At 55.8% G+C, this 69,525-nt stretch overlaps 2 protein-coding genes across 3 annotated transcripts; one reads left to right on the plus strand and one right to left on the minus strand.

Moving 5' to 3' along the window:
- Positions 1-1,920: 1,920 nt before the first annotated feature.
- On the plus strand, positions 1,921-44,866 carry ASB2 (ankyrin repeat and SOCS box containing 2). 2 transcript variants are annotated; one of them, XM_055304305.1, is made up of 10 exons: positions 1,921-2,236; positions 14,699-14,992; positions 22,899-22,988; positions 25,875-26,041; positions 26,861-27,016; positions 29,011-29,256; positions 32,372-32,543; positions 40,292-40,868; positions 41,960-42,109; positions 44,279-44,866. In XM_055304305.1, the coding sequence occupies exons 2-10, from the start codon at positions 14,787-14,789 to the stop codon at positions 44,318-44,320; spliced, it is 1,806 nt and encodes a 601-aa protein (XP_055160280.1). In that variant the 5' UTR covers positions 1,921-2,236; positions 14,699-14,786; the 3' UTR covers positions 44,321-44,866. The 2 variants fall into 2 exon arrangements, with proteins under 2 accessions (XP_055160280.1, XP_055160279.1); XM_055304304.1 differs by having other exon boundaries at positions 1,923-2,236; positions 41,960-42,113.
- Positions 44,867-49,270: 4,404 nt separating this feature from the next.
- Positions 49,271-56,299, minus strand: FAM181A (family with sequence similarity 181 member A). The gene is made up of 2 exons (XM_055304311.1): positions 55,904-56,299; positions 49,271-50,486 (listed from the first exon to the last, which is right to left on the minus strand). The coding sequence occupies exons 1-2, from the start codon at positions 55,946-55,948 to the stop codon at positions 49,521-49,523; spliced, it is 1,011 nt and encodes a 336-aa protein (XP_055160286.1). The 5' UTR covers positions 55,949-56,299; the 3' UTR covers positions 49,271-49,520.
- Between the last annotated feature and the right edge of the window lie 13,226 nt (positions 56,300-69,525).

A 69,525-nucleotide genomic window follows, 5' to 3' on the forward strand; every position in this document is an offset into this window, starting at 1 on the left:
AGCCTCAGTCCCCACATCTGTGAAATGGGGATGTTGACAGCACCTGCCAGGAAGGTTGTGTGGGTACAGAAAAATGATGCCATTTTTTTTAAGAATGTATTTTTATTGAAATTTGATTCGTTAACCTCTAGTGTATCATTAGTTTCAGAGGTAGAGGTCAGTGATTCATCCATTGCTTTCAGCACCCAGTGCTCATCACATCACGTGCCCTCCTTAATGCCCGTCACCCGGTTACCCCATCCTCCCACCGAGCAGTGAAGCCGTTTATTAGTGGAAGCGTGCCTGGCCAGCCCCTGCCCCTGCTGGCCACACCCAATGCACTTTCTGTTCCCTGTGACTCTCTACCCACAATTTAGGCTCTTGATGTTCAAAAACTGATTGAAGGCATAAGGCAACAGGATTTGGACAGTGAGTTTCTCCAGCTCTCTCAACCATAAGAGGTTTGTCTGGATTGGGAGGGAGAAGTAAGGCAAGGGGCCACTTGAGAAGGGATGCTGTGCCTGCCCACTGCCCACCCCTCCCAGGCCAAGTCTGGAGGGACCTGTGCCCCACCCCCGGCGGGGAGCCCATGAAACAGCAGGACCACAGGGATGCACTCCACGGGATCCACTGGAACCTCTAACCGCCGAGGAAAATCCCCAAACGGTAGAAAGAACTGGGTGGCCCCTCATTGCCCTTCTCTCACACCCTCACCATGGCACAGGGGTCTGGCAGGGGCTGAGCATGAGCTAACCTTGAGGGGCCGCCAACCTCAGCAGCCTGGGGGGTGGGGCAGCTGGGATGATGCATAAGTTGGCAGGTGCCAGAGCAAGTTACTGGGAGACAGCTCGGGACTGATCATGTCCTCTCCCCAGCACCAGGTCAGACATCCAGAACCTCCACCAGAACCCACGGTACCCTGTCTTCACTGAGGTTTATTTCCAGGTGGAATATTCCAAGAGGCTCTCCTGAGTTGGACTTGATAAGAAATCACGCTATGGGATCATAGCTATGGGATCATAAACCCAATACCCTCCACGGGGAATGGGCTTTAAAATGGAAATTATTTTCCATTTGGAAGAACAGACCAGGTGGCATTCCCAGCCCCCTCCCTCACCCCAGCCTGTGGGGCTGCAAGTGTCTGGCAGCGTGCCAGGAGCATCCTGGATGCCCAGTGAGTGTGTCTGCGGGTGTTGTCTGTGCCCCGTGGTGACATTTTGTGCCATTCGATCTATTCCGGAAACAGGGGCTTTCTTCCCTGGCCCTGGAGGAAGGCTTCCCTCCGCCGGTGCGGCTGCCAGGGCTTGTGCACGTGCTGGTTTGTCTGTCTGCTTATCTGTTGCCTTGCCTTTTGCAGCGCAGCCCCACCCTGGCATCCCTGGCATCCCTGAACCTCCAAGCAGGCTCTGGGGGGGGGCACGCTCAGCAGGGGTCTGCCGAAGCTGCTTACTCCCAACCCAGACACGCTCCCCTCCGGCTCCTTCCCTCTCCTCCTGTCCATCCCCTGCCTCCCTGCCCCCCCCCCCACCTTCCCCTGGCCTCCCTCTTCTGTCTCTGCGTCCACGCTCCCCTTTCCCTTTCCATCCCGGGATAATCCCAGGGTCCCTCTCCCCTTGCTGCCCTCTTTTCTCCCATGATCTCTTCTTCTCTCCTCTCGCATGCATGCCCGACGTGCACCCCTCCTGCACCTCTGCCCTTCCTTCACCCTCTCCATCACCTCTTCCCACCCTGCTTCTCCTGCGCCCCAGCATCCCCCGCTCTGTCTCCTGGGCTCCGGCTCCGGCGGCCCACCCTCCCTCCCCCTCTCTGTGTCTCTCTCCCTCCCATCTCTCTCCTCTCTCGCTCCCTCCCGGGGAGTTCCAGAAACATACCCATATATGGCCTCCGTGTCAAGGATCACGGATGAGGACATCACGTGAGGGCCGTGCTCCGAGATGCTCTCTGCCGCGAGGTCCCTAATTGACGCACCGTGGAGGGGCTGCGGGCGGCGGGCGGCCTCCCCGGGGCGATCTCCAAACAGGACATCCGAGATGCACAACATCTTATAGTTTGGCTTGCCATCGCTGGTCATGCGGTGGGCCCGAAATAAACTCCCTGCTTCAAAGGAAAGCATTTCAGAACTGCCTGGCAGAGGAGCCAGGAGCCTCAGGGCCAGGGCAGAAGGAAAACTCAGGGAGCATGTTCTGAGTTCAGACACCCTCAAGAAAACCCTTTTTAGTACCCCTGAACTGTGTGCCCCTGTTTCAGAGCCTAACAGGTAATGCATGCTTTCAACTTTCTTCCACGGACTTCGAGAAAGATTGTTTGGCTGGGACTTAACCACTGCGCTGCTTGTCTGTGACTCCTTATCATCAAGACTACTTGCCTGCACCTCTCTCTCTCTCTCTCTCTCTCTTCTCTGTCTCTCTCTCTCTCTCTGTCTCTCCTGTCTCTTGGGTTATGAAGCATGCTGGGGACTTCCACTTTGGACCTGGGGGGACAGAGAATCAGCCGGTAGGCACGCACTTATGCATTCTCCTGGAGGACGCTCGGCTCAGAATATCACCCGCTGTGCACTTCTAAACATGGAAATGGGTCGGGTTTAGCAGTGGAGCTCTTGTGGGTTCCGTGGGCCTTGGGCAGTATCTGAGGGGGACAGGTGAGTTTCAGGAAGGCTCTTAGGTCAGGTGAATAGGGAGCTAGGTTTATGCACGTGGGCATCAATGTGCTGCGGCGTTTCTGGAGTGTGTCTGCGTGCACAGTTTTGTGAGGCGAGAGCAGCCAGGTGCGTGGTGAGCTGTACCTGCAACTGTCTGGGGCTCAGGGGAGGAAATTAGTCTGCAGAGACTGTGACACAATGTAAAGAGTGAGAGAAAATGTTATGTAACAATGCGCTTCGGGAGTGCCCCGATGGGAGACGAGCCCCTGGGCGCATGTGTGCGTGTGGGTGCATGTGTGTGTGCGGGTGCATGTGTGTGTGCGTGCGTGTGTGTGTCTGTGTCTGTGTGTGTGTGAGAGAGAGAGAGAGAGAGAGAGAGACAGAGACAGAGAGACAGAGAGTGCATGAGGACATATCCAGGGAGGAGATAGCTTTTGAAAAGCTGGGTGGATGTCCCCAGACGGAGTGGCAGAGAAAGGGCCCTCCAGGTGGAAGGGCAGCTTGGGCAAAGGTCAGCAAGTCAGGGTGGATCTGGGGTGACAGTGGAAAATGCACAGTGGCTATAACAAAGGGTCATGAGGCTGAGAAGTGGGGGCAAAACTGGCAGGGAGAGGAGGGAAGCCAGAGGGAGATGCAGCTCCCACCAGGCCAGGCAAGAGGATGGAACACTTTTGGATTGTTTTTGAGCAAAGGGGGTGCAGGGGATCTGACTCAGGTGGGCAGTGGATCTGACTTCAGGTGGCTCCTCAGAAACCAGGGGAATGGCCTGGAACGGGGTGGGGGAAGAGAACCAGGCAAAGGATGGAGACATGAGGCGTGGGGAGGCCAAGCCCCCCACCCCCACCCCCAACCCCCCACCCCCGCTGTGCAGGAAGGACAGCAAAGCTCTCCTCACATAAGGGAAAGCTGGGGTGTGAGACAGGGGTGGAGAGAGCCCCAGGGCGCAGGCAGAGGCAGCTGGGGCCTGCAGAGCAACCACACTCCCTGCCCTCTGCAGCGGAGGCCGGAGGCCGGGGGCAGAGCACAGCCAGCAGCCAGTGGCAGATGCTCCAGTCACTTCCAAAACAGTTGGATGGGTCCCGACAGCTGGTGGCAGGCCTGTTTACGGCTCGGCCTCCCCCGGGAGCTGGCAGCGGCCCCCGCCTGGCGCTGTTCTTGTTTGCATCATCCACTCTTGCACAAACAGACCCGGCTGTGAGTCCTGGGATACTCTGCCCCCGGGGACCTTACAATTCATAATGTGGCCATCAGTCCCCGTGAGCATTCATCAAGCAGTGACTGTGAGGCAGGCACTGGCCCCGTGCTTCAGGCGGTGGCTCTCATGGACTCTTCTCAAGGGCATCCTGAGTTAGCCGTGATCGTTACTCCCACTTTCCAGATGTGAAAACTGAGTTTCTGAGAGGTTCAGGGTCTTGTCTGGAGCCAGACAGCTAGGAGGTGTTGGGAGTTGGGGATCAGATCCTGGCCTCTTGGCCTCCAGAGTCCACACTCAAGGCCATGGCCCCCTTGGGGCCCAGCCCAGCAGTAAACAGACCTGTCCCTGGCACAGTCAGGGTATCATAAGGTCCCTGCATATTGTGGACAGGCTAGATCCATCCAAGAGAGTTTTCCCAAAGGAGGCACAAAAATATCTCTGGACCCGCCCAATGTCCTTCCACGTCTGAGCTGCAGGGGGGTCAGGCTGCCCAGAGGAGGTGGTGGTCACAGGCCTGGTTTTTCTTATTATCCTTAACCCCTTCTTTGGACTAATTAATGCCCGGGAATATCAGTGAGGCCCTTACGAGTGCTGCAGCTGAGGGAAATGTTCTGGAGAAGTGGTGTTGATATAAAAGTGAACTGACTCCTAATTTGCCTGATTTTTTTAAAGAAAGGGACACAAAGGAGAGGGTTGGAAAAAGAGAGGAGGAGAAAAAGATGGAAATCAAGGCAGGAGACAGGGAGGAAAAACAGAAAAGAGAAAGCTGTTGGTGTGATCCCAATTCAGAGATTTCCAGCCAGTCCTGAGGTTGGGCCCAGGTGAGAGGAGCCAGGCCGGAAGGACTCTCCTGTCCTGCTAAACCTTCCCACTTTGCAGCCTGGAGCTGGAGCTTCCAGAACCCACCTGTCCTGGTGCCCAGGGAAGGGAGCGGAGGCTCAGACCTGCACCAGATGCCCCGCCCCTCCTCACGCATCCCCCAGGCTGCCCCCACAGATGGCCCCCTGGCATTCAGCGAGCCCTAGGCAGAAACTGGGACCTGGAATCCGGCACCTCAACCTGTATGTGGCTGAGCCCGGAGCCCCGTTGATGGGCCTGGCCAACAGCAGGGGAAGGACAGGGAGAGGGTCAGGAGGGGCGTGGAGGGGCGGGCTGGGCAGGAGGTGAGAACCCTCCATTTGGGAGGCTGAGGCACCCAGACCTGGAGTTTCAATCACTTGGGGCCCAAAGCAATAAAATAGAAGTATTCATTGATGCCTCTCAGAGCAGCTGCTCAAGGCACTGCCTCAGATCACGGACCTTTGGGCCTGCGTGGGATTGACGTGTCTCCCTGGGAAAGAGTGTTTTTCCACATTAAAAAAAAAAAAAAAAAAAAAACCAGAAGAAAGATTTTTTTCCCCTTGTTTTTCCTACCTCCCTCCTCCTCACCCTCTCTCCTCCTGTTTTGGGTGGCTCCTTCAGTGTATGCCAACACATCAACTACCTAGAGACTTGCTGCCAGGGTCCCTGGGAGCGATGCACGATTCAGAGATTCAGGTCAGCAGGGGGTACTCACCTCCACTACAGATGCAGTCCCAGGCACCCCCGACCCATCCCATGTGCAGAGTCCGGGGGCATGGGCCGAGGGGGAGCACAGCCAGCTTTGGACAGGTTCAAATCTCCGTCCTCACCTCACAACTAGGTGACCCTGAGCCAGTCCAGACACCTCCCTGGGGCCTCAGGATCCCCTCCATACAGTGGGGAGAGTGCCTGTATTGGGGGGTGGGTGGCTGAGGACTGCTGCCCGGAGCAGTTGCCCTCAGTAACTCCCAGCAATCCTGGCCCAACCTGGGAAGCCTGAAAGTCCTGGCCTGGGGGAAGCCAGGAGCTTGTAAGCAGGCATCAAAGGGTCTGGGATTAGCAGAGCTGGGAGGGGCATCTTGGAATCTTTAGAGCCTGAACAAAAGGGCCAGACTCTCAGCAGCTGCGAGGCCTGCCAGCACTGCCCCACTGCAAAAACCTACCCTGGGGCTTTGACCTGAGCCCCTCCTGGGGCCCAAGCAAGGTGGTCTGGATCCCACTCCCCATCTCCTCGAGGAGGCTGCTCACCTCTTCTCCGGAGTAAGTGACCCCTGGCCACTGCCCTGAATATGCGCGTCAGAGGGTCTGATGAAAACGGCCCGTTCTCAACCCACCAAGCCAATTGCAACTCAGTCTTTCCATCTGCACAATGGGAAGAGTCCTACCCCAGCCCCGCCAGTACTGAGAGGGTCAAATGGTGCAGTGCAGGAAAAAGACCACAAGTGCCAGACGTCTTTATGGTTGGGATCTTAAAACAGTAAGACCCAGGAAGGGGAGAGAACATTGTAAATGGTTCACAGCCACCAGCCCTCCAGCTGGAAGTGTTTCCATAGATTTTCTAAGGCCCCTCTGCAGCCTGGGGGAACGACAGATCCTAGGGAGAAGTTTTGACAGAAACATACTGGACTTTGCGAGGAGGAGGGTCAAGCCTTCAGTGGGACTCGGGCCCTTCCTCAAACCCACAGAACCAGCCCAGGACTCTGCTGTCGGTTACATGGTGTGAGGACGGGGATCAAGTCAGAGAGGCAGCCCCTAGTCTCCTCCTTGTCAGTTTTTCCCTGGTATGGCTCAGTTTCCTCATCTGTAGAATGGGACCAAAACCCCTACCGAAGATTTATCTCGTGCCTCAAACTAACAACGCATGTGAGTCCGTAAATGCTTCCCGAGGGAAGGCGGTGTGTGGTGTTTGGCAAACACCCATTGGGACCTGTGGTGATAGATGGGTCCGAAAGGCAGTGCATCATGTAAGAGCTAAGCTGAATGGTCCACGCTCCCCTCCCACACCTGAGAGACCCACGTGGACCCTACCTGGAGTACTTCTGTGACACCTACCGCATGCCCAGAGCTGGTAAATGAACTAACTGTCACTGAACACCTACTACTATCATTCGTAGGTGCCCCCCCCCATGTATAATTCAAGCCCGGGACTGAGAGGACAGTGCACGGATGGGTTGTCACTCCTTCCAAGCCCCTAGGACAGCAGGAGGCGTGAGCAGGAAGAGAGGAGGGGGAGGGAGGCCCCGGGGAGCAGAGGTGTGGCATTAGGGGGCAGAAGCCATCCTGCACCCAGGCTGGTTTGGGGAACACCTGGAGACCCCTCCCACCCTGCCCCTCCTTCACTCCCTCCTTCCCTCCCAGCGCTGACCCCATTCCTGGCCCCTGCTCAGAGGGGTCTGCGGGGTCCCAGGGCACCCCCCCCAGGACAGGCTGGGGACCCCAGCCACGGCTTCACCTCCTGAGCCCAGCCGACAAGAGAAGGCCAGCTTGCTGTTGCTGCCTCTCTTTTCAAACGGAGGAGAATGTAGGGGAATCCAAACCCGTGAGGAGGGAGCCTCCTGGGAAACCGCCAGCTGGGAGGCTGGGAGGCTGGGAGGCTGGGAGGCTAGGAGGCTGGGAGCGAGGTCCAAGGATGGTCCCAGCAGGAGTAACTCAGAGCAGAGAATCACAGTATCTTGAGAGCCGTTGCATGACATTAGCTGACTGTCATGGGCCACTGGCCACGTGCCGAGGGCTGTTCTCCACTGTGAATGTGTTACCTCATTCAGCTGGCGACAGTCCCGCGGGCTGCATTATCTTCCTGTCCCCATTTTACAGATGTGCCAAGTGAGGCACAGCCGGTAGGGGGCAGAGCCAGGGTCAGACCCAGCCAGTGGGACACCGGAGGCTACACCACCTGCCCGGCATGGTGATCTCCGTAACAGCTGTGCTTCCAAGCTTTGACATTCATTCATTCGCTCACTCATTCACTCATTCATTCATTCAGCATTTAATATATATCTACTGTGTAAGGGGCCTTGGGTTGTATCCTGGGCTCATGACACGGATTGTGACACAGTCCTGCAACTTAGAAGTTTCTGGATTCTGTGGTGGGGGATAGGCCCAGAGCAGGCCTCAGACATCAGATCAAGGAGGCTTCCTGGTGGAGGAAATGCTGGAACTGCATCTGGAAGAATGACTAGCCAGGTGACAGGCAAGAGGGATGGGAAAGCGGATGAGCAGGGCTCCGTCCACACACAGCCTGAGGACAGGAAGGAGCTCGTCCAGGCTCACTGTCTCGCCCCAGGTCCCTGGCTAAAGGGGAGCCCGGTGTGCCGGAGGACAGCCATCACTTCTCCTCCTTGCCTCTTGCCCTCCCAGCCATGCCCCCACCATCAGTTTTCCCGTAAGACGTTTTGGGAGCCACTCGTCCCTCTGCAGCCCCCAGAGAGCCCTAGAGACCCCACCCCATCCATGCACAGGAGCCCGGCCCCACTGCCGTCTTCCAGGCAGACCCTGGCTGTCAGCTGGCCAGGACTTGTGGGGAGGGAAGGAACCAGGCAGTAGGGGGAGGAAGGACCACTTTTCCAATGCTAATCCTCGGCACAGCCCTCAAAGGGCCCATGTTTTTTATGGCCATTTCACAGATGTAGAAACTGAGGCCCAGCTTAAAGGAGCATTGACTCTGGATAGACCCAGTACTGCTCTGTGTGCTTCGCCCGAGCTAACTCAAGGAACTGTCGCAGTCACTGTTGTCCCATGTTTACAGAGGCCCCCTGGGGGACGATTCACTGGAGTCAATGCTTGCAACACTGCAAAGGAGGTAAGGGTGGAGCCCCCAGAGGCCCTAGGGGTGGCCCTGGTCTCCCCATTCCAAGCAGGCCTTGGAGTGGCTGCCCTTGAACTCTGCTCCCTCTGCAGGCCCCCCGCTTGCCTGGGCACAGCCACCAGCCTCCTGCTGTCTCTGGGAAAGGACTATTTTTTTTTTTTCCCATTCAGCCTCCTAAAGGGTCCCTAGGGACTGCTGGCCTCTCTCCAGGACTCTGGCCTAGAAGGTGGCCCAGCCCCAGGCAGAGGCCTCAGAAATCAAGCTAGGCAGCGTGCAGAGCGTGCAGAGGAGGGAACTGAGGCCGAAGGAAGGACAGGGCATCTCCCAGGATTACCGCCCCTCCCTCTGACATGACAAAGGCAACCTCACTATGTCCATGTCATAGATGGACAATCTGAGATTCTCCAGATCACAGAGTGAATAACCCGCAAAGCTGGGACTTGAACTTGGTCAAGCTGACCCCACAGGCTGCTTTATTTTTTTTAAAATTTTTATTTATTTTTGATAGTCACACACAGAGAGAGAGAGAGAGAGAGAGAGAGAGAGAGAGAGAGAGGCAGAGACACAGCCAGAGGGAGAAGCAGGCTCCATGCACCAGGAGCCTGATGTGGGATTCGATCCCGGGCCTCCAGGATCGGGCCCTGGGCCAAAGGCAGGCTCCAAACCGCTGAGCCACCCAGGGATCCCTCACAGGCTGCTTTAGAACTGCCCCTTGACCTGCGACCAGACAGCCCCAGCCACCCCCGCAGGAGATGGGCCCCTGTGTCCCTGGCAGGTGTGCCCACCTGTGATTGTACTGGCCCAGTGATGGGGAGGCCCCTCGTATCACATACTACTGGTCAGACCTGGAGCTCACCCTGGGCACACCTGAGTCCTTGATTCTACTTATTGGTGTCTCCATTTTGCACATGTGGGAACTAAAGATTCACAACTCACCCAAGGACCCTCACCCTCAGTGGCCGAGAATCTCAGTGGGAAAAGCAAGAGATGCCTGGTCTCACAGCAGGGAGGGATAGTTCCCCCTCTCCAAGGCAGAGACCCTCTCCCTCAAGGTCTCTCTAAGGTCATCTCCCTCCCTCACCTGTCTGTGTGCACCTTCCTCCGGGTCGGTCAAGAGCCAAATGGGGGCTCAGTGCACAGGTGCAGGCCAGGTGGCCGGGCTGGCTGAGGATGGCAATGGTACCCCTGCCCGCTCAGAGCCCAGGTGTGGGCCAGTTGCTTTGATTGTTTTCCTGGAATTCCCAGAAGGAGCCCTGGGGTTCCAAATCCCAGCTTTCCAGCTCTCTGTCCATGTGCAAACCTTTCCCTTCCCCTCCTCGAACCGTAACTGCCTCATCTGTAAAATGGGAGCAATCACATAGGGGCATCAGGTCCTCTCAGAAGGAGCGGAGGTGTAGAAGAATTAATGTCAATTCAACAGAAAACGATCCTACCTTCTAGAGCTGTTGTCGGGGCCATGCCATGAAATGGCTGACAAGCAGGAAAGTCTCTGGATGCCATCAGACCCGTGTGGCAGGGCCTGCTGAGTCTGGAATTGTAGGAGATTGACTGTTACCTGGCTCCTCCCACAGGCATCTGGTCAGGGAAGGGGCAAGGTAGCCAGTGCTGTCCTTATGCCCCTGATCAGCCCATGCCAGCCTGCAGGGCCAAGGGCTGCCTGGGGGTGAGGGGCAGGAGGGGTTCCTGTCAAATGCTTGCTTTACCTCCTACCCAGCCACTGCCTCAGGGCACATATGGCTTCTGCAGCATGGTGATGTGGGTTGTCTCATTCCCATTTTTACTGATAAAGGAACTAAGGCCCAACAAGGGGAAATGATTTAACCAAGGTCACGTAGCTAGTAAGTTGCAAATTGAAACTAGACCTTGGGCTCCTGACATCTAGATCTGAGATCCTTCTACTCCCACCTGGTTCCTTATTCTCCCATGTCTGCATGTGGTAGACCTGTTAAGGTGGCTATAGGGGACCCTTGGGAACAGAGAGTTTGAGGTTTTATAGCACAAAGATAAACCAAATGTCTCACTGAGTTACAGAAGCTAAAGAACTAGAAGAGCACTTGGAAACCCCAAATCTCTTTTTGCAATGGGACAACTGAGGCCCAGAGAGGGGTATGGACTTGACCAAGGTCACACAGCACTCTAGCATCAACGTGGACACTATAACCCAGGTCTCTGCCTCTCTCCAGTGCTCTCCCCTTTTGCCCCCCCACCCCCTGGCCTGGAACAGATGCCCTCAGATGGGGGCACCATAATGCCAGGCCAGGCACTGGACACCAGCACTTCTGACAGACATGATACGTTCTCAAGATTCTTGACCAGACCTGAGAATCATGTGTTAAGATGATTTTGACCACGTGTCAAAAAAACCAACTAACACTGGCTTAAACCAGAAGGATCTTCAGTCTCTGCCTAACAAGCAGGCCACGGTCAGTGGACCAGCTCTGGTTCAACAGATCAACAATACGGTGAAAGACCCCGAGGACCTACCATTCACTCTGTCAGACTCATTGTACCAGCACTGTTCCCCTGCGCCAAGCATCAAGTCCTCCAAGTACGAAGCAGGGGTGGAGGCAAGGACTTATTTTCTTCACTGCTCTCTCTTTTATTAGGAAAAGGACAGTTGTTTCTAGGAGGCCCCAGCAGAATTTTCTTTATGTGGCTTTTGGACAAAACTAGGTTATATAACCACCCTAAACTAGTCACTGACCAAAGGGGTGAGATTGTTCCAATGGGTTCGGAACAATCATGATTCGTCCATGGGAGAGGACACAGTCTTGCCTGAACAAAGCCAGGTTCCACTGTCTTTGGCTGTTGGGTGGGGGATCCAGGGTTTGTGGTAAACTTTAACCAGGCGTTCGCCTCCCTACGCCTTAGGAAGAGGACCCAGGGTCAAGTGCACATATGAACTACTGACCACAGCCCAGAGGGAGAAGTTGTAGCAGCAGAACACTTCTTGGAAGATGTTCTGGGAGAGGATGCACTTGCTCTGGGCGTTGGTGGAATGAGAAAGGATTCTGAGAGTGTCGAAAGGAAGGAGACAGGCTGGCATAGGACAAGCAAGGGCACTGAGGTGGGAGCTCCAGGTGGGTTGGGGGAAAGGTGTGTCTTCGCCTTACCTGGAAGATCAGGTGTGCGGGGGCAGAGGGTGAAGCGAGAGTGCGAACCAGATTCAAAGGGCCGGCGGGTCCAGACAACAGGCGCAGGCAGAGGAGGGGCTTGGTAAGGTCTGCGGTGTGGGGCACGGAGGGGACGGAGGCTGGTTGGGGCTGGGACATCGCATGGAGGCCTCCGCTGAGGGGGGCAGGAGGAAGTTCAGGCCTGAGCCAGCCTGGGCACAGGCAAGGCACAGAATCACCAGTCCCAGACACCCCATGCTGCTGATCCGCTGTCTTCAGACCTGCAGCCTCCTCTGGCCGTGTTTGGAAAGCCCAGATCTGCTTAATAATAACTCGGCTGGTGCCTTATGGAGCAAGAGTTGCCACTCTTAGGGCTGTTACCAGAATTAGAAAAGTATCTACCAAGAACTTAGCCAGGTGTCAGGTCCTGCACCTTGCCCCATCCCCACACAACAGGTGTCCCACCTCTACTCCTGCTTTATGATTGATCCTCCTCAAAGTGGTGGTTTCCAGGCACCTGCGGAACTTTTCAAAGAGCTGTAGTAGGCTGGGCCACACTCCCAGAGACTCTGACTTCATTGGTCTGAGAGCGGGTCCAAGCACCAATACCCTTTAGAATCTATTTTATGTACTTTTTAATTATTATTTTTAATTTTTAAGTCATTATCTCTAAGTAGGCTCCACACTGAACGTGGGGCTTGAACTCACAACCTCAAGATCGAGTCACTTGCTCTACTGATTGAGCCAGCCAGGCGCTCCTACTTCTTATAGGTGTGTTATTGCAGTAGAAAGCGCTCATGGAGGAGTGTACAAATCATACCTAACCACGTTCCTTACAAAGGGAGCCAACCAATCATGTAACCACTTAGATCAAGAAATACAGCATGACTGGCTCCCCAGAAGTCTCCCTCATGTCCCCTCCCAGTTAGCAACCACCTAAGGTCTGACTCCTACCCCCTTAGCTTCACCTGCCTGTTCTGGAACTTTATATGAATTGAATCATGTGCCTATGCTCCTTATTACCTGACTTCTTTTGCTCACTCTGGCGTGTGAGATGCATCCTGTGAGCAGTGCTGGTTTGTCTGTTTCCCTGGTGCATACTATCTGTCATGTGACTATACCACAACGTAGGAATCCATTCAAACGTTGATAGACATGTGGGTAGTTTCCACGTGGTTTTACAATGAATAGCACTGCTATGAAATATTTTTGAACTCATCTTATGGTGAATACATGTACATGGTTCTCTTGGCCACAGGGCTGAGTGGAACTTTAGGGTCACGGGATGTGTTTGTTCAGCTCTAGCAAATGCCATCAATTTTCCAAGGTGGTTGTACCATTTGACATTCCTACCAGTGGTAGTGAGTCTTCTAGTTGTTTCACATCCTCCCCAACACTTGCTATTCCTTGTCTTTTCCACTTGAGCCATTCTTTTTTTTTCTTTTCTTCCCCCCCCCCCCTGAAAGCAAGTACAAATGGAGGCAGGGTCAGAAGGAGAGGGTGAGAGAGAATCTCAAGCAGGCTCTATGCCCAGCCAGGAGCCAGACTTGGGGCTCGATCTCAGGATCCCGAGACCATGACCTGAGCCAAAATCAGGAGTTGGATCAGACGCTTAGCTGACTGAGCCACGCAGGCGCCCCTCCACTTGAACCAATCTGTTGAGTAGACACACAGTGGTGTCATATTGGGATCTTAATTGGAATGTCCTCCTAAACGGTTAAAAAGTCAAGCATCCTCACATTTGGTTGTTGGCCATTTGGGTATCCTCTGTGAAGTGCCTGGCCTAGCATTTTGGGCACAGGTTAACTAGAGCCACAAGGGTACTGTGTAGCAAAGCACCCCAAATAAGCATTTATTGTCATGATTTGGGTCTGCAGGTCACTGCGGGGGTGCTGACATAGGCTTCAGGTTGTACGGTCTGGTCTGCCAGGTGGGGCTCCTCTGTGCAGGTTGGGCTCAGGCTGCCCCAGGTCGGTTCACTCTGGGGCCCCGTGGTTCCAGTGGGGAGCTCTTCTCCTGGCGATGCAGAAGAGCAAAACTCACTGCACAAGCACATATCAGGGGGCTGCTTTATCGTGCCCCCAACCTTCACTGGCCAGAGAAAGTCACATGGCTAAGCCCAATCTCAATGGGAAAGGGAGTGGAGGATACCCTGCCTTCAAGGAATGGGGAGTGAAAATTTGCCAAACAAACCAAATTATAGCACTGGTATTTTGGGTATTTTTTTAATGGCCTCATGTGGTTCTAATGTCCTGCTAGGGCTAAGAACCATTGACCTACAGTCACAGTGCATGTCAGCCAGTCAAAACAAAAACCAGGCTTAGTTGAGTTTACCTCATTTCCTAAAATCAGCGGATTCGACCAAAGTTCATTTCTCCCTGAGGCAAATGTTTTTATAGAAGGGAGTCTTTGGCATTATTAACATGATCGTGCAAACTGAAGCGGCGGGCTCGTGTCTGATTTATCTCTAACATTCTTAGCCCTAGCACAGCATAGAGATGAGGAGAAACGCTAGAATAGGATGTTGCTGGATAACTGGGAAAAGGAATGTAAGCATTGTTGTGTAAGCGCCACGAAGACATGGATTTTTGTCCTTTGGCATCATTATTGTATCACCAGTGTTTAGAGGAGTGCCTGACACATAGTAGGTGTTCAGTAGGTACTTTCTCAGTTAATGAAACGTGAACACATGTGTAGACAAGCTATCTGGAATGGCAAAAGGAATGGTGGATGAGCAGATGGTTAGTTGGGTGGTTAGAGGTATGAGTGGATGGATGGGAGGGTGGATGGATAAATGGACAGGTAAATGGTCAGATAGATCAGGGGTTGGATGGATGGATGATCAGGTCATTGGATAAATGGGCAAATGTGGATGGGTGATTGAGTGGATGGGTAGACAGATGGACACAAGGGAGAATGAATAAACGGACAGATGGGTGAATAACCGGATGGTGAGAGAGATGGGTATGGATGTGTAGATAAATAGGTATTTGGATGGATCAAATGACAAAATGAATGGATAAAAATTGATTGTGAGCTTGCCAGAGGAAAGCACAGCCTTCCCTGATGGTAAACCTAACTCTCTTACAAAACTGTTAGTGACCAAGCTGGTTTTGGTCTCCTTGCAGGGCCTTCTGATTTGCCGCTTCCTCGCCCCCCACCCTCCCACCCCCACGGAGTGCCTCTTCTGGTGGCCGAGGTGGGAGGCAGAAGAGGATGACCACAGAGATCAGTGCTCGGGGCAGACAGCGTGCCATTGGGCATGAGGAATACAGCCTGTATAGCAGCCTGAGCGAGGATGAGCTGGTCCAGATGGCCATTGAGCAGAGCCTGGCTGACAAGACTTGGGGCCCGACCACAGCTGAGGCCACTGCGTCCACATGTGTCAACCGCCAACCTGCCCATTTCTACCCATGGACCAGGTGAGCAGGGAGAGGCCAACTAGGACACCTGTGAGATGTAGATCCTGAACACTGTTCATCCAAGACCAGAGTCTCCTGGTCTGTAAGGGTGCGTGTTTACACCTTAATGACTTACATTTCTTATCCAAACCATCTGAGCTTTGGTGGGCCAAGCACCGCGGTAGGTGCTCTACTCGCTTCATCTTGTTTAACCCTCTCGAAGACCTTCCAGGAAACTCTATGCTATATTCCCATTTTATAGACAAGGAAACAAAAGCTCAGGGCTAGGAGCTAGTCCCAAATCGCACAGCTAGTAGATGGTGTTGCAGAGATGGAAACAATCGGTTTGCATCGCCCACGGCTTTGCTTTGTACCACCGGCTTTATGTTTGAATGCGGTGGAGCTGATGTTCTGAGTCCAAGCAGAGCTCTCAATCCTATCTAGCAGCCTCCCTGGGAAAACATGTCTGAGAAGCAGGTGACATCTGCCCAGGCAAGCCACCCTACCTCCTTGCTCTGGCTCCCCTGTCTCAGCATGACCTCATCCTCCCAGTGGCAGGACCACCTAGGGCAGCCCTGTGTTGCGCCCCTAGAGATGGGATGCGAGCCATACCTGGAGTTCCATATGTGCAAGTTTGAATATCCTAACAGCCACACTAAAAAGTAAAGACCAACAGGTGAAAGTAATTTAGGGTAATTTAGGTCTCAACTATTCTCATTTTCCGCATGTCATCAATATAAAATTATGAATGAGGATTTTATGTTCTTTTTGTCAAATCAAGTCTTTGGAAGCCAGTGTGTGTCTTGCACTCGCAGAACATCTCAATTCAGACTAGGTGCATCCCAACGGCTCTCTAGCCACACGTGGCCAGTGGCTACCATACCAGACAGCACAGATCCAGAGGGTACCTCCTTTGTAGGAGGTGGAAGCCAGAGAGGCCATTACGCATTGGATCTTAACGTGCTCTTAGAAAGGAAATATATAAATTTAAAAATGCTTTTGTTCAGCGCTAAGTCCAAGTCAGGTATGTATGTGGGGGTGGGTGGGCTAAGGGGTGGGCATTGCTGAAATGATGGTGTTGTATGGCCATGGAACATGCCTCAAATCTCATTGTCTCCAGGGGTACCTGGCTGACTCAGCCAGCGGAGTGTGAGGTTCTTGGGGTTGTGAGTTCCAGCTCTTGGTTGGGCACTGGGGGCTGCTTAAAAAAAAAAAAACTCATTGTCTCCAGCAGCCAGCTGATTGCTTTGAGGCCTTGGGCAAGTCTCTTAAGCTTTCCTGGCAACCAGAGATAGACCATCTCCAATGTCCAGTCCCAGCTGGCAGGGATGAAGTGGGTGGTGGTGCATCCCAGCCCTGTCCCCTGATGATACCCACCAGGCGCTCCCCAAGTGACTTTGGCTCTCACTAAGGCTCGACCTCCTCTGCCAGGCAGATGACGCAAATATCTGGAATGCCCCACACTGAGGAGCCCCTTCTTTTTATTTTTTTTTAAAGATTTTATTTATTTATTCATGAGACACACAGAGAGAGAGGCAGAGACACAGGCAGAGGGAGAAGCAGGCTCCCCATGGGGAGCCCGATACAGGACTCGATCCCAGGACCCCAGGATCATGACATGAGTTGAAGGCAGATGCTCAACCACTGAGCCACCGAGGCGTCCCTGAGGAGCCCCTTCTAAAGGGGAAGGCAGGCGGCCTCCTCGGGCAGCTGGAGGAAGTAGGAAGACTCCAGATTATGGAGTTGGCCCCAACTCCCATTCTGGAACCCAGCCTGAGAAACAGAAGCGAGGACTCAGAGCAAGGACTCTTCGTGGCCGGTGCTCTGGGAGGCCCTGGTTCCTGTTCCGGCTGGTTCAGCCCACGCCAGACCACAAGTTCCTCTTTCTCAGGAGGGGATCAGATAGAAAGAAGGGCATCCCCCCACCCCCGGGGCATCTGCAGCCTGTTCCTCAGTGTGGGAGCTTTCTGCGGAGTTCTGGGGACACTCAAAAATGTTAGCACTGAGTTGGCTCATGGGGTCCGGGTCCTGATCTCCTCCTTCCTCCGGTGGGTAAGGAAGCAAAGACCCACCATGGGACACAAATGCTGATCCAGCCTCCTGAGAAAAAGGCTCACAGAGAAGGGAAATGACTTACCCAGGGTCATGCAACCTTCACCTAAATTCCAGGCACAAGTAATGCAGGGGACAGGGTTCAGCCTGCATCTGCTCACTGTGGATGGGAGCTAAAACCTCCCAGATTCAGTCCTTCCCTTCCGTCTCTGGAAGAAGGGCAGGCTTGGGTCCTGCTGGGGAAGCCAATCCTTCCCCCCCAGATGCACCCTGAGTGTTTCCCATGTGGCCAGCACACAGCCATTCAGTTAACCCTTACAGAAGCCACGAAACGAGGACATTTTTGTTTTTTAGCTTTTGTTTATTTATTCATGGGAGACACAGAGAGAGGGACAGAGACACCAGCAGAGGGAGAAGCAGGCTCCTTGTGGGGAGCCCGATGCAGGACTCGATCCCAGGACCCCGGGATCACACCCTGAGCCAAAGGCAGACACTCAACCACTGAGCCACGCAGGCGTCCCACGAGGACATTCTGTACCCGTCTTACACACCTGATAACTCGGCAGGGCCAGGAACAGAGCCAGGTTCAGACACGTACCCAGCTCTGCCCATACTGCAAGTGCCTCTTCTCCCTCCTCCACTTTGAAGTGGGGTTTGGGTCTCATTGCAGCCTCCTCATACCCACAGACCTTCAGGGTCCCCGGGGACAAGAGACACTCCAGCTCGTGCTCACATTCCCAGTCACAGCCTTTCAGAAAGTACAGGACCCAGTAGGATCCTTTGTTTCCATCCAGAGACCCAGAGCAAGGTTTAGGAACACGACATCACACATGTCCCCAGCACTGTCGCGGATTGAAAATCACCTCCTCAGCAAATCCCGCCTGAGCACTCTCCCAGGTCACGCATGTCGCCCCCTTCCTTGCTCTCTTGACGTTTCCTTCATCACCCTGACTACTACTTGAAGTTTCTATGTATTTGTTCTAACCATGAGGACAGATGGCCTCACCCATCTTCCTGTGAAGCCTCCTGTCTAGCACACAGCACTCGGCCCCCCACAGACATCATCAAATCGTTGTCTGTGAGCGAATAATGAGTGAATAAAGTGAATGAAGAGGCAGCAGAGTAGAGTGGAAAGAGAAGTGGGCTTGAAGGTTCGAATCCTTCCGCTGTCACGTACTGGCTGCGTGACCTCGGCAAGTTACTGAGCCTTGCTGAGCACCGCAGGCTTATCTTCACGATGAAACCTTGCCTAGCCCGACCTGCAGTGTTGTTCTGCAAAGCAAGTAAAGTGTTGGCGCCTTCCTCACCTCCCACAGCTTGAATCGGCCTCCCCCCACCTCCTCCCTGAGCCCCCGGAATGCCCACCTCGTGACCGCCTGTTTCGTGGGCAAGCCTTCATGCCACTCTAAGGGAGGCATTATCTGGCCTCCTGAGAGTGTCCCCAACTATACTATATGACCTCTTCGGGGACAGAGAGCACATGTTGCTCACTTTTGCAACCTCAGTGCTTGGCAAAGAGCCTGGATCATTGTAGGTGCCCGAGAAATGTTTTTAGGCAAAGAAATGCATTTCTGAAACCAATAAAATGCTCTACAAATACAACTTAATGTTATCATCTCATGACCAAAATGGCAGCTGTGGTCATAAAGGTCAACCAAGCCTTGGGGATCCTAGAAATGAAAGCCACATCAGCGACCCGGAGAAAACAGAACATGCCCTTTTAAAGCCATTTCTTCCAATTTGCTTCTCTCCTACCACAATGTAAGGGATGAAGTCAGAAACAAGGCTTGGCCTCACACTGAGGGCTCCCTGAAAGGCAGACCCAGCTTCCCATCCCAAGGAGAAGTAGGGTTCATGCAGTCATGAAACAGGGAGCCCAAGGGTACGTTGATGGACCAGCCAGAGTGGGCCCAGGAAGCTGGGTCTTCCCAGTCTTTAAACTTCTGAATTTTTTAAAGGTTATATTTCTAAGAAGACAAAGGAAGAAAGCACAAAGTAGGAACTTGTTTGGGTTGGTGAGTGCACAGCTGCAAATAATTCACATTAAGCCACCCATACCTACCGTGCTCTTCCGATGTGCCAGCTGCCTTCTCATAACCTGGATGTGAACCAGGCCTCACCCCTCCCCTCCCCAAATTTGCAGTCTAACGGGGGTCCCAGACATACATAATGACCCAGCAGGAAGGGCGCAGCAGGGATGCCTGCCTTCAGTTTCAGAGGGACACAGAGAGGATCGACTCACTTAGTGGAGCAGGTGGGCTTTGCAGGATGAATAGGAGTTCGCTACACGAGCTAGAGGAAGCAAACCTCTGAGCCTCATTTTTCTCTTCTGCAAAAGGGAGCCGGATTAACTCTCCGTCACTAAGTGGACTCACAGAGGAGGAAATGAGATGCTTTGTGCCATGTGCCCATGTCACAAGGCTGGACACAGAGCAAGCACTCAACAAATCTCGGCAATGGGTGGGAAGCAGAAGTTGCTGCAGTTTGGAATTCACGTTCTCCTCTACATGGGACTCCTCTCTGGCTGCCCCAGAAAGAATGGATTGGCCCATGGGTAGGAGGCTGATTTCCGAGACCGGTGGGAATGGGGGTGGAGGTGGCTAGACCATGTGAGCTCTCCCTCTCTTTACCCAGGAGGGCTGGGGGCTGCTTCTCCTGGACTTTGACGTCCTGCCACGGCACCCCACAACACCAAGATTACCAATTGGGATGTTACCCTTTCGAAGGCTTTTGTTTGTTCTGTTTCATTTATTTGAATGTATCCAGCGCCTGCTGTGTGCCGGGCACTGTCCTCTGTCACCCGTATTGACGTAGGCTTAGTGTGAGGACCGGAGGAGAGGACAAATAGAGGGTGGCGAGCGTGAGGTAGACTCGTGTCCCTTAGCTCTCATCCCCCATTAAGAGGCTTGCTTGGGACGCCTGGAGGGCTCAGTGGTGGAGCGTCTGCCTTGGGCTCAGGGCATGATCCCGGGGTCCTGGGATCGAGTCTTGCATTGAGCTCCCAACAGGGAGCCTGCTTCTCCCTCTGTGTCTCTCATAAATAAATAAATAAATAAATAAATAAATAAATAAATAAATAAATAAATTAAATCTTTAAAAAAGAAAAAAGAGAGAGAGAGACCTGCTTGCCTCCCATCTTCAGCCAGCTCCAGCCCCATGTAATGTCTGTCCTTCCAGGGGCCAGCAGCTCACTGAGAAATGAGGGGACTCCCCACGTTCACCGAGCCTGACCCACATCTGAAGTAGGGGCCAGCGGGACTCCAGGACAGGGCTGTGGGAAGCTGGGTGGTGGTGATGCACCCCTGACCCCCTCGATCTGCCCGCCCACATGAAGGACAAGGGCCCTACCTGGGCCTCTTCCAGGGCATGACCTGTGCCCACATCCTGCCAGGTTCTTCTCACCTCTGATGACTCAGCCGTGGTGGTTTTCTCTGCTGGGAATCCCCTGCTCAGGCTGGGGGGATGAGGGGAAGTGGGGTCTGCAGCCTGGACTGGACTAGCTCCCCCTCTAGGCCCAGGCTCGGCACTAGGGCTGCTCTGGGCACCCGCCCTGGCTGCCCCTAATGCCAAGTTCACCACCAACTGCAGGCTCTCAGGGGAGCTCCTGTTCTCTCCCCCCCTTCCCTGGTGGCCCTATGGCTGGCTGTTGACCTCAGACATCTTGGGGATCAACCAAAGTGTCCTACTGATTTGCATCTCAGGCGCTAGCATAGGGCAATTCGAGTCTGTTTCTGCCTCTGCGAAGCTGGAACAATACAACCCCTGCCTCCATCCAGCTGCTGGGCAGCATGCAAGTGAGGCGATGCCCTGCACAGTCTGGAGGGACATCGCCGCACCATGGCTGCCACCCCTACCAGCCTCACTGGCCTGGTCTTGCTGTTGTTATTTTGCCCTCAGAGATAGTCCCGGTTTTAGGGTGGTGGGGTGGGCTTTAAGGGGCTTATCACCTTGCTAGTAATATCCTAAAAACAATAAGTGACAGGAGGCCACACACATGGGCCATGGTGTGGGTGGCCGGGACCCCAGGGTCCTGAGGACTGAGACCCAGAGCTTCGTTGAGACCACGGGGTGGGGACTGCGAGCTGAGCCTGGCCCCAGGCTGCCTTCCACCACCCCGAGCATGCTCCCCTTTCCGGGTGGAGGAGTGGGGCCTCGCTGGGGCCAGGCTTTGCACCCCCTTCCCAGGATGTGGTCTCTTAAATCTGTTTGACACGCAAAGTTCTCTCGTGAGCTCATTTCAACAAAGGCTCCACGGTGACAGCAGCAGCTATGAACCCCCCCCCCCCCGGTCCTACCTCCTCACCCTGCAAAGGGGGAAACTGAGGCACAAAGCAGGGCAGGGGCCTGTTCACAGGTGCAGGGCCTGCCGGAGGGGAGGCCTTTGATAAGCCAGAAAGAGGACCAGGAGGCAGGAGGACCCCAGGCCCATGGAGGAGGGGACAGCATCAGGAGCTCTGCAGGCCAACAAGAGTGTGCTCTGCTCTGCTCCCTTCCCAGCTGCAGCTCCATGTGAGCCCAGCGTGGCCACCCACCTCGTGGGGCCTCAGTGTCCCCATCTATAGAGGGCAGGGACACTGGCACCCACTCCAGAGGACTAACAAATGAGCCCACGCAGGGCATGTTCAGGCTCATGGTGCTCAGGAGGCAGTGGCTAGCGGCAAGGGGACAGAGAGGGGGACAGAGGAAGGCAAGGACACGATGCCAAGGATGGTGACCTGGCGGTCCCCCTGCCCCCAGGTGGCTGAAGCAAAGCAGTCGGTGTTCTTTCCTGCTCTCTGCCCACTCAGCCCTTCCCCACGACTTGGCCTCGCTGAGCATAGCCATAAAACCTGTAGGTTCTGGTCCCTCCAAGCAGCACCAGGGCGCTGGTCCCCAGTAGCAATGTCTTCCTCCATTCCACAGGGCACCCCGAGGGGCACAGGACACCAGGATAGCAGGCCTGCAGGGGTGTCCAAGGCACCAGGGCCCAAGCTGCCAGAAGTGTGGTCCCATCTGCAAGGTCACCCTCATCAGTCTGATACGTGGAGTGACCACCACACCTCTTTTCACCCCCTCCCGTCCTTACCACAGCCCAAGGGGGTGGGAAACAGGGTCACAGAAGCAAAATAACGATCCAGTCAATGGTGGACACGCGCTGCGCACCCCCATGCCCAGACCCCAGCTAAGCTCACTGGCTCCAGCCTCTTCAGTCTTCCTACCCTGGGCCATGCAGGGAACTAAAGCCCAGAAAAGTTCAACCTGTCTGATGTCACTTGGCCAAAAAGTGCCAGAGTCCAGATTTGAACCCGTGTCATCCTGATTCCTCGTTCTGGCCGTGACGGCCTTGTGCTCTAACTTCTGAACTGTTACAGTTCCTGCCTCTGGGACGGCAGGCCCCTCTGACGAGGACCCGGCCAGGTGGAGGTGGGAGTACAGACCTGGTTTGGCTTCCCAGCTATGCTCCCCTGTCCCCCCACAACCTCCAAGAACCTCTTGCCCATCCCCGTTGAGACCCAGCCTGGCCGGCCGGACGCTAAACCCCTTTCATCCAGGGACCTGCTGCTGACCCCTTCTCACATCCTCCCGGGTGAAGAATGTCACCTTGCTTCGTATCTGCCTCCCGCGTGGTTGGCTGGGGAGGGGGCCTGGGGGTGGGGATGAGGTTAACCTCATTGTTGTCTTATATGGTCATTTAAATCTCCCAGGGCTTCCTCCAAGGGCCAAAAATAATCCGGAGACACAGCAGCTGTGTCCAGCACACAGAGAGGACCCGGCCATCTGCTTTGGTTCTGAGCCCTGTGTCTGTCCCTCCATCCCCGACCCTGCCTCCGGCCATGACCCGCTTCTCATATGCAGAGTATTTTTCCCTCTTTCACTCCTGCCCTGCACCCTCCAGGTCGACGGTGCCTCCCGAGAACCCAACCGCCTCGGGCCCCAAGGGGCTGTTCCAAGGGGTCATGCAGAAATACAAGAACTCCCAGCTGGCGTAAGTGACCCCCCGGCCCGGCCCCCCGAGACCTTCCAAGTTCACCCTTCCAACTAGGGTTCGTGGGGGGCGGGGAGTGGGACGCAGGCACGCAGGGCCCAGGAAGGGGGGCGTTCTGGAGGGACCTCCCAGGTGTGTCCCCTTGAGCCCCAGCTGCTCCTGCTGAGCTGGGCTCAGCGCTCACAGACTCAGTTCCTCAAGGTCTGTGATTAACCCCTCCATGCCCCGGAGTGGGTCCCAGGTGACGGAGCAGCCCCCTGGAGACGGCCCCGGGATCCCAGAGGCCCAGAGGGGCTCGGGGTGAAGCTGATGAGTCAGCCATGCCTTCCCTGTATCTCAGTTTCCCCCCGTGCGTCACCTCGGGGATATGGGGCATATCCACAACGCTCACACCCATGGGTTTTGTTTTGCCTCATTGCTTTTATTTGCTCCACGCCAGGTGGTAAAATCCAGAATTAATCCAAGCTGCAGGAGGGGTTCTGTTTGCCTCGCCCGAGGGTGCTGGGCTAGGTGCGTCCTTGGAAAAGAGATCTGTGCTTGCCCTTCCCGGCTCCCCCATACGGACTCCAGAAGCAGCTAAAAGCAAAAAGAGGGGCCCCCTCTTCAGGAACCCCCATCTCCTTGCACCAGTTATGTTAGAGAGAGAAGGAGGCAACTGGCCAGTGCTTTGCGTCTCTTCCCAGCTCTTTTCAAACCTTGTCGCCCCCACTTCCTTGGTGCTGGGGGTAAAATTCTGAGGGTCTGAAAAGGGGGAGCCCAGGCTCTGGTCTCTGCACTGCCGCCCCCTCCTGTGTGGCTGCCTGTGAATCTCTGTCCGTCTCTAAATCTCCCCTGTCCGTGAAACAGGGTCACAGGGGACAGACTGGCCTCCCGGGTCCCGTCCGGCTCCTTGGTCTCCAAGGGTCTGACACCCCCGGCAGCCTCCCCAGCCCTCGGGGCGGGGCTTTGGCTGAACTCAGGGAGCAGCACCCCCGGTGCGCCCGAGAGCTTCAGGGTCCTTGCGCCACAGCTGGACTAGACCCAGGCTGGGCGGCAGGTCCTGGGAGTGTTCTCGTGACCCCGCGCACCCCTCAGTCCACAGGAACAGCCAGCCCTCCTCTCTTCCACTTCAGCGGGGGCCCCACAGGAGACCTTCTGGGGGAGACGGGATACCTACCCCACTGGGGCTTTTCCTGACACCAGCGGGGGCTGCTCTGGCCGCTCGGGAGAAGAGCTCGTCAAGGTGGTAGTGAGGGCGTTGATGGGGACTTCAGGGCTTATCTGGTAGTTACCCATAGTGCTCGCGGGTCTGTAACTTAACCAGCATCTGTGCTCTGAAGCTATTAATAACCAGAGAGGCTGAGAGTCAGGAGGAAGTGCCGCTCACAACGGAGGAAGCAGCTGGGAGGGTAAAGGGGCTGGCCTGATAAACCCTCCGAGCCTATCCTGGCCCCTGACGTGGGTGAGAGCCCCGGGAGCGACACATGCCTCCAGCCTCACCTTCTCCATCTGGGAAATGGGACCACTCATGCAGAACATTCCCAGGAGTAGATCTGGGAATGACAGCAGTCCTGGTCCTCACTGATTCAAGGATGGGGGGTGTGGGGGGGAAGGCAGCTCAGTGCATGAAAGAACAAAGTAGCAAAGAAGTTACCATTCACATGAGCCCCGGAATCTTTTCAATATTCAGAAGTTTTATTTTTATTTATTTATTTATTTTGATATTCAGAAGTTTTAAACTGTGAATTCAAATTTATTAATCCTTCAAGTATGTAAGCAGCTAAAGCATCTAGGGGTGAAGATGAAAGCCGCAGGGACCAAGGGGTTCCCTAATTCTCTTTTGGCCACCGAGGAGCTCTGTCTAAAAGAGACCCTCAGTTTCCATCTGTGGAAGTGAGTGAGCTTGCCGTGTTTCACCCCATTTCTTGCGGTCTTTCCCTGCAGAGTGCCCGCTTGGAGCTAAAGGCATGAAAGTACCCCTGGTCCATGGGAGTTCACAGGGGCACCGAACACTGGCAAGGCTGGATCAGAGCCCGCACGGTGGCTTTTAAAGGCCAGTGTGTCCTCCAAATGCTCAAAGGAGGCTATTGCAAAGAAGGTTTTGAGCAAGATATTTTTTAAAACTCTCAAAGAAACAAGCAAAATGCTAATAGGAGAGAGGCCATCTTTTTAGAAATAGAAGGAATGAAGGAGTGGAAATAATTGCTGGGGATCCTAGTTTCTGAATTTTTCCCTCTCGTCCATGATTTATTTTTTCTTTCTTTCTTTCTTTCTTTCTTTCTTTCTTTCTTTCTTTCTTTCTTTCTTTCTTTCTTCTCTCTCTCTCGGTCTCTCTCTCTCTTTCAACAAATATTTATTGAGCACCTATTATGGACCAGACACTGAGCTGGGCCCTAAGAGTGAAATCATGAGAGATGAAAGAAAAATAAAGAAATAAAGACACTGTTCCCGTCCTCTTGGAACTCACAGTCCAGTGGGGAGACAGCAGTCAAGTAGCCATTCAAGGACACGTACAGGCCAGAGGTTACAGGAGGCCTTATGATCAGAGGCAGCGAGAGGCTGACCTGGGCCTGCAGGCTGAGGTGGACAGGCCTGAGGAAGCAGTGATGGATAGCTGATGGACGGATAAGCTAGAGGGGCCAAGGTCAGGGCCAAGGTTGGGGCTGAGTTCCAGGGTACACCCACATGGGTTAGGAAGGATTATTTTCCTTATTGAGGAGGACACTGGCCGCGGGGGGCTGTGCACCTGTTCCAGACCAGCAGGGACAAGCAGGACCACGTGGTCCCACGGCTAGCATCGCCCCCGGGGCCACCTGTAGCCCTGCTTCCCCTCTGGGAGAGAGGCTGGCCCGCCCCACCTCTGCCCTGCTTCGGTCCCGAGGAGTGACCTGCCACTTGCTGTCACAGGCCTGTGGACCCTGTGCTGAAGGCCATCAAGGAAGGTGATGAAGAGGCCTTGAAGGCCATGATCAAGTCGGGGAAGAATCTTGCAGAGCCCAACAAGGAAGGCTGGCTGCCGCTGCACGAGGCGGCCTACTACGGCCAGCTGAGCTGCCTGAAGATCCTGCAGCAAGGTGAGCCGGCAGGCAGGTACAGTGAGGGGCGGGAACAGGACTCAGAGGGCAGCAACTCCTTCCTTCTGGAGCTTTGTGTTCTTTGCCCCTCAAATTCTTAGAGGGCGGGGTACAAGGCAAGATTATATCACCCCAAGCTGGGAAAAGGAAGTGACTTTTCCCCACCCACCCTGCTGTCACCTCTCCAGGCCTCTTGGGACAGGAGAGCCTAATTCCTAGAAAAGGAATGAGGGAGGGCTCACTCTTTTGGGAGACCCACTGCCAGCTTGTTCCAGAATGTTCCAGGGGCTGATCTGGTGTGGAAAACACCACAGCTGTGCCTATGCCCCGCCAAGGACATCCCCCCCCGCCCCAGCTGTGGGAACCTGGGCAAATCATGCCTCCTCTCTGAGCTTTGGCTTCCCCCAAGCCAGATGTGGAAGGGTAACACCTGCAGACAGGAGCTACCTCTGCTCTGTCCTGAAGCAGCATGAACCACAGATAGCCCACCACACGCTAGGGCAGGCACAGATGTATGAGAGAGACCTTCTGGCCATGGCTGCTAGGGGTGTGAGGGAAAGACAGGGTCATTCACAGAGGGGGGGCCTCGACCAGGGAAAGCTTCCCGGAGGAGGTGGCATCTGAGCTGAGTTAATACGACTGGGAAGCTGAAACAGTCCTGTGAAAGCGACTGAATCCAGGGCCAAGAGGATGGATGGTAAATTTAGATGGATGCTACACAGGTCTGTCATTGGAATTGGACGGAAATTGGGGCTACCTTTGTGTTGGGGAGGAGGGGGTATCTTCCCCCTTTGTGAACTTCCCATCTGTTCTCTCCAGCATACCCGGCAGTCATTGACCAGCGCACTTTGCAGGAGGAAACGGCCCTTTACCTGGCAACGTGCAGGGGACACCTGGACTGCCTCCAATCTCTGCTCCAGGCTGGGGCTGAGCCTGACATCTCCAACAAGTCCCGAGAGACACCGCTCTACAAAGGTGAGCCCGCCAGGGTGGGCTTCCCTGGGGAAGGGCCCAGAGAGTAGGGAGCACTTGCTCCCCCATCCCAACCAGGGGTCTCCTCTGAAGGGGCAGTCTTATTTAGGCATGTAACTTGTATAATTGAGTCATTCCTTCATGCACCTGTTTGGGCCCTAGTTCCCAAGTCCTCCCATGAGCCAGGCCCACTGAGGAGTGCCAAGGGCCCAGAAACAAAAAGATATGATCCGTGCCCATACGCTCTCCCAGCTCAGTGCACACAGACACACAGACAACATAACAGCCAGCTAATGGCAGCAAAGAGCTTGGCATGACGCACCTGGGAGCATGGGGGAGGGCTCTAACACTAGGGGTGAGCCCCCACAAAAGGGGATGCCTGAGCTGAGCTGGAACAGGAGGCAGTTATCAGCTGGACAAGCAGAGGGAACAGCAGAGGCAGAGGCAAAGAGGTATGAAAGAAAATGTGTACCTCTGGGATGTTTAAAAAAAACCTAGAAACCCCTTGCTCATTCAATATATCATCCAAGGACATTGGCATCTCTAGCAAGTGCCCAGAGTCAAAATCTGAATAATCGTAATAGCCGGCATTTACTGAGTTTTTATTATGTGCCAGGCACTGTTCTTTAACTTAACCCTAATATCCAACTACATATGAGACAGGCACTACATAGGAAGTATCCCCATTTTACAGAGACACGAAACGGGGCACCCAGGATTTCACATATTCCAGCAAGGGGCAGACCCAGGATTTAAACTCAGGGTGCGAGTTGCCAACAGCACACTCTGAACTATGACATTATAAAGCATTCAGATCACGCCCACATGCTTAAGCAATCGGCCTTGGGGCTTACAAAGATGATAGGACCTTTACACTTTGAAAACCAACAGAAAGCCCCCATTTTCCCAGGTGCCTAGTATCCAGGACCTGGAACATTCCATGGGAAGCAGGAACCTGGTAGCCGGGTCTGCTGCACACCCGCGGTGGAAGCCACATCTGCCTGGGCACCAGAGCCATCGCCTGGAGATGCAGGTGTCCCAGAGAGAGCTCCCAGAACACTGGGCAATGCTCAGCCACAGCTTCGGCCCTGGTGTTGCACGCACTCCTCCCATGTGCCAAGCACCATGCTAGAGCGTCCCTCGCACCCGGTGCTCCCACAGGGTCCTCTCAGGAAGGTCTCGTGATCTCTGGCTTGCAGGCGAGGAAACCACGACTTCGAAGGGGGTAGGGAGCTTTGCTGGGGTCCCTTCTCACAATCACCCCAATCAACCCAAAGAAGTGGTTCATATGGACAAGAGCCCAGCCTCCCTGGTGATAACCCTGGACCAGAGCAGGTTCTTGAAAGCGATGAGGCTTAACAGAGAGGTCTGAGCAGGTTGAGAAGACTTGATGAGCTGTCCTCAGAAGACATATTTGACTTCAGTTTAAGTGAGGGGGCTTTGAGGAAGGGTTTTGAGCAGGAGTATGACCACACTCCTCCTCTTCTGATGCTGGCAACGTGAAGAACTAAAGCAGGAAGCGCTGCAGAGGGAAACGAGTTAGGGATGCCCTGGAATCTCCCAAGGGACAAGGACTCTGGGCCCGAGTGCCTGAGCTTCAATCCCTGTTCTGACACTAGCTGTGTGACCTTGGGCGAGTCACTTAACTTCTCTCTGCCTCATTTTCCTCCTCTGTGAAAAGGGATAATAACACTACAGCCTTTGAGGGTGATTGGGAGAATTCTGGGTTATTTGGTCACCTAAGGTGCTTGGAACAGAGTGCCTGGCCCACAATCAGTGCTATATACCTCGGCAATTACTGCTATTAGGATTACTATTATTTTAGGTGTATATCCCAGGTAAAATGCAGGGACTGGACCTCAGTCTGGACCCAGTGGGTATTTGTTGAATGAGTGGCTGATGGATGAATGGGGGAACGGCCAAATAAAGGAACGAAGTCTCGGCCGCCCAGGTCCTGCCAGGGCCTCGCTGACCATCTGGCTTCTCCCCGGGCACAGCCTGTGAGCGCAAGAACGTGGAGGCAGTGAGGATCCTGGTGCAGTACAACGCAGACACCAACCACCGCTGCAACCGAGGCTGGACAGCTCTGCACGAGTCTGTTTCTCGCAACGACCTGGAGGTCATGGAGATCCTGGTGAGCAGAGGCGCCAAAGTAGAATCCAAGAATGCCTACGGCATCACCCCCTTGTTCGTGGCTGCCCAGAGTGGGCAGCTGGACGCCCTACGCTTCCTGGCCAAGTACGGTGAGTGCTAAGGGTCCCTGGGTCATGTAGCAGAGTGGAAGGGGCACAGAGGTCTCAGGGGAGGCAAGTTTAGGTGTCGCCTTGCGGACATACTCTGATCGAGTGATAGTATCTCCTGGGAGCGCTGGGGTGAGGATTCAGAGGCTGCGTCTAGGCTCAGTGGGAGACGTGCTGAGATCCACCAGCGATGCCTGCAATTAGGCACAAACCTGGGGTGGAGGGGGGAGTGGCACACGTGCCATATGTTTGCCTCCTCTAATCTAGCCCAACATCCTCATTTTACAAATGAGGAATCTGAGACCTAGAAAGGGGAAGTGACTTATTTACAGTCACGTAGCAAATTAGTGGTGGAACAAGCCAGACCCTTAGGCTCCTGACACTTCTCCTTCCACCATGTCACACTTTAAGGCCAGAAGGAACCTCAGGCAACGTTTAGGTCACCCTCCTCATTTTACAGGTGACGAAACCAGGGACCGGGGATGGGAAAGTGATTTGTCCAAGGTCACACAGTGAAGTAGCGGAAGAGTTGGGATCTGAACCCGGAACTTGGCACTCTTTGCCTGGGGAAAACATCTTAGTCACTTAATGGGAGAAAATAAAATACTACTGCCTGCATTGGAGAGACCCCGTGACAATGGCAGACATTCTTCTGGCTAAAGAGCATCATTATTCTGTTCTTCTCCAAGAACACCTTGGATTTCTTCTTTCTCTATCCATAGGGAGTGAGCCTCCCTCTCTAGCCACAGAGAGGCCAGGGGTAAACCAGACCCTCCGGCTGAGTTTAAGGGGTTTGTTGAGGACCTACTGTGTGCCAGACACTGTGTTGAGCATGAACACGGACTAAGCCAATGGGATTTTCTCCATAGCTGTATGAGGTGGAGGGTGTCCTCATCCCATTTGGGAGATGAGGAGACTGAGGCTCAGAAAGGTTAAACGATCGGTCACGATCAGAGCCTAGACTGCGACCACAGCATCCGACTCGAGGCTGCATGCTTCTTGTGTCCACCGCAGGCCTCGAGAACCACCACCGGGGGACTCCGCTTGAATAAACATCCATTTACTCAGCACGTGCCTTAACAGATGGGAAAACAAACCCAGGGCACTTCCTAGCAGCCGGGGACACATCTGGACTGACCAGCTTGAGAACAAAGGGGCAGAGGCAGGGTCCTGGGAGCCCAGGCAAGGAGGGTTGGCAGAGGGCAGGATGCTCAGCCAGCAAGGGGCACGGGCCAGCTCCGAACATCTGTCCGGCTCTCCTGCCGACAGTCTGAGTCAAGGTCTGCTGAGTCCATTTTCAAACCCAAATATTTTTCTTGGGAGAGCGGGTGGCTTTGCTGGTAGGGTCCAGGCTTCCAGGGAGCCTGACCTCAAGAGCTTGGACCTGGTGGCTGACTTTCCCTCAGGGTGGAGAGCAGAGCCAGCCTCTGCGCCCCGCTCCCCCCATCCTGGAGAACTGGCATTTGCTGAGCACCTTCTCTATGCCAGGCACCGTGCAGGAGATGGTCTTGGTCTGTTCGTGCTGCTATCACAGAGCACCGCGCACTGGGCGGCTTAGAGACTGCACATGGTTATTCCTTACAGTTCCAGAGGCTGGGAAGTCCAAGATCAAGGTGCCAGCAGATTTGTTGCCTGGTGAGAGCCCATCTCTGGTTCATAGACAGCCACCTTCTCGCTGGGTCTTCACATGGTGAAAGGGGGCCAGGCAGCCCTTGGGGGTCTCTTTCATAAGGGCATTAATCCCATTCAGATGGCAACTCCACCCTCACAACCTTCGCACCCACCTCCTTACACCATTGCACTGGGGATTCGCTTTCAACATATGGATTTTCAGGGGACACGAGCATCCAGCCCACAGCAGATATTTGCATATTTTATCTTATTTACTCCTCGAAGTAAGGTACTATTTTTTCCTGGTCAACAGATGGGAAAACTGCGGCCCCTGAGGGCCACCCAAGGGCCACAGGGCTTGTAAGCCCTGAAACAGAAACTTCAACTAGTTCTTGTTTCTTGCAAAAACCTGTGTGCACTTTCCACTAGACCAGAAGCCAGTTACCAAAATTGAAAGCTACCAGAAAGCCTGAGATAAGCAGAACGCCCAGGCAGAGCGGAGCTGTGGTTAAAGATGCTTTGTGATCTCAGCTCTTACTGACACTTCGGTACTGTCTCAGCTCTATCTCCTTCCAGAAGAAGGAGGGACTGGTGAAGAGACCGTACCTCTTTTTGCAGAGAAACCCATGGGTCTCTCCCTTACCAGCAGGAGATGGAGAAGATGTAGGAGACGAGGCTGATGGAGGGTGTCCCCAGTCGATTCCTCGCCTCCCAGCATGCTCTCATGCCCTCTGCGGAGGAGACCCGAAGCAACCCCTCTCTTACTCCTTGCCATGGAAGGCAGAGAAGAACAAATTCCTATTAATAAAGTTTTGGGGGCCTTTCCTTCCTTATTAAGGGGCTCTGCATGCTCCTAGAGCCCAGGGGCTTCCTCAAGACAGGCCCCGGATCACTTTGACGTGGAGAGCAAGGGTGAAGAGCATCATAGACTCTGCCATCAGACCATCTGCAGGGGCCTCTGCTGTCAGGCCATCTGGGTTCAAGTTTTGGCTCTGCACTTATGAGCTGGGTGGTCTGGGGCAAGTTGTGCAGGTCACCTGTGCTTCTGTGTCCTTGTCCGCCACACGCAGACAAGAGTTGTGACCAATGCATGAACTCTGTTTTTGTTTTGTTTTTTTAAAAGATTTTATTTATTTATTCATGAGAGACACAGAGAGAGAGACACAGAGAGACACAGGCAGAGGGAGAAGCAGGCTCCCTGCAAGGAGCCCAATGTGGGACCCACTCCCAGGACCCCAGGATCATGCCCTGGGCCCAAGGCAGGTGCCAAACCACTGAGCCACCCAGGAATCCCTGCATGAACTCTCCTGTGGACTCAAAGAGAGAGCACCACGTAAAGCATGGTGCTGGCTTGGCACATAGTAAGTGCTCAGTAAATGCCAGCATTTACTGAGACCCCCTGGGTCTCGCTGTTGCAGACAGGAGCAATCCGATCCATCACCGTGGTTGGCACAGTGCTGGACAGGGACCACCGCGCTCACTCCTTGATCTGCCTCTCCTTGGCCAGGTGCTGACATCAACACGCAAGCCAGTGACAGTGCGTCGGCCCTCTACGAGGCTTGCAAGAATGAACATGAGGACGTGGTGGAGTTTCTACTCTCGCAAGGTGCCGACGCCAACAAGGCCAACAAAGACGGCTTGCTCCCGCTGCACATCGCCTCCAAGAAGGGCAACTACAGGTCAGCCCAGGGGGCCGCCACCTGTGCTCTGTGGCTCCCCGCCACACCTACACTGCTGGTGCGGGCTGGGGTGGGGGGGTTGCTGCAAGCGTCCCTCCCACAGGGAGGCCCAGGAGTGGCCGGGTGAGGGGCACCTTCCAGGTAGAAAGGAGGAGACTCTCCAGCAGGTGGCAAGCTGGAGCACGTTACATTATTAACTTCCTTCACCCTCTTGACCACTCTACTGCTAACAAGCCTTTTAACAAAATCTTTGGAGGTAGATACTATTCTCTTCATCCCTTCAAATGAGAAAGCTAAGACACAGAGAGGTGAGTGACTTGCCCAAGGTCCCACATCTTGTAGACGGCAAGAGCTCACCTGCTACAAATGTCACATCTACAGGAACTGCACTCGGGGGGGCCAGATATGAGTCTGGACTAGCGGCTATTTCTTTGGGGGGATGCAAAGATAACCACTCAGGCAATTAGCTAGCATGCAGGGGATACATAGAATAATAGGAATAGTACCAACCATACTAGAACACAAACAGTGCCAATGATAATAGCTAGATAGCCTTTACTGAGCACTTACTATGTGCTGGGCACTATGAGCAAAACAAAAGAAGCCTAAATCTCAGGGGGTGATCTGGTGGCAGGGGGGAGACACAGACACAGGCACATGAACTCTTGACATCATGAAAGAGCGTGAAGAGCTGAGCTCTGTGGCAGTCCTAGAGGAGAGAGACTAGTGGGGCCTGGCAGCAGATGTGTGCTGGAGCTGGCTCGTCCCAGCTCACGGGAGCCGACTATTCACCAGGGCAGCCTGATATTGGCCATACATAGCGAGAGTATTCACGCCACGGAAATTGGTGAATGCAACATATCAGGGTCCCCTTTGCTCCCGAAGAGCTGGTTGTTAAGCATACCCCAGCATCGCCACTAGCTGGTGGGCTCAGAGAGGACTCCCTGAAGGATGCAGAACCCCAGCTGCTCTTGAAGGATGACAGGGCTCTGTAACAGCCACTCCACCAGTGCTTTCCAGACTTTGACCACTCACAGACCTCATTCCTGATTTTAGGCACCTCTACGTTCACCGCTGGGTGTTTTCTTTTGAAGATATGTTTACATAAAATGAATTTGGTTTCAAAAGGAAACATTCATCACACGGTTCAGTTGCCAAAATTGCCAATTTACGATTAATAAGGAAAGCTTTTCACATAAAATTCCATCCAGCGCACCCCAGATGACACAGTCTGGGCAACACCTGCCCATCTACCTGCCATCAAGTAGAGAGAAGAGGGAAGAACACAGATTGTACACGTTAGGGGGTGTTGGCTGTGTTTGCTAAGGCAGATGGAAATAGGGGTGAGAGTGGCATCCTGCAGAGAGGAATGGAGACAAAGAGAAAGACCCCCCGGAACCTCAGGCCCCACTCTGCAGGCTGTCTGCATATATGGCCAACCAAAGATGTCCTGCCCACAAGCCCTCCCCGAGGTTACATGCACAGAGGAGACCCCGCCTTCCCTGAGCCCTAGAGCAGGAGGCTGCAAGGCACAGGACCTGGGTTTGAATTTCCCCTGGTTTGAAGCCATTGGTCACATTGCTTAAACCCTTCTGAGCCTCAGTTTCTCCTTCTGCAAAATGGGGGACAGTTACCTGCCTCATGGGGTTGTTGCTAGGACTGTTAGTGAAGTGGATATACACGGCTAAGGAATGGAAGTAAAGCACCCCGCAGACTGCCCGGCACACAGCAGGTACCCCGCAGGTCGGTGCGCTCACGCTCTCCTAGGTAGGAAGAGCACGTTCCCTCATTTTTCCATTCAGCCAATAGAGGGAAGAAAGCACCACGTCAGGCAGTGGTGCCGGGCAAGATGGATTCTTTCTCTTCAACCCCAGAAAGATCCAGCATCAGTCAGCAGACGTGGTTTATCTCAGGCATGACCCAGAGGGAGAGATCCAAAGAATGAAGGAGAGGGAAGAGGCTGGCCCTTGAAGTCTCCAGGGTCCCTGGACCCCCACACTTGCCTGTACAGCACCGTCTTTCTGGGCTATTTGTTAAACGACGCATCCCAGAACCACTAAACCAGAATCTCCAGGAGGGAGGGAGCCTAAGCCTCTACCTGTGAAGAGCTCCCTGAGCCACGCAGATACAGCCATCCACACCTTCGGGGGAATCACTGACGTAATACAGGCCCTGATTTTGCAGAGGAGAGAAATGGGAAGTGGCTTGCCACAGAGTGGCAGAGCTGGCACTGTCCCTTGGCATCCTTCGGTCACACCCGGATGCCTCACATGGCCCCTGAAGTTAGCAGTCTGGCCCCAGCGGGAGGGTACGCTGAAGGAGCACCGGGTGTGCCTAAGCTTGGCCAGGGAGCTAGGCTGGTTCTCTCTGGACAGTTTGTGTTCCTCCAAATCTTCTTTGGATTCATGACTCTCAACACGATTTCCCTGGTCGTTCACCTTCCATTCCCAGGCCCCACTTCCCTTTGCTCCCCAAGACTGAGAGGGTGAGAGGGGCCAGGCCTGCACTTTTGAGGGCTGCCCAACAAAGGATTAAAGCCGGGTTCGCAGCAGCTCCTGCCATCTGGCAAGGCCCATGGCCAGGCAAGCCCTGGGCACTTCACTCCTCGGGCATGTGGCACTAATGGCCCTGTCCACGCTGACCTCCCATAGGCTGCTTGGGGATTTGATGTGACATTCCATAGGCGTTCCACACTCCGCCACCTGCCAAAACACCCTGCCTGTCTAGGGCGTGGAAAGCAGCGCCCAGCAGTTGGTCTCAGGGTTCACCAGATGGTGCCATCGCTACAGCACATTTAACCAGAGGGTGTGACATTCGAGCATGGCTGAGAAGGGAGCCTAGAGGACACCCAAGTCACCTCCAAGGCACACCTTACCTTGTACTTCATTTCCAGTTTAGCAAAGGCACGGCATGAGATTAAAACCCAACATCAAGCATAGATTTGTTAAGAAACTGTGTTGGACAAGACCAGATGCCCCATGACTCCTTTAAACTAAATTTAGAATAGCACCAAGACCAGGGATTCTTAGCCTTGGCTCACACTGGAAGCCCCACCACCACTGCCAGAAGCTCTAAAACTCTTGATGTTTGGCCCTTACTCATCCTCAGAGATTCTGATGTAAGCAGTCTGGGCTGGGGCTGGGGTTTTGGGGTTTCAGGGTCTCTAAAAGCTGCCCAGATGATTTCACCAGGCAGCCCCATAGAGAACCAGGATCTTAGAGTCTGTTTTGTGCCTGGCATATAACAGAGACTGGCCTTTTGGGCCTCATTTCTGACGTCCTAGTTTTCAACTATAGTTTTTCTTTTACTTCTAATTTATATCACCTTTGCAAGCCACTTTAACACTTGTTTTGGAGAAAGGGAGAAGAAAGAACAGTAAACACAGTAAGTTAAAAAGCAGTTTATAAAGCGCATTCATGAGCAAGTTAGTCTCCCCATTGGCTGAAAGGGAACCTGAGGCTCAAAGCTTGAGGCCTCCAAGAGAATCAGAGGGGGAATTGTGGGCACAGGACCCCTTTACCCACACCCATCCTCCAAAGGAAACTGGTTTACTGCCTGTATCTTCTGGAGGAAAATGATGAAGGTTTGCATCCAAGTTTCCCAAGGTGGGGCACACGGGTCACCTGCAACACCTCCTGGGCCCCCTCCCCAGACCTGCTGAATCAGGCTCCGGTTGGCAGAGCCCAGGAGTCTGCACTGTGGGGCCTCCCTGAGCCGTCCTGAGCTGTGACTGAGCTGGTGGTTTGCAGCCTTGGCGAGGTTCCAGTCTCTGAAGGCCCAGAGAGCCCTCGGCGCACCTGTTCATGCAGCAGGGCACCCGGTTCTGCTGTTTGGGCTCTTCCTCCTTCACGGAGAAGCTCCTCCCTTGCTCCAGCTCCTAGGACCTCTGGGAAAAGCTGCACACTTCCCCTTAGAAGGATCCCTCGTGGGCAAGAGTCCCACTATAGCCCTGGGAAGGCCCTCAGGCAGATTCTCTCCACGGTAGAGCCTTTTCTGGCTCCAGCAGGACCATCACCCAGGCTCAGAGAGGTAGTCTCTCTCTCTCTCTCTCTCTCTCTCTGACACACACACACACACACACACACACACACACACATGCACACACATGCACACACACATGTGCATGGCAGGCTGAACACTGATTTTGGCAACCGAGCCATCTGTGGGTGACTGGTTCCCTTGTGAAGGCCTAGTCTGCAATGGAATTTCCACCCAGCGCTGACAAAGGTCACGTCACCATGACCTTGTAACCCAGAACGCCTGCATATCTGGTGTAGCAGGGAAGCGCACTGCAGTCACAGTGGTGGTCAAGACACCGACAGCCACCGCGTATTGGGTGCCTACCATGTGCCCAACAGCGTGACCTCATTTTATCCTCAAAAGCAGCCTCGGCGAAAGGTATCATTAAACTGAATTTTGTAACCTGGGCCAGGCCACCCCACGCTGCTGGGCTGTTAGGAAGAGTGAATGGGATAAAATACTTAGCTCACAGGGTCCTTTCCAGGATAAATGAGGTAAACTTGTAAAGCACTTTGGTGCCTGGCACAGAGTAAACGCTCAGCAATATTATTCAGGAGCGGGGAGTGCTCGCAGCAATTCATAGGGACTCCCTAAAGGGTGGCCACCACCACCACCACCATCATCATCATCACTCTTGTGATAACGACCCCTTACAGATGTGGTTACAGAGAGGTTGAGTGACATGCCTCAGATGGCTCAGCACTGAGAGACAGTGCTGGTGGTGTACCCAGGTCCGCGGCCCCATGCAGGGCCCCACACTGCTCAGGACAGCAGTGTCCTTTGACTCAAAGCACTTTGCTCTAGTCCTTCTCACTGGGCTGAGTGCAGGCAGGACACCGGAGCCAGGGCAACAGCCTTGAGGAAATCAGGATCCTGGGTAGGGACCTGGGGCCTGGAGAAAAGAGAGTGAGGCCGCCTGGGACAGGGAAAGTTGGCTTCAGTTACCGGTGCGTCCCAAACACAAGGCAGGGGCCAGGGTCACCTGCCCAGCTGCTGCTTGAGGCCTCCCTGGAAGAGCCCTGAGCTGGGCCTGCTCTGGTCTGGGGGTAGGTGTGGCCCTTGTGCTGGGGAAGGGGGGAGGGGGAGCAGGGAGCCTGGCAGGCACCAACGGTCCCCCTGGACAGTGGGCACCTTCGTTTCTCGTCATGAGGGACACTTTGAGTGCTGCAGGCCTAGGACCTGCCGGTGGGAGGAGTAAGGGAGGTCCAGCCCTTCTCATGGGGTCACCCTCTCCTCCTCCAACCTTCCATCCCACATCAAGGGCTGGGAAAAAAAGTGATGATTTGTGGCAGGGCGGCCAACACGGTCCCTCCCTGGGGCCAGGGTAGTGGAACATCACAGAAAGGCCCGGCCCCGCAAGTAGGTTCTGAACACCTGCACCCTGCCCTCGCTTTGCCAACCACCTCCAATCCAACCTCACTCTCTTCCCCACCCCATGCTGGGCCTCAGTTTCATCCCCCCTAGAAAATGCGAGGGCTGCACGGACTGATCTCCAGATCCTGTCCCGCAGGGAACATTTACTTCCAGGTCGGGAAAATCCTACAGACGTGCACAATGGGATGATTTTCCTGCGTTAGTAGGATGATGCTTCTGGGACCTGTAGGCAGCATCCAGTCATGTTTCCACATTCCTGCCACTTTGCCCTGGTTGGGCAAGGGATCTCTGGAGGCCGGTTGTGACCTGCCAGGGATACCAGCCCCCTCTGGCCAGCAGCCCCAGGGCAGTCTCTCTTTCGCTGTCTTTCCAGAGCTCGGGCATGCCACGGCTGTTAGGGAGCATTTGTTGGCGATGGCTGTGGTCCAGGGTGAGGCCCCAGCCCTGCCTTTGACCAGCACCTCTACAGAGCGGGGTCAGGCCTCCTGTGTCTGCACAAATAGAAATTAGGAGGCAATTAGCCCCCCTGGGTGTGTGAATTTCCTTTTGAGGTTTTAGAGGCAGATTTTAGGCAAACATAGCGTCACTAACAATAATAAGACTTTCCACTGAGATCCTAGCAGGAGGTCACTGGCATAAGATTTCCAGGAAGCCGCGAAGCCAGCATGCCAGGAGGCAGAGAGGCGTGGGAACAGGCCCCAGTGGCACCTGCTTGCCCCGCCATGGCCACCTCCTTTGAGCCTGCATGGGGCCACAAGGTCACCTGTCAGCAAGGATTGGATGGATTAGGGTTTGGAGTCACGTCAGTGCCAGGGGTCTAGGGGAAGAGAGCAAAGACAAGGTGTCAAGAGCCCCTGGAATTGGCCCCCTAAAATTGCTTACTATCTCTGATGAGTTGCTTCCTCTCTCTGAGTCAACGTCTGTTAAAAGGAAGGCCACAGAGCTGCTCCGGCCACCCCACAGGGCTGCAGGGAAGGTTAAAAGGGGCAGGCAAGTCAACGCGTTACAATGCAAAACCCTGTGACATATCAGCTGTCACCCTAACTGTCACGTAGGACAGTGGTTGAGAGTGTGGCCTGGGGAATCGGGCTGCCTAGGTTCAAACCCTCGCTCCATCACTTCCCGGTCCTCCTACAAGTCACATACCGTCCCTGGGCCCCATGTTTTCTCATCTGTAAATGAGGACAGCGCAATACTACCTCACAGGGCTACTGGGAGGACATGACAGATTAATGTGGATCAAGTGCTGAGAGCAGGAGTGCAGAGCCAGGGCCTGCAGGCATCTCCAGCCTCAGGAGTGGCTGCTCAAGCCTCCCCGGGCCATAGGCAAGGCAGAGAGCCTGGGGGAGGCTCGAATCGGCCTTCAGGGAAAGAGGCGTCAAGACTCACAGGAGAGGGGAGGGCACTTTGTGGTCCCCTAGGGCTGCCTGGGGCCTAGAGCAGGAGTGGTTGGGGTTGGATACATCGGTGCCCTCCTATCTCCCCGGACTGGGCAGCTCCACAGAGATGTGGGACAGCACAGCCCTGGAGTAGGAGGAGGGCACATTTCTTGGTTTGCCTCGCTCGATACGTGGCCTGGACAAGTCCCTCGACTTCTCTGAGCCTTGAGCTTTCTCATCTGCACAATGGGAATGATGAGACATACTTCCTGGTTGTTGAAAAGATTAAGCTTAAATGTGTTTGTAAATCCTTTACATGTCTCCTGGCACATAATGAGCTCCCCCCACCCTGGAGGTGTCTCCTGGCACATGGGGAGCTCCCCCCACCCCTGGAGGTGTCTCCTGGCACATGGGGAGCTCCCCCCACCCTGGAGGTGTCTCCTGGCACATGGCCAGCTCTCTCCCACCCCTGGAGGTGTCTCCTGGCACATGGGGAGCTCCCTCCACCCTGGAGGTATCTCCTGACACATGGCCAGCTCCCTCCACCCTGGAGGTATCTCCTGACACATGGCCAGCTCCCTCCACCCTGGAGGTGTCTCCTAGCACATGGCCAGCTCCCCCCACCCTGGAGGTGTCTCCTGGCACATGGCCAGCTCCCCCACCCCTACTCCGCTTAGGCAGGGCGGGTGCCAAACCTCTACCTGCAAACATCACCACGGCCCCGCTGCCTCCTGCACTGGGTGTGTGGACCTTCCAGTCAATTCCTCCATATCACGGAGCTGGGAGTAGGCAACACTCCTTAGCCTGAAGTTGGGTCCCCCCGAAATTCTGGCACCCGCAGTCCAGTCCCGCCGAAGTACCGCAGAACTAGGACCCCGGAGGCCACCGAGGCTGGTGAGGAGGGTTGGGCCCAGCGGCAGCCCCCACGGGCGGCTGGAGCTCCGGGGCCTCGGTCTTCCCGCTCTGATCCCGCAGGATCGTGCAGATGCTGCTCCCGGTGACCAGCCGCACGCGCGTGCGCAGGAGCGGGGTCAGCCCGCTGCACCTGGCGGCCGAGCGCAACCACGACGCGGTGCTCCGGGCCCTGCTGGGCGCGCGCTTCGACGTGAACGCGCCGCTGGCCCCCGAGCGCGCGCGCCTGTACGAGGACCGCCGCAGCTCCGCGCTCTACTTCGCCGTGGTCAACAGCAACGTGCCCGCCACCGAGCTGCTGCTGCGGGCCGGCGCCGACCCCAACCGCGACCTCATCAGCCCGCTGCTCGTGGCCATCCGCCTGGGCTGCCTGCGCACCGTGCGGCTGCTGCTGGACCACGGCGCCGACATCGACGCCCGCGTCGCCTCGCACCCCACCGCCTTCCCCGCCACCATCATGTTCGCCATGAAGTACCTGTCGCTGCTCAAGTTCCTCATGGACCTCGGCTGCGACGGCGAGCCCTGCTTCTCGTGCCGCTTCGGCTCCGGCCCGCACCCGCCCGCGCCGCCGCGCTCCAGCCGCTTCAGCGACGCGCCCGCCGCCGCCGCCGCCGCCGACAAGGAGCCCGCGGAGGTCCAGGTGCGCGGGGCGGGGGGGGGGGGGGGGGGGGGGGAATGGAGGGATGGACGGGGATGGAGGGATGGAGGGAAGGGGGGAGATGGGGGATGGAGGGATGGGGGGATGGAGGGATGGGGGGATGGAGGGGGATGGAGGGGGATGGGGGATGGGGGGATGGAGGGGGATGGAGGGGGATGGGGGATGGGGGGGATGGGGGATGGAGGGATGGGGGATGGGGGAGATGGAGGGATGGGGGATGGAGGGGGATGGAGGGGGAAGGGGGAGGGGATGGGGATGGAGGGGGATAGGGGAGGGGGATGGAGGGATGGGGGGTGCGGGGCTCATGCCCACCACCACCACCACCCCCACCCCAGCCCAGGGCCCTGGGAGCGGGCACACCTGCAGGCCGCCGAACCGCGTGGCTAGCGTGCCTTAGAGGCAGCAGAACTTAGTGGCTCGAGGACCCGTTGCGTCCTTTTTGGGGCCACCCCGTGGTGGGGAATGTCAGGAACTGACAGTGAGGTGGAGGAGTGATGGGGAACGTATAAGGTGTAAGACGCCAGGGTGCGTCACCCACGGCAAACCTGCACCTGGAATATGCCACTGAATGATGACCAGGATAGGGATGGAGGTGAGGGCAGATTGGCCAAGGTCGGATGAGGTGCAGGGCCACCCAGAGGCCGGACCTGCCCGTGCTGAGGACTTCACAGGTCGGATCTGTAATAGCTAATGGGAATCATTTAGGAGCTACTTGTTGCGTGCAAAGGAGTTTATATGTTCATATATTACCTTAATTCTCATTTGAAGAAAAAAAAGAGAGAGAGAGAGAGAACCACCCTCCAGTTGTCATATTCCCATTTTCTAGAACAGGAAGTTGAGGCTTAGAGAGATGATGGTCAAGCTGCCCACCTCCCACTTTCGGCAGCAGAGGCTATGTGGATGGGGGGGGGGGATTGCGTCTGTAGAACTGGATCCTGCCATGAGTGTGCCCAGTCCTCATTCCTCGGATCCCTCCCCTCCCCTCCCCGGCCTCAGGTTCCCTAACAGACAAGCCCCCTGAGGCATTGCCTTTGGTCCGGGGAGCCCCAGCACCAATGCGTGATCTCTTCCAGTTCTGCGAGATCCTGTCCACCCCAGAAGTGAGCCGCTGGGCAGGGCCCATCATCGACATCCTCCTGGACTATGTGGGCAACGTGCAGCTGTGCTCGCGGCTGAAGGAACACATCGAGAGCTTCGAGGACTGGGCCGTCATCAAGGAGAAGGCAGGTAGGGGCAGTTGCTGTTGCTCCTGGCAGGTCCCCCTGCCTGATTCAGGCCCAGGACTCACAGTACGTGCCGCCTACTAGCATTTGATAAACACCTACTGCGTGCCAAGCTCTGTGCCACGTGTTGCATACGGTGTCTCCATGACACTGCTGTAAAGGAGAAGCCTGACCCTCCAAGAGATGATGTCATGGGAGACAAGGTCTCACTGCTGTTTAGTGGCAGGCCTGGGGCAGGGCCTGAGAGTCTGCATTTCAGCACGCTCCCAGGTGGTGTCCGAGCTGCTGGTCCCCAGACCACACACCGGGAGCAGCACTAGGCCGAGAGGCAGGCCTCTGGAGCCAGGGGCTTGCTGGATGACCATCCACAGTGGTGTCGATGGGGCAGCCTGGCCGAGTCAGGCCGAGAACCCCTCTTGGGCATTACGGAGCTCACCTGGGCAGGTAAAGTGTCGGAAGTAATCAAACTGGGTGCTGCCACTGGTACTGAGAAATAAGCATCTGCCCAGAGGAGATCCATTTACCCGAAGGGTTTCTCACACTCTGAGGGCACAGGCCCATCTCTGACCAAGTGTTTGTCAATCATGGAGCCAAGAGGCTGACTCACAGCAAGTTTCTATTATGTCACCACTGCTGCTGTCCCCAGATGAGTCTGTGCCACCCTCTTCCCTGTCCCCTGACTATCCAGGTGCCCATGCCCCAGTGCCCCAACTCTGACTTGCCACCTTTCTCCTTGATCCCCGTGCCCCATAGAACCCAAACCTACTATAGGATTTCTCATTTGCACAAATGCCTGGGAAGCATTTGAGTTAGACCTTTGATAAAGTTATTGAGGCAGCGATGGGGGAGGGTGGTGGGGACTTGCCCACTCACCCGGGGCGTAGCCCGAGAGGCTTGGTGAACATTCACCACATTCATGAGTAACTGGTTGCTCTCTCCTTGATCCTTTGCTCCGCAGTGGCCTTTGGCCTTCCTCCCCTCCAGCTTAGTCTTCACTTGGGCTGAGAAAGGGACTGAGCTTCCCAGATGGGAGGCTCTGTCCTAAGCAAGACCAAGCAGCGAGAAATGCAGCTGGGTGGCACTGCAGCCACCTGCCATTGTTTCCACATTCCCTCCGAATCCCAATCTTCCAGATTAGCCATGGGCTCGTTGGCGTGGCATAGCCACTTGCCCTGCTCAGAATGCCCCTGCCTCCCTTCTTCACCTGGCAAACACCTGCCCACCTGTCAAGACCCTGCTCAGGTGGCACCATGTGGTGTGAAAGCCTTCCCCAAAGTCCTGGGTAGGCATCTCTGTATCTCTGGCCTAACACGGGGCCAGGCAGTGAAAGGATCAACATGTGTGTGTGTTGAGTGAATGAATGGTGTTGATTCAACAAACACCCCCTCCCCCGTGCTAGACCCTGAGCCAGAGGCTGAAATAAATTACCCTATTACTAGACACATCAATCCCTGTTCCTACCACACCTCCTCCCCCTGAGATGAGAAAACTCTACTGTACGAGGTATCCCAGGAGGGCTTCTGGGGGGAGGCAGCCCAGTGGGATCTTGGGATGTGTGGGGAGGTGTTCCCCATCCCTGCGCACACCCTGGCCTCTCTGCACCACCAGAGCTCAGGGCTTAATTCCATTTATGGGGGCACTTAACAGGTGAAACTGTCTGACCCCTTTGCTAAGGCTGTGTTGGCCGTCCAGGCTGTGTATATAGAGGAAGGAGCACAAGAAGAGGGGCATGGCAGCTCCGGTTCCGGGTGTGGGCTTCACTAGGTCCTCACCTGTGAAATGGGTTTGTACCTGCCCCATCTACTTCCTTGGGCTGTGCAGATCAATGAGGGGCTACAAGGAGAAAGCTGCTTTGCCAGATCTTTTCAGTTGGCAGGGGCTGGGATTACAGAGCCCGAGGAGGGGGAGGTCCAAGGAACCCTCCCTCTCTTTTTTGAAATAGGCTGCACGCCCAGCGTGGAGCCCAACGCAGGGCTTGAACTCATGGCCTTGAGATCAAGATTTGGATGCTTAACTGCCTGAGCCACCCAGGTGCTGCCCACCACCGCCCCCCCCACCCCAGCAGCCTTTGGTCACATCGACTGGGTGTCTCCTACCTGCCAGCGGGCACAGGTGCAAACTCTTTGCTGGTTGCAAATAACACATCAGGATTTCTCTTTCTCTCCCCAGAACTTCCCAGACCTCTGGCTCACCTGTGCCGGCTGCAAGTGAGAAAGGCTGTCGGGAAGCACCGCATAAAACTCCTAGACCTATTGCCGCTCCCGGGCAGGCTGATTAGGTACCTGAAGTACGAGAACACTCAGTAGCCAAGGCTTTGTGGAGGAGCAGCTCCTCAGACTGTTTCACTAAAGCCTCAGGACGGCAGTGTCCCCAAATCCAGGGGGACCTGGGGACAGACCGAGCCTGTGGGCTGCCTCCCTGTCCAGCTGGGGCAGCTGCCGTGACCTCGCCGGGTCTCTGGGCCAGAGCTTTGCCCGGACCAGAGAACAGAACGTGTCCAGTAGGAGAAAAACCGTGTTTGTTTTCAAACTGCTGAGTGGATCCCAGACCTTCTCTGCCATTGGGAACAGCAGAGCCTCCATTCCTGGGGCTGGGAGAGGGGGCAGGGCAGACCTTGGGGTGGCCTGGGGAGGGTGGGAGCCAGCAGGGAAGCCCCGACCCCAACGCTTTCAGGGGTGAGTCTGCCTTTTCAGTTCAACCCGGCCGCCGGGCTGTCCCAGTCCCCTCCGCCTGTGCTCCATAAAACTCTCCACGTGACTTCTGAGCTTTCTTCCCGGGGATGTGGTCTGATGGGGATAGGTGGGAGGTCCACCATAGGTACAATAAATGTTACACGGATGACACCTTGCCCAGCAAAGTCCCTCTCATCAGACCCCCCACCCGAGCCCAGGGCCTGGGGTCCTTGGCCTCTCTCCTGGTGGCAGCAGGCATGGGGCCGGTTCTGGGATAGGGTGCACAGACCCCTAGACGTGTCGTGTCCCCTTTGGGCTTCTGAAAGCCAGAACAGAGCTTGCAGCTCAAGGAGAGGGGCAGCTTCCTGCCCCGGGAGCCTGGCCGCTGGGGTTGCTTTCTCGCTCCTGCTTCAATCACCATGGAAACCGGAGCTCCATCCCAAACAGGGCCTGGTGTCTACAAGTCTCCTGACACCTGGGGTTGCCTCGCACACACGTGCTTCCTGGCACTCTGTCTTCAGGTCCTGCCCACCCTCGTTTTCTACAGAAGTTGAGATGTGAGGGAGGAAAAAAAATCTAAACGCTGACCACCGTGAGCCACGGCGCTGGAGCAGATGCCGCCGTCAACTCCTGCAAAGGCATCAAACTGGGGACATGGGGTCCTGTCCCCTCTTTTGCCTCTGTGGGTCCTCGTGTGGCTCTGTGGGACACACCAGGCGTTTTCTGGAGCTGCCAGCCCATGGTTCAAACGGGCATGGTGGTAGCACCTTCTTGGGCTCTGTGGCCTGGCACTGAGGCTGCTCAACCCTGTTTCCATGAAGCTGCAGTGACTCATCAGCATTCCCTCCGAAAGAAGCGTGATGAAAGCCACGGGAGTCCAGGCCAGGCTGCGGTGACACGGGAGAGGTGACCTTGCCTAGAGCCTGCACCTGCCCCGCCCCAGATTCTGAAAGAGTCTTAGGTGCAATCAATGTCCGTTCCTGGGTTTGGCAAAGTAAGCAGCTGGCTGGTGGGGGAGCACAGTTTTGAGGTCCGGCTCTGCCCTTGGCGTGCTCCTCTGGGGCCTCAGCTTCCCCATCGTGCGGTCCCCAGCAGCCTTGCCAACCCCTACACACTGGCTTTCCATGGAACCAGTAAGATCTAGTGTCTTCATGAGGAGGAAAAGTCTGCCAAGCAGCACTTCCAGCCACAGGTCAGAGGAACCCAGTGCATCTTGCCCACTCCTTCATGGTCCTGATGGGAAAATAGGCCCAAAGAAGGGAGAGGACTTGCCTGGACACACATCGCAAATCCCTGGGGTTTAACCCGACAGTGCTGGGCCAGGGTCCCATGTGGCCTTGCTGCAAGAGATCCTCAAGAATTCCCCACGGAAACCTCCACACTGGAGATGTTCTACCAAGGGGCCCCGGGGACGTGGCCAGAGAGGGCTCAGTGCATAGTCAGTGGAAAACCCTGTCGGAAAATTGTCCTTGCTCATCTGGCAGCCGGAGGGAGAGCCTTTATTTTCAGGTGGTGGGGAAGCGGTCGGCCATCCACGATGAACCAGAGAAGAAAGATGCGTGGGTGCACTGGGGCTGGGTATGGGGCACTATAGCATTCCTCAGGTCACCTGTACCAGTATTAACTGGCTGTGGCCACTGGGGGCAGGAGGTGGGGGGGAGGACGAATCCAGTCTGAGGGAGGTGCCCCCCTGGAGGAGAGGAGGTTGAGAAGGTAGGTGGGAGGGGTGGGGCAGGAAGGCTCAGTCTCTGCATTCATTAGCACCACTGAATGTAGGATGTGGGGTACCCGGGGCTGGGATGCACCAGCATCGCGCTGGGTTCTCAGAATACTGATGCTGGTCCACACTGTAGGTCACAGGCACTGGTCAAGGCCCCTCCTCCTCAAGCATCTTTCCCACCCTTGGCCTTCTCAGGTCCAGGGCCCCCCCACCTCCCCACAACCCAGAAGCTGAAGGGTTAATGCCTGGCCTGGAAGGGAGGGGGCAAGCTGCTCTTCAAGGTCGGTTCTGATTGGTCAGTGCTCAGGCTGTGCTGGTGGTTGCATTTCTGGACCACCACCGCTCCCCACAGGGCTTCACAGTCGTGACCCTCTGCAGAAACCCCTTCCCCCCACCCCCAAACTTTGGCCTCCGGGTAGTCTCAACAGCATCACCAAACACTCAAAATCCTGGAGGTGGTTCCATTTCACCAGCAAGAGCACAGTGCTGGAGATCTGAGGCTAGGAGATGGGTTACTTTGTGTTACCCTTTGAGCCTGCCTGACTCATTTTTGGGTCAGAGTCATCTGCAGCTACTACTGTAGCTGCTTTTTTTTATTCTTTTTAACCACAGCTTTTTTTTTTTTAAGATTTTATTCATGAGAGACACAGAGAGTGATGCAGAGACATAGGCAGAGGGAGAAATAGGCTCCCTGCTGGGAGCCTGCGTGGGACTCTATCCCTGGAACCAGGATCACACCCTGAGCCAAAGGCAGACGCTGAACTGCTGAGCCACCCAGGTACCCCAAATCACAGCTTTCCTAGATGTGTTTTTCCCCAACTTGCTTCTTCCTGGGGAGTCATGCTGCCCTGTGCTTCTGTCCAGCTGCTTCTTAGTAAAGATTTCCGCTTCCGGATGAAGCCTCCCTGATGCATTTGAATTCATGCATCACTAGGTGTCCCCTGGGAAAGGAGCCCAGGAGGAGGGGGTGAAGGGACCCAGGCATGGTGCACTTGGGCAGCCCTCTGAGAAAACATGCCTCCCAGAGCTCGGCTCCTCCAGGGAGTACAGTTAGGTGGCCAGATAACTAGGAGAGGCGACTTTTGGTCGGTGCGGCTCTGTCAGGTGTGTAGCCCTCAGAGTGCCAGGTGCACACATCATCCCCACAACCACCTGTGAAGGTCTATTTTCGACCACATTTTTCTGATGGGGAAATTTTGGTACAGAGAGGTTTAAGTAACTTGCCCAAGGTCACACAGCTGGTAGGTGGCAACGCCTTGCTTGGAGCTTTTAACACCCTCCTGTACAGGGTGGAGGGGCTGGGCCTCAGTGGAATGGATCTGGAGGGGCCTTCATGATGTGCAGGGGAAGAGGAGGTACATGCAGAGCAGACCAGAGCAGCCTGATGGGGAGGGTCCTGTGTGCTAGATAATTACTCTGAACAACACTGCCCATGCCACCTGGCTTCCATGGCTCTCAAGTCCTCCAAGACCATCAGACAGAAACTGCCAGAAATCCACCGGCTTCCTAGTGAGCAACCTGCCCTCGCATGCAGATGCTCCAATCTGCAGGAATCCTAGAGTAAAAACAGGTGGGGGGCAGGGGGAGGACCCTTAAACAATCACCAGCCATGGAACCTTGTGTTAGGAAGGATTCTGAGGCCATGTCTGTCCCCGGAAGGAGACAGCCTGCAATTAGTTGAAGGTATTTGACTTGGGCGCAGAACTGGTAGGCACATCTGTTTGCAGTTGCTCACCTAGTCCTCCACTGTACCGACGGGGACACCAAGTCACAGAGGGAGATTAACTTCCCAACATTATGCTGCTAAGTTGGGCCCTGTAGTCCCCAGCCAGGGGAGAACCGGGCTTGGATGATCCAAGCAGCTCGGCACCCCTGGCAGGTCTGTGTGCTCCCATCCATGGAGCCACATCTGCACAAAGCAGAGCAAATCTCAGGCCGGTGTAGAGGCTCACACCTTTCCAATGGCTGTGCCTGCTGGGCAGCATCTGGGCAAACCCCAGGGTGACTCCCTGCCACCTGCAGCCCCTCTGTGCATTGTCACAGACAGAGGCCCTCATCACTCACTGATGGAACACCGGTGTGAGCCAGGCACTGCACCAGGCCCAAGAAGAGAGCTATCAGCAGGTTAGCCAGGAATCTGACTTAGAGATTTTTTTTCTTGTTTGTCCACAAGGGGTCAAGCTCCAATTTGTCTTGATTTTCCCTCTGACCAGGGTTGGGCATGACTGCCTAGGCCTGGCCTCTTCTCTGAGGCCATAATCAGAGTGGAAGGCACAGAGAGGGGGACCACTCTCGTCCTGCCCCTCATGCTGCAGGTGGGACAAGGAGGCCCCAAGAGGAAGGGTCTGTACCACATCCCGTTGAGACTACAGCTCCGCCTCCCCTGGTAACCATCCTCCCTAGTCTCGAGAGCACTTGGTACCTTCGGGACGTTCAGGCCTCCGCCACCCTCTGCTCTCGGACACGGGCAAGCCAAGCATCCTCCCCTGGCCTGCAGTGCCCATTCTCTGACACCACAAAGGTCTCAGGGCCATCCCTGGCCTCCCCCACAGCCAGCTGCCTCCCTCAGCTGCCCTCTGCCTGGGCCCAGCCAGCATTTCTTAGCCCGGGGACTATCCAACTTCATGACATCCAAGATGTGGAAACTGCAAAAGAAATGTCTTTATTCTTTTAACTTTCTTAATATTTACCAAAAAACCCAGAAAGAACAGAACTGAGATAGTGGCTTACACAGTGGGTGGCAGATGAACAGATGTGTGCAAAGCCCCACTGCCCAAGACCCACGCAAGGACAGTGGGACTCTGGTCTGGTCGGAGAGAGGCCAGCAGAGCCCAGCCCCACAGCTCCCAAGGCTGCAGAGGCTGCCCCAGCCGCGTCCTCCCCCTCCCACCCAAACACAAAGGAAAGGGTCCCGAGAGACCACACCACTGCTCAGCTGGCTCTGCACATGGAGCGCTCCCGGGGGGCTCCCCAACACCCCCGTGGGCCAGAGGTGGGAGCCGAGGCCCTGCCAGCCAGGCTAGAGGTAGCCGAAGACATTGAAGATGGGCGGGGGCACAGCGGGCTTGGTCGGGATGGGCTTCAGAACCACGGGTCTGTACACTTTCTGCCCGGGCCCATCCACGTGCTTGCAGAAGTGGGCCAGCTCCCCGGGGGAAGCGGGGCTTTTCCTCCACAGGCCCAGGCCGGGGACCGGGCTCTGAGGCAAGGCCCCTGGAGGACCTGCATAGACGGGCTGTCCATGGTACTGGAAGGGGCAGCAGCTCCAGGCATTGACTCGGCCCACCAGGGAGACCCCAGACATCTTGAGTGGCTCCTTTTCAGCCGGTGCCCTTGGGGATGTGGGCACCGGGGCCGTCTCAGGATCCAAGGGCTCCAAGCCCTTGCAGTGTTTCTTACTCTCATAGGGAGGTCCCTCCCTGGGGCCCAGCCCCCCCTCCAGCCCCAGGGGGTAGCTGTGGGTGGGCCGAGGCTCTTCCCAGAAGGAAGCAGGCAGCTGTCTTTTCCTCATGGGCACCTGGCCAGGCCTGGCAGCTTCTGGGTTCTGCCTCTGTAGGGTCTGCTCCTTAGAGAGACATTCCTCCCTGTAGGGGTTCCCCAGAGCTTTCTCCTTGCAGCCCCCACCCTCACCAGGACTGGAATCGTGGCCAGAACCGAGGGGCAGCCTCCCGGGCCGGTCCTCGGCTCCCCTTTTCAGGTGAGGCTCGGCCCCTCTGCCGGGGAGGCCCCGAGGAAGCCGGGAGTACTTCTGGGAGAAGCGTTTAAGCTGCTTCTGTAGGTACTTGCGGTGATCCACTGAGCGGCGGCAGGGCGCAGACTTGTCCAGGGCTGCCTTGATGTCGCTGGACGCCAGGTTCACAAAGTTCAGCAGCATCTTCACGTCACTGTCGGATGCCATCACCAGGGGACCACTGCATGGGGCTTTCCATGAAGAGGGTGGGCTCTGCTGGTGGCTGGCAGCTCCGGGGAAGGGCACAGAGCTGACCTGGGGGCGGGGACACGCAGGTCGTTGGCGGTCCCTGCGAGCACCCGCACCCAGCCCTCCCCACGGGCTGCGGGGCTGCAAACAGTGGCTCCGGCCCCGGGAGCCCTCGATCCCGAAACGGAGTCCTGGGTGGCAGGCCACCGGTTCAGGCCGCTGAGGGTTTCCTCAGCATCTGCGAGGGCACAGGCAAGCAGCAGTCGGCCTGAGTCCGTTGCCCTTGACTTGCAGCCCATGTTCAGAGAGGCTGGGCGACTTGCCCAAAGCGGCCCAGCTACAAGTGGCATTGCTGGGGCCCGAGCGCAAGGCTCCGCGGGCCCAGCCCACCGTGGCTCCCACACACCACGCTGCCAACGTGCACCACTTGCCAGCAAGGTTTTTATTTTCTGAGCCGGGGCGACCACTCCACTTTCAAGCAAGGCCAAGCCCCCTCTCTCCCTGGCGGTGCCCTCCTCCTCCCACCCCTGCCCCCAGCCCTGCTATCACCCCCCCCCTCGCCGGTCCCCACGCTCCACCCCCAGCGCTCACGCAGGACAGGCAGGACCCCTGTCTGGCACTCAAGCCTCGGCCTGCCTGGCGGGCTGATCTCAGACTGCGGGCAGCGGGACTCCCCCGTAGAAGCATCTGCAGCGATTTCATGCCTCCTGGGCCACCACCCGAGGCACCTCGCCCCTCCCCCGGGCCCCAGCCCGCCCCACGCCCCCACCCAGCTGGCTGGTGCCGCCCGACCTCCACACTGACCGGGGGTGCAGGCCGGCCCCGGGCCCCGCCGCCGATGTGGCCTGGCAGGTTCCCCGCCGCAGACCTGGGCCAGGCCCGGCGTGGCCGGCGAGCTCCGTGCGTCCGGCTGGAAGCGGTCGTGCAGCCCTCGAGTGGGCTGGATGGAGGACGAGTCCCCGGAGCTGGGGGGCCCCTCAGGCCAATCAGGAGCGCCTCTCCAGATACAAAGCATCCCAATCAGGCGGCAGCGCCCCGTTCCCACATTCTTTGCCGTCACAAATTGTCACCATGGGGACCGTCACAAAAAAGACAGCTCCCAAATGCAATCATTTCCCGGTAAATTTCTACCCTTCAGCCCCTCCTCCCCTTGACCTCGGTTCCCTGGTTTCTTGAGGGGGCAGTGTGTGTGCGTGTGTGTGCGTGCGTGTGTGTGTGTGTGTGTGTGTGTGTGTGTGTGTGTGTTTAAAAAGTCCAGGAGTGAGGAGGGGCTGAGCCCAGAAGAGTGGGGTTTGCATACCTCCCCCAAAGACTCCAGGCCTACAGCTGCCATGCTCCAGTGCAGACAGACAATCGGACGGGGTAAGCCAGGGCGGGCTGCTTTCCCCTCTGTCCTTGAGTGTTGAATGTCTCTCCCTCTCTCTCCCCCTCTCTGTCCCGGTCTCAGTCTGCCCCTCTCTCCCTGTCCCTGGCCCCCACCCGAGGCACCGGGCACTGGCCAGTCTGGGAGGGCAGGCAGCAAGCACGCTGGTGTCCGGGCAAGGTAGCCGAGGAGGGACTCTCTAACGAGGTGCTGGGATATCCATGGGAAGGGAGCCGGAGCTCTCAGGAATCTTGTCTTTATGTTTGCTTCCTCAATTGAGCTGCACAAAGCCTGAATTGCCCATTCAGCGCGGCCGGACAAAAGGCTGGCGTTGCACGGTCCCCTTGCATTTGTAGTCAAACAGTTAGGGACTTAAATCGAGTCGTCATGATGGAGAAAGAGGTGGACAAAGCCCATAGAATTGCCATCAGCAAACATTTTCCTGTGTCATATTAGCCAGTCTCCATGGCTCCCCCTGGCCTGGGGACAATGGCACAAGTTTGCACACTTGGCTACTGTCACCGTGCCAACGCCGGCGGGGCCGCAAGCGGGCCGCTCTGAGTGAGCAAGGGAGCCCCGAGCCGGCCGCTGGCCCTGCCCACTGACTGGCCGGAGGGAAGGTGAGGCCAGCGGAGGGCGGAGGGGGGCTGCCTGGGGAATGCTGATGGGCGCGGCCTCCGTGCCAGCACGTCCTGCCTTCCTCCTGATGCTCGGCCTCCTCTTCCCTGTCCTTCCCTTCCTCGTCCATTCCCTTCCCTCCCACCCTCCTGTGCCACCGTCTTCTCCTGTCCGCCGGTCAGCTGAACAGTTGGTGGCCTGTACCCCAACCACACCTCCATGCCACCATCTAAAATCCCAAGGACTCCCCTCTGAGGTCATGGGAGCAGGAGCTGGGCAGGCCCAGGGGACTCACCCAGGAGGATGGTCCCAGCTCCTCCTGCTGGCCAATAGGCAGCTGCTGCCTGCACACAGTGGCCTGGTCTCAAGCCACCTCCCTCTGTGGCCTGAGGGTCCCTACAGGCGGAACGAAGGCTTTGGAGGAGAGGGCCCTTACACCCACAAGCTGTAACTCAGTCTAAGCATTTAGGATCTGGTGCGGTATTCCTCGTTGGGGGTGCTGGGGAAGCACAGGCTGACACGGAGTTGTCCTTGGGCTGGAGCATCCCGGACCATCGGCTATCACAGGCCCCTGGACAGCGACTCCTCTCTGCAGCAGTGTGACAGCTAAATTGCTGTGGCTTTCAGCCCCTGAGGTTTGGGGGTTATCTCCGCAGCAGAACCTAGCCCAGCCTGACTGGTAGGGGCAGGAAACATCCTTTTTGCTCCAAACCAGCCCTTACACAGGGCTGCGCAAGGTCACCAGGTTGGGCTCCCTGCTGCTCGCTGCTTGGGGACTAGGGTGCACAGCTCGGCCAGTGTTCCGATTCCTCCATAACCCAGCGCTGGCCCGCTTAACCACGTTCTGTGTCATCCTCTGCCGGGGCACTGGCCCCATCCCAGCCCGTTCCCACCGTGGCCTCCTGCATTCTCTGTGTCAGCTCCTGTGCTGCAGCCTACCTGGCCTTTCCTGCTGGTGACGTCATCCCCTCGCTGCTCACACAATAGCCAACCCCCAAGGTCGGGGAGCTCTGTGGGGTCCAAGTCCATAGCTTAAAAAAAATCATTCCATAGCTCTCAGTATGGGCTGTTCTACCCATGTGTTCTTCCCACTTGCTGAGGAAGGAGGGAGGGACGGAGGGAGAGAGGAGGGAAGGATGGAAGGGACGAAGAGTTGGAAGGAAGCGGATACTTCGGGGGCATCTCATAAGTGCCAAGAGCTGCAATCAATGATTACACGTGGACGATCCCACCTGACTCCATGACAGCTCAATGCGTCATTTACCGTTGCCATTTACTCAGCAGGAATGGGAGGCGGAGCTGCTTTCCCAAGGCCTCGCAGCCAGCAAGTGGCAGAACTGAACTTGAAGCTGCGTGCACAGCCCGTGTCAGTCCCACCGCGCACTGCTTCCCTGAGCGCCTACCGGGGACCAGGCACTGATTAAGTCCTGGGCTGTCGGGTTTGACGGCATCGAAAGCCAGATTTTATATGAAAGTCCTGGGTTCGTCTCTTCTGTCCTCTGTCAGACTGTGACTCTTGACACCTGCTTCAGGAGTACAGAAGCTGCAGCTCTTTGACATCAGTCGAGGGGAAAGAAGGCAGCCGTGAAGAACTGCGGCCTGAGGTCCAGATCCGTGGCCCTACCGTGACCTGGCCACACCTGGGCCTCCGGAGGCCTGCGACCCAGGCTGGGGAAGCTCTTCTGGGTTTCTCTGGTAGGTCATACGGACAGATGGAAGACGTCCATAATACTGACTCTGCCTTATTCTAGGGAGACTTCCTTTCACAGCACTTCTCTCATGTGGCCCTGCATCGGGATGGGGTGGGACACTTTTCCCTGTGTACATTTGGTAACACGCCCAAAGACAAGCCACCCAGCTCAGCACTACTTAGCCAGCACTGTCCTCTTGGCATTCTTCAAGGCCCAGCTCAAACATCCCCTCCTCCAAGAAGCCTTCCACCAACTTCCAGCATTGCCAAAGACACCCTCTGCCATCCCTGTGTGTATAGATTCAAAATGAAGTCGATCCTCCTTGGCTTAACACAGAAAGCCTCTGGTAATCTGACCCCCAAACGGGCCCTGCACAGAGTAGTTTCTCACTATGTTTCATGAATTGAATATTTTGCCCATTCCACTGAATAGAATTTATCCTGCGGACTGGAAACAACTGCTTCCTGCATTTGTTTGTTTGTTTACCATTTGCCCCACCCACCTCCACCGGGGTGAGCTCCATGAGAACAGGGCACAACCGCTCTCATTCATCGCTGTATCTCCATGGACTAGAATGGCCTTGGCACAGAGCAGGACTTACTCAAGGACCCTTGTGACCGCTGTGGCTGCACTTGACAACAAATCCTCTGTGCTCCTTTGGGACTCTGAGGCATCTCCCTGCCCCAGAGAGGGACACCCAAGTATCTGTTAAAGGCAAGTGAGTGGTGCTGGCTTGCCCTTGAGAGTCCTTCCTGGTCCTCTGCTGTCATGAGTGCCTGTCTCACACCACTGAGAGGAACACCCTAACTTTCCTGGGTTTCCCACACAAACTACCAGGGGCCACCCATCCAGAATCTCTGGTTGTCATCTGATGTAACCCACTTCTAGAATTTAGCCAACACAGCCGCTGATTGTGCCCAAAAGTGAGAGGGGACAGTCGACAATGACATGCACCAACCCAGCCAGAAGGGACACGGTATGTCATCTGGGGCAGTGGGCTTTCAAACTGCGTTTATGCAGAGAAGCCCGTTAAACAGCCTCGTATGGGTGCCCAATACATAAAACAGTGACCGCGACAGGCCAGGAGGTCAGCTCTATTTTACGCAGGCAAATGCATACTTCCCGCTGATTTTGCAAACAGCAGATTCAGATGAGGAAGATGCTGAAGATGACCTACAACTTTGAAATCAGGGGCTACAGATTACGGTCTGCCACCAGCCATTTTTTGCTTTGGTTCCAGAACCTATAGAAATCTCAACTTAGGGATCCCTGGGTGGCTCAGCAGTTTAGCGCTGCCTTTGGCCCAGGGCATGATCCTGGAGACCTGGGATCGAGTCCCACGTCGGGCTCCCTGCATGGAGCCTGCTTCTCCCTCTGCCTGTGTCTCTGCCTCTCTCTCTCTCTCTCTCTGTCTCTCATGAATAAATAAAATCAAGAAAGAAAGAAAGAAAGAAAGAAAGAAAGAAAGAAAGAAAGAAAGAAAGGAAGAAGGAAGGAAGAAGGAAGAAGGAAGGAAGGAAGGAAGGAAGGAAGGAAGAGAAATCTCGACTTAAAGACATAAACAGCTAAAATGATCACTTTTTAAATCTACCATACAAGCTCAGATCATCATCCAGTGAAAACCATCCACCCAAGAAGCTTCATTATCTAGTCCCCTGAGGTGTTACCCAGTAACTGCCCAGCTTACCACACCAGTCGCCAGCCTAGTGTGTTGGCTTGCGAGCTCTAACTCGTTTGAGTGTGTCTATTAGTGCGGTTTTTAGAACGTAACATCTGCAATCACCAAAAATAACTTTGAAAGGAAACTTTACCTTTCCACACCTCTGTAGAGAGTTCTGTTCCAAAAGATGGGCCATCTTCTCGCTTTAGACGTGAAGTAAACGAGGCCCAGACTGGGGAGCCGATTCACCCAAGAGCCAGGTAGAAGCAGGACTACGATGGCAGCTCTGTCCTGCAGCTGGCCACCTGGTCACAGTAGCAGAGAGCTCAGAGCTCAGCCCTGGCCTGCACTCACCACTCGATCAACGTATGTAATATGTACTAAGCCACTTGTTCAATGGATGAGAAAATTGGCCCAAGGTCCTCCGGTCAGTAAATGGCAGTGCCAGGAATGGGATGCGGGCAGCCAGGTCCAGACACTTGGTGGTGACCATCGTATGATACCGCTCCCTAAAGACCCTCTTAACCAACGGGCTGGCCCTAACTACCTCCTGGGGGCATTGGTAACCCAGAGACCCAGATGTGTCCCTCCCGGCCCTGGAGAGTTAAGTCTGACCACCTCAACGCAAACCCACGAATGCCACCGCAGAGGCACAGGGCTGGGCCAGCACTTTGTGGACACATGACATCACAAGATGACTTATGTAACCCCCTTACGTAACGGGAGTGTTTCTATCAAAGACCTGCCGAGGCAAGCTGTCAGCTGTAATCAGGACAGACAGGCTTTCCACTCTCTTGGAATGGGAGGCGTTGGGGTGAAATAAATTCCTTTGGCTGCCAGGCCGGGGGCTTCCTCTGCCCTGGTGACCTCCCCTCACAACCAAGGCTGAGCACCGGCATGGCTGGAGACCTCATGATGCCCTGAAGAAGTCACAGCTCAGCCGGCCTGTCCCTGCACCACTACCCGCCCCCCCGCCCCCCGCCGCCCTGGTCACAGCCCAGCCGCAGTGACAGAGACAAGCATCAGTGTGACCATCTTTAAGGCTGAGCTAATCGTAGCTCGCCGGCGGAGTGGACAATGAGGATTAAGAGAAATCATCTGTGACAAAGACTAGCACGATGCCTGGCTTGGAGTCAGTGACCTTGCCCCAGCTCTTCCCCTCTGCGCTGTGTCCACAGCTGCCCAGGGCACCCCAGCCTGGGCGCGTCTCACCCATAAAGAGGGGCTGATGTGGCCAGAATGACACAGCAGTCGTGCCTTTGTGCCCCTCTCGGGCCACCCCCATGAACCACCGCCTCCCCCATGGTCCCGGCTACCAGGCCGCAGGTCCATCACCTGGACTCTCTCTTCAGGAGCCTTTCTGGTCTATCTCTTCACCCCACCCAGGGCTCAGCCAGGAATGAAAAGTCCGTTTAATCTCAACTGCCAACTCAGGTTTGATTGGTGATGGCTGGCAGGTGCCCTGTGGAAAGATTCCGAGGCTCCAGGGACTCAGCAGTTAGAATGACCTGATCAGCTAGTCATGTCTTCCGTGGGCGTGGATGGAGATGGGCTGGCTGGTGCCAGGGGGCCCTGGGTCCAGCTCCCCGCTCACAGGCTGCGAAGCCAGGGGCGCGAAGCTTGGCCTTCTGATAACCCCTGGGATTTCAATCAAGGGAACAGAGTCCTAGAGAATGAAAAGTGACTCCTCCAAGTCCTCAAGTGCTCCTCCCACTTCCCAGACCAGAGCTCACTGATTCAGTTCAGCAAACCAAGACCAGAGAATGGAGCCTTTTGGAGAAAGGAGGCAGTGAGAAGTTTAGGATGCTGGAGAGAGGAGAGGGCACCACAGGGAAGGGCCAGATGAAGTCAGGAAGAAGGGCTGAATCCTCCGTGTATTTTTGCAGGCAGGAGGCACATAATAAATGCTTGTCGAACAAACCACCACATGGAGCAAAATGACCGATTGGTTTCTAAGCTCTCTTGGGGGCTCCGGTTGCCAATCACACAGAGAAGGCAGGGCTTCTGATTTGTCCCCTCTGGCCTCACGGCCCGGCCTCCACCCCCTCCCTGGATCACCTGTCCCAGTCTGGTAAGATACAGGGAGCAACCTTTTGTCATCTAATTTTTATTTCCTGATCTCTGATCGCAATTCTCTCTGTAGCCCAAATCCGGTCCAAAACACACATTTAAAAAATTATCTGAATAAAGTCTTGCCAAGAGAGGGACATTTGCACAATCAGCGATTCCCGGGCTCCCTCACATGGTGCTGGTCAGGTCAGAAGAGTCACTACAGTGAACTCAGGAGCCCCTTCACCTCCAGTTGAGCAGAGAGGCTCAACTCCACAGGTCAACATCGTTGAACATCACCCCCTTGGATGGCCTTCCAGTGCTTAGCACGTGGTACGTACTCCCTGGAGCATATTCATCACCTGGAAGCAGAGGTAGTGCGTGCATCTTAAGAGTCAGGCAGCCATGGGACACCTGGGTGGCTCAGCAGTTGAGCATCTACCTTCGTTCGGCCCAGGGTATGATCCAGGGATCCTGGGATCGAGTCTCACGTCTGGCTCCCTGCAGGGAGCCTGCTTCTCCCTCTGCCTGCGTCTCTGCCTCTCTCTCTCTGTGTGTCTCTCATGAATAAATAAAATATTAAAAAAAACAAAACCAACAAAAAAAAGAGGCAACTATATTCCTGTCCTGCCTCTGCTAATCTGGACAAATAATTTCCCCTCTGGACCTCACTTTTCTCATCTGTAAGATGGGGGCAATTCTATTTACCCTGCCGGCTTGCTGGGACCATGGAGAAGACTTGGGTCTGACCAGGCTATAAGATCTGCCAAGGGGTGGTGGAGGGAGAGAGAGAACTCCAAATAGTGCCCAAGGGCTTGATCACATCTAGTTTCAAGTTCAAAGAAGTCTGTGAGGGGCTGGCAGTGACAGTTCAGTCGGACTCTGAATGAGGACCAGCACTTCTGGATGATAAGGGTGATGGAAACAGGGCCCCAGCTCCACAGGCTAAAGGATGAGTGGGGTGGCTTTGGCTCTGTTGGGATGGAGTGGAGGGGATTCTAGTGGGGGAGAGGGCAGGTAGAGGAGAGAGGTAAGAAGCGTCAGATGTGGGCTTTTGGGCAAGTTCCAGCGAATCCTGTCCTGTCCAGAGCAGGAAGCAAGGCACCAGTTGTGAGTTCAGCATGTGTCCAGGGAAGCCTGGGGCTGGGTCTTGAGCCACAGCTCCGGGATCGGGTGCCGCTTCTCTCCTTTTCTGCGTCCACTGCCCAGGAAACCCCGTGGATCTCATGAGCCTTCAGGACCAGTCCTGAACTGATTATTCCTGTTTCAGGCTCCTGCCTGGATCTCTCTCTCCCCTAATCTCCAGGGTCCTTTCCAGCAGCTCCTTAGCCCTCTCCCCAGAGATCTTCAAGGTCCTCTCCCCAAACTGAGCTCCGGATTTTCTCCCTAGGTCTGTTCCTCCCACAGCTTTTCCATCTCAATAATGGCAGCTCTATCCTTCCAGGTGCTCAGGCCAGACCTCGGAGTCATCCCTGACCCCACTCTCGTGCTCGCCCATCGGCGCACCCTGTGGGCTCTGCTTGCCAACTACCTCGAGAATCCGACCTCTTCTCCCCAGCTCCTCGGCTCTACCCTGGGCCCGTCATGCACCATCTCTCACCTCACCTGGATGGTTGCCGAGCCTCCTAACTGGGCTCTTTGTTCCCCTCCCCACACATAGAAAAGTTTGCCAACCTTTGTCCTGGATATAATGTTAATTTAAATATTTAATGAACAAGGGCACCTGGGTCGCTCAGTCGGTTAAGCATCTGACTCTTGGTTTCAGCTCAGGTCATGGTCATGGGATCGAGCCCCAGGTCAGGCTCCATGCTCAGTGCGGAGTCGGCTTGAGATTCTCTCTCCCTCTCCGTGTGCCCCTCACCCAGCTTATGTGTTCTGGCTCTCTCTCTAAAATAAACAAGCAAAATCTTTAAGAATTAATAAATAAATATTAATGAACAGTTCCCAGGAGGACACAAGTGAATATTGGAGAGTCACTCTTTCCCCCTCTCCCTTCAATTCTGTTAAATTATCATCCCACTTGGAGGGAATGTCCAAAGTCTGGTCCAAAAAAAATAAAAGTATAAAACCTCAATTGTGGGACAGGCTTCTAACTCCCATGGGGAATACCCTGGAGCAAGGCAAACAGGCACCTGCCACAGCATCGTCCTCCCCTCCTCACTCCCACCAGGCCCTGCCCTTGCCAGCCCCAAGGAGCTCTTGCCCAACGCCCCCATCGGGAGACTGGGAGATGCTCTCTGAGACTGGTAAGCACTGGCTAGTGCTTTATATGTTGCAAAGAGACACACAGGGGCTCAAGCTCACTGTCCAAATCTCTAACTGTACTATGGGGCTCCTCCGAGTGACCCCATTTCACAGAGGAAACGGAGGCACACAATGATGTGCTCAGGGTTCACTCAGCTAGGAACAGGCCTGAGATCTGAATCCAGGCCCATCTGAGTTGGGAGGCTCCTTATTTCTTCTCATTGGCTTCTTCCCTAGAACTAGCCCTATAGAGATGTGTCAGCCCAAGAAACAAGTGAGAACAACATTTATGAACTTCTCAGATATGCCCAAATCACCCCACAAGGGCCCCATCGCCTCAACCTGACCCCTGAGAGGCAGGTGTGCCAGGTAAACTGAGGTAGCATGAGGCCCTGGATAAATGCTGAGCTCTGGGGTCAGCCTCCTGCTCCTGCTTAGGCAGCTGGCCAGGAGAACATTGTTTTGATGGCTAATTGAGAGGTGGCCTATTCCCCTTGAAAGCCTACATTTTATAGATGGGGTCACTCTTGGCCATATGCCTGTCAGCTGACTCTTTCCTTCCTGTCTAGGCCGCCTGCAAGGATCTCATGGCTCCTGGGAGTGTTTTCTCTCCAGCAGCAACCCCCCCCCCACTGCCTCCGAGCCACCGCAGAGGTGGTGGGGATCTTAGAGACCCTGAAAAACAATAGGGAGTCAGAGGAGGGGACACACTTTGGAGTCACAGACCTGGCTTCAGGTTCCAGCGCTGACACGTACCCACTGAGTGACCAAGGACAGGTCACTTGATCTCTCTGAGCTTCAGCATCCTCCCGTGTCGGGCAGCACCCAGCTGCCCAATCCTTAGAGGAGGCCAAGGCGACAAGCGGGAGCGCTTCCCACCCCCACCTGCCCACCCCACTCACCTGTGGTCTGCATTTCCACTTGCAAGAGCCATTCATTTCACGGGTCCCCTTATTATCAATGAAGAAACTGAGTTGAGATTGCCCAGGCAACCTGGGGAGTTAGTGGTCTGTCGGGACAAAAGTCCTGACTGGGGCCAGAGCTCCCACCGGGTCTTGCCAGCCCTTGGCTCGCTCAGAGAAAAAGGCAGAATTGTCCTTGGCCTCAAATGGCCACAAGAGGGCGCCCGGGGAATTCCTCAGGGTCCCCCGTGTTTCCCAGGGAAGGAGCCTTTCAATCTATCTCAACCTTCCTGGCCTCCCAGGCCTGCAGCCCGAGCTCCTGCCGGTCAGGAACCCTGACCACGGCCCCTGGGTGGCTCAGCGGTTGGGCGTCTGCCTTGGGCTCAGGGCCTGACCCCGGGGTCCTGGGATCGAGTCCTGCATGGGGCTCCCTGCATGGAGCCTGCTTCTCCCTCTGCCTGTGTGTCTCTGCCTCTCTCTCCGTGTCTCTCATGAATAAACAAATAAAATTAAGGGGGGGAAAAAGGATCTCTGACCAGAGCCCCCTTCCCCACCCCAGCACCCTGAAGGTACTACAGAGCCCCTGCTCATTCTCTTCCCCTGTCTCCACACCCCATCCCCAGGGTTATCCATCCTCCTCTTCCTGAGTGGATGTGGAATCCTTGGAAACCCTGTGTTATCTCTGTCAAGCAGGTGGTTCACACTGGGCTTCAGGATTGGGCTCCAGGTCAAACCACACTCCCATCCATCTGTCCACAAACATCTGCTCAGCACCTGCTGGGTGGGAGGAGGCCGAGGCAGACACAGCCCCTGCCTCATGGAAGAGAAAGCAGTAGTCCTGATGTGATGATGCCACGTGCCTTAGCATGTTAGCTGGGAAGCAAGCAGAAGGGCTAAGGGTGGGAGCCCCAGGGTTGGCTTCTGGAGGGTGTTGCCCTTGACCTGAGTCCTCAGGGAAGCAAAGGAACTGGTCTGACAAAGACAGCCTACAGTTCCAAAGAAGACACCCCCTGCCCAATGCTGGGCACAGCTTCCTCATTGATAAATGGGAATAGCACCTGGTACAATGGAAGAACCAACACGTGAGTGGAAAAATGGAAGCAGGCAGGAAACTGGGATGCCACGTGGACACGGGGGGCTGTGTATCCGCACCAGTCATTTTCATCTTATCCAAGCCTTGCTCGGCCCTTGGCTGTCTCCAGTGAGCTTGCAGCTTGTAACTCTTCCTCCCTTGACCTGCTTGCAGATGCATTTGCAAGACCACAGGTGCCTGGGTCACCAGTGAGAATCCCCGGGGGCTCCCCCCACTGCTGAACCTGCCAGGGCCACCCTCTCCTCTTCCTTACCTTGGTCTTCCAGGAGGCATTTTAAGGGCCTTGTATAAGGCCCTTTAGAATCAAAGCTAGAAGGAAGGCAAGCCAGGCAACCCTAGAGGCCATCTCGGAGCTCCTAGAAGATTAAAGTCTGTGAAAGTGACCCCGGGGCTGTGGGCGCACAGTCCCCCACATCCCCTACTTCAGAGGGTGCTGGCCGGGAAGATCTCTGAGTCTGAGGTGAAGAGCACTGTCTGGATGTTGGCACTGCCCGGTCGCCCCTTGTCCATCTTTTTAGACAATACAAATGACAAGCTATTTCCAAGTTTCATTCTCCAAACAGGGTCCTCCCGGTCTGGGGCAAGGGTGGAGTAAGAGGCGACTCCCCTGCATGCTCCAGCAGCACCCCCTCCATGGGCTCAGTGAACTGTTCTAAACACCCCAGAAAGCACATTTATGTTCCCAAACCTGTGGTTCTTGCACGACATATGCATCGTTTTGTATTCCCTCCTCGCCTCTCCCAAGCACACTCCTCTTCCTCCAGAACAGGACAGAGCTGCTGCTTCCTAAAGACAAACCAGCTTCTGAAGCCTCTCTGGGGGGCTCTGGTTGGCCCAGGAGCCCTGCTGCCCCCAGGGCCTGGGCCCTGGATCCAGGGTCAAGGGCTCAGCAGGGCTTGGGGTGGTGGCGGAGGGGGGTGGAGGTGGAGCTTTCCCTCCCTGGCCAAGGGGAAGGAGTGGGGCAGCCGGCTACAGGGGCGAGGCTGGAGGCTCACGTTCCTACCATGCTGCCTTGCCAGACTCCTTTCTTCTGAGCTGCCCTAAATACCCATTTTAGCCCGATTCCAGCTGTATTTGAAGGTTGGGACCACCAGGCATGTCAGAATTATCTAGTAACACCCAGTGCTGTCACGCATGTGGAGGGATAGATACCCTCAAGGACTGTTGGTAGGAGTCTAATTTGGTATTGACTTCTTAGAGAGTATTTTGGCAGCATCTATTAAAATGTGAAAGAAGTCTGCCCTGGGATCAGCCATTCCACTTCCAAGAGTCAATTCTGCAGGAATGGGTGCCCAGGGGCACAAAGACCTGTGCCTGAGGATGTTTGCAGAACATGTTTGCAGTTGCAAAGGAATAAACAAAAACAAAGACAAAAAGACAAAGACTTGAGATGCCCAGAACGGTCTGTAGCCACTAGAAAGGATGTCATGAGCCTGCAGGTGCTGACTTAGCTGGACCTCAAGATGGGTTGTTTCACGAAAAAAAAAAAAAAAAAAAAAAAAGTCAAAGTTAGGTGTCTAGTGTGACCTCGTTTATGTCAAAAACAATAAAAAGAAAGGAAACAAGATAAAGTAAAAGGGAGTGCTTGGGGAAAGTCTGGGAGGAAGGGCCCCCAAGCTGATTAACAGTGGAGATTTAGGAAAGGTTGTAGGATGGGAGAGGGTTAAAGGGGATTTCATTTTTTTAGTTTATCAACTTACATTTTCTTGGAAGTTTTTTCTCGATGAGCACATATGATTGACAGTGAAATCACTCAACCCTCAAACATTTCCGCATGTGAGCCTCTGCTCCACAGATCTTGGAGCTGGGTCCCCGGGGCCGGAGACACCACCTCTACAGGGAAAGGCTCCCGGACGGACAAGGACCTTACAACATGACAGCAGCTGTGACGGGGTTTTCACAGGGACAGTGGGCACGGGAAGCAGGTGTGATCTGCTTCCCTGGGTGAAACCAAGGGCGGCTTCTTGGAGGAAGTGGTGCTTCATAGTCTTGGAGATGACTGGGGTGGATCAGATGCATCAGTGGGAGGAGAGCGGGGGAGGCCTGCGGGGAGAAGCATTCCTGGAGGGGAGATGTGAACGTCTAGCGCATTTGAGGGACCCCAGGGGGGAAGGGAGGGGCATGAGAAGGGGCAGGCGAGGGCAGGGGCCGCGGGGCTGACCTCCCGACCGTGGTCTCCCTGACGTGCAGGGGCGCCAGCTGCCAGCAGGGGACACTGGAACCTCTTTAAACTGTGGGATCTAGGGTCGCCTGGAGGTGTTGGTCTCAGGGCTTCCTGTGACCTGGGGTGGAGGATGCTGGGCTCTCAGGACCCCAGGCTGGATGCTGAAGGCAGGCAGAGCAGACCAGAGACCCCACACAGTGAAGAGGGGGTGGGTCCCACCCAGGATCCCCTGGGCCTCTGACGTTGTCCCACACAGGACTCCACTGATGTCAGGGGTGATGATACTTCCCTTTCCAAGTGTATGTATTCAGGTTTAAAAAGAGGGTCCACTTCGAGAAGGGTGAGTACCCAGTGGTACGGGAAGCTGTGGCCCCAGGAAGTGGGTGCTGGTGTCAAAGACAGCAGAGACCGGGGCGCAGAGGGCTGGACCGGCCTGGGGACTCTGTGGCACGTCCCCGTGCTGTCCGCCACCCCGTCCCTGGTCTCTGTCTTGCAGCTCTCTGCCCTGCTCCTGGAGCCTGGGCTCCCAGTCCTGAGTGCCCCCAGGTCTTTCCCGCTGACACCCAGCCAATCCCCCTGGAGCCCTGCTCTTCTTGGGGACGCTGGGCCACCGCAGGAGCCCAGGATGGCCCAGCCCAGTCCTCATACAGAGACACGCTCCGGAGCTTCAGGCAGCGATGGCCCCACGAAGGAGACAAACCGGGGCCCCGGGACGGGTAGGCCAAGGCCTTTCTGGGGAGCTGAATGTTCAGGTGGATCCAGACGTGGGAGCAGGAAGGTCCTCGAGAGAGCCAGCCCCAGAGGCAGCTACGAGCGTGGGGCTTCCAAGACGGAGGAGGGCCAAATCACAGGTCACCCCTAGACTCCTGACCTGAGCAGCCAGCCCGACGGCGAGGCTGCTTCCCGAGAACAGGAAGGTGGCGGAAGAACTGAGTTTGTAGGGCAGCCCTGGTGGCTCCGCGGTTTAGCGCCGCCTTCAATCCAGGGCGTGATCCTGGAGACCCGGGATCGAGTCCCACGTCGGGCTCCCTGCACGGAGCCTGCTTCTCCCTCTGCCTGTGTCTCTGCCTCTGTGTGTGTGTGTGTGTGTGTGTGTGTGTGTCTAATAAATAAATAAAATATTTTTAAAAAAAGAACTAAGTTTGTAGGAAGACATGGGGGTTAGACGTGCACACAGGCCATTGGAAATAGGAGCTTGGTTCTCAGGGAGAGCTCGAACCATGGGGTCCGTGGTGGGCAGGTACGCCAGGCCTGGAACTCGGTGAGGGTGCTGTCTGTCTGGATTTATAAAGGTGACGAGTGGCGACCCAGAGAGGCCAATGCCACTGAAAGAAAGTGTTAGCATCACTCTCTAGAAGCCAGAGGCTGCATGCACCAGGCAGGGCCGGGGTAGGGGTGGGGGTGGGGGCACCGGGCTCCGGGGGAGGCCTCCAGAAGCAAGGCAGGCAAGAGGCTGAACCGTTGGGGCAGGCTCGGCACACAGGGCGGTGGCCGGCCATCGGGTACCAGGCCTGGCGCGCAGGCAGGCGGGCAGCAGCATGCTGCGGGTGACAGCTACTCTGGGAGTGGCTGCGGTGTGGCCCGGGGTGGGGGGAGTTGGAGGGTCTGTGCTGTGGTGTCCTCACCCCCAGCAGAGCCGGGCCGCACGCAGGGCATCCTACACCACCTTGCTGTTCTCCTGGCCCTGTGGCTGGCGGGTGGCAGGCGGGCAGGTACAGGACCTAAGAGAACAGAGGATATTTGCCCAGGGGACAAGGGACAAGAGGGGCTGGGGGCAGACAATGTGAGGGCGAGGAGGAGGAAGTGGATGACGAGGAGCAAACGCCAGGAGAGCCCCGTGGTGCCTCGGAGTCCCAGGGAGGAAGGTATTCAGTTCGGAGGAGTGACCAGCCGTGGCTGATGCTGCTGACAGGTCAGGTGGAAGCGTGGAGGTCCCGGGTGACTTCGCCACCAGTGGTCCCGGGGTGGCCGCCTCGGGTCCAGGTGAGGGCTCCTCTGGGAGCCTCCTAGTGCTGGCTCCTACTCCCCCTGGAGCATCAGGTCCCTCCACCTGCCACACACCTGCGAGTCCCTCAGTTGTATCCCAGAGGTGATGCGGGGTCCTTGAGGGGCACTTCACCAGCGAGGGATGCCACCAGGGAGGTCACCTGGGGCCACGTGGAGGGTGTCTTCAGAGAGCGAGCACCCCGTCAGAGCTGGAGGGCCAGGACAGCAGAGCACTGACCAGGGGACAGTAGTGCGAGGCCAGGCGGGGAGGGCTCCGGCTGCTCCGGCGGGGAGGTGGTGCACAGATTCCGGAGCAGAGGGAGGCTTGGAGCTGGGGCCTGGGAGCAGGTGGGCCAGCCTGACTCCCCGACGGCCCGCACGCAGTCCACGCACTTCCCTGAAGCCGTCCGGGGTGACGTGGCCAGGACCCTGGAGTCCACACTCTCCGTATCATGCCCTCCACCTACTACACTTTCTGGCAAACTCCTGCTCATCCGTCCAGCCCCGGCCCCAATAGCCCAGGATTGGTGAACACTTTGGAGCTCCCACAGCCCCGGCTCCCACCAGAGTTTTGTTCTGTGGTGGTCTGCTCTCTCCGCTCTCTCTCTCGGAGGCCAGGGAGGGACGCCTCCTACAGCGGCCCCAGCAAAATCCCGTGTCCTGCCCTTACTCTGCTTCTGTCCCCAGCCTTCCATGGCCCTGGACCCCCTTGAGAAGCAAGTTAAATCAAGAGCAAGTCCTACTGACCCAGCCCCACCTGGGACCTCAGTGTTTTCAAGTATTTTAGGCAGAAACAGGGCCTTGCCACTAGGGTGGAGGAACTTGACAGGTGCCAACACAGCTGGCACCCAGGTTCCCAGGGTGTGGGGGTGGGCGGTGTCTTTCCATGGTAAATTCTCAGGTGCACGCAGTCTGGGATGCCAGTACCACCACGGTGATGACAATGCCTTTTCTGGACTGAGCATGTTTTTTTTAAATATTTTATTTATTCATTCATGAGAGACACACACAGAGAGAGAGAGAGAGAGGCAGAGACACAGGTGGAGGGAGAAGCAGGCTCCATGCAGGGAGCCCGACGTGGGACTCGATCCGGGAACTCCAGGATCACACCCCGAGCCAAAGGCAGATGCTCAACCGCTGAGCCACCCCGACATCCTGACTGAGCGTGTCTTAGAGAACATTCTTCCCAACCCCTCATCCTATAGGTGAGGATGGAGGTGGAGAGAGTGACCCAGCCTGAGGTCACTAGGCCACTGGGGCAGAGCCCTTCCTCCCCAGAGCAGGGCGCGAGCTTAATTCAGGGCTCAGAGCTGGCCCGTCGGGCCCCACGGGGGACACAGAAGTGGGTGCTGACTCCCCATGAACTGCTGGTTCGTAACAGCGGCTCAGACTGACAGAGCACGCACTGTGCACCCTGGCACTCCCCTGGCGCGGATGGTGGGCGGCTTGCGGGTCAGCTCACCACTCCTGGTGCCCAGACAGGCCCAGTGCCATCTGATGCCCTGATGGTCTGGGCCTGAGCCAGTGGTTCTCCTGAGGCGCCCCCTGTTGGAGAAGAGGCAGCATGGGAACGCCCCGCCAAAGGGCCGCCACTCCTGCCCCCTCCACCCCCAGTGGGGTTTTCACTGTTACCTGCCTCCAGCCTGGCCTGTGTAGGATTTCAAGTTCAAGGGTAGGCAAGGCATAGAGGTCATTCTGCAAGAGCCCTCATGAGTCTCTGCAACATATTGGGGCTGCCAGCAGGGTGTCAGGAGGCCTGGCCTTCGGGAAAGGGGTGGGCTCTGAGCCGGGAAGGGAGCTGGCCCCCCCTCTGGCTGGCAAGTGGGGTGAGACACCAGCACCCAGGACAAAAGTACGGAGTACAGGACAGGAGGGGAGGGCAGGCAGGGAAGCCGGGCCCTGTGCCCCCTCCCCGCACACCCTGCCTCCTATAAAGTGCCTGCTCTGAGGACTTGGCTACTTGGCTTCCTCCCGTGGCCCCATTAGGGTGTGTCAGGAACCCAGCACTCACCTGCCAGCCTGGCCCTCTGGGTCCCCCAATCCAGGAGCCAGGCGGCCTCCACTGTCGTCCCAGGTATAGACGGGAAAGGAGCCCACTGGGGCTCAGGATCCCGGAGATGCAGGGACTATGGAACCCACACCTCCCCCTAGAGACCTGTAGGCACCTCTTTTACAACAGCTTCAGAGCAGATGCTCTCTGGACGCCAGAGGTGAAAGCCAAGGGTGGCCCCATCTGTCCAAACAGGGGTCACTGGCGAGCTGGGAACACATCACAGAGGCCCTGCTGGGTTGTAGGGTATGTCTGTCTTGTGCTAGGACAGCACAAGCCAGCAGCTGTCTCCAGCTCCTTTACTAAGGACGTTTGTCCTTCCTGCGGCATCTCTGATTTGGTGAGAAGCCCTGGTCTCCCCGACCCCGGCAGGGCGGACACCATCATGAGCAAAGATGTGTGAGAAAGGAGGGTGGCACCAGTCCACGCCTGGGTGGATTATTCATGGCACATGTGGTCCAAAGGGTGAGCTTCAGATCCCAGTCCCTGGGCCTGCCTGGCTCTGGAGCCTCAGTCGGCGCCCATGACCAAGGGGAGTCACACACACACACACACACACACACACACACACACACACACACACGTTCTCCCCAGCCCCATTCCCCCAAAGATGCAAAAGAACAAAGAGTAAAAAGCAACACGCACCCCTCCCCTGCTCCAGCCTCCTGGGTCCCCTCTCTGGGGGCAGCTGTCCTTCCAGAGATAGTCCGGGCAACTCCAGGCTGCTGGGTGTAGACACAGTCTCCAACTCCTCCCATCGTGTGTATATTTGTACGCAGATGATAGCACACTCTGTGTGACCTCGGGACCACAGGACCAGTCCAGGCCAGTGTGTAAATGAGCTCCTCGGTTTTTTCTTATCAGTTACATAAAGACAGGCCCTTACCTGGTACCCCAATTCCGGGCTCGCTGACCTGAAGCCGGACTTGTACTTCCAGAGCAGTTGCTCGGGTGGAGTCTTTAAATGCCCCTGTGGAACTCTACTCCTTGGAAGGTGTCATCAGTTCATTGTAGCTACGAGCTACTTAAAGCACCAGAGTTGGCGAAATGAGTTCATTCTTTTTCTGAAGGAATGACAGCAATTGTAACGCTGTTGCTCTAAGAATACCAAAGCAGGTTAGGAATCTTCTGGTTGTGTGGAATAGAAACAGTGTCAATCTGTCTAAATACAAGGAGAAATTTACTGGCTCCTGTAAGCTGAGAAGTAGCGAGGAGAGTCAGCTGCAGGTATGGCTGGCTCCAGAATTCAGACCATGTCATCGGGACCAGGTTTGTCTCTAATTCT

Source organism: Nyctereutes procyonoides, unplaced genomic scaffold (assembly GCF_905146905.1).
Source record: "Nyctereutes procyonoides isolate TBG_1078 unplaced genomic scaffold, NYPRO_anot_genome, whole genome shotgun sequence".
In the NCBI taxonomy this organism is placed as follows: domain Eukaryota; kingdom Metazoa; phylum Chordata; class Mammalia; order Carnivora; family Canidae; genus Nyctereutes; species Nyctereutes procyonoides.

Bases quoted from the DNA above. Each gene is read 5' to 3' on its own strand.
- ASB2 (XM_055304304.1), top strand. From the start codon at position 14,787: ATGACCACAGAGATCAGTGCTCGGGGCAGACAGCGTGCCATTGGGCAT. The intron at 22,989-25,874 runs GTAAGTGACCCC...TTGCTGTCACAG, and splicing joins TACAAGAACTCCCAGCTGGC to GCCTGTGGACCCTGTGCTGA. The intron at 32,544-40,291 runs GTCAGCCCAGGG...CTGATCCCGCAG, and splicing joins TCCAAGAAGGGCAACTACAG to GATCGTGCAGATGCTGCTCC.
- FAM181A (XM_055304311.1), bottom strand. From the start codon at position 55,948: ATGGCCCATCTTTTGGAACAGAACTCTCTACAGAGGTGTGGAAAG. The intron at 50,487-55,903 runs GTAAAGTTTCCT...CCCCGCCCCCAG, and splicing joins CTCTACAGAGGTGTGGAAAG to GTCAGCTCTGTGCCCTTCCC.